This window comes from Panthera uncia (assembly GCF_023721935.1).
Source record: "Panthera uncia isolate 11264 chromosome A1 unlocalized genomic scaffold, Puncia_PCG_1.0 HiC_scaffold_17, whole genome shotgun sequence".
In the NCBI taxonomy this organism is placed as follows: Eukaryota; Metazoa; Chordata; class Mammalia; order Carnivora; family Felidae; genus Panthera; species Panthera uncia.
Window position 1 is genome coordinate 32,286,246 of NW_026057577.1, and position 69,886 is coordinate 32,356,131.

Here is a 69,886-nt window from a genome sequence, read left to right on the forward strand (position 1 = left end):
AGGTCAGAGCTTGGTGACATGCTTCGAAAGACCTCCTTTTGCGCTTGCCTTATTTGACTTGTCCATAATCTTTAATGGTGATTACTCCACCAGAGCAAAGCCATAGAGCTTGGATCCAGGCTTGGCTTTCCACTGGTCTCAGAACAGTCTTCATCAAATACGTCTCTGGAGTCCCCGTTTCAAATCAGTCTCCAGATACCTGTTCAGGGGCACTAGGAACAAAGGGAAAAAAGGTGGGGCTGGGGTAGCTCTTATTTGAGCCCATGTGGGCACCCAGTGGCCCTTCATAGCCTCCAGGTCTTGGCCCAGTGTCTAGCAGATAGCAGGTGCTCAACAAATTCTTTTGGATTATTTTTTTGAAGGCTGCCTTATTTTTAATTGTGGTAAAATATACGTAACATAAAAGTCAACAATTTTAACCATTTTTAAGTGTGCAGTTCGGCGGTATTAGGTATGTCACAAATGTTGTGCAACCCTTACCACTATTTCTAGAACTTTATCATCATCCCAACAAAAACTCTACTAGAAAATAACTCTCCATTCGCTCCAACTCCCGGTAACCGCTAGTATACTTTATGCTTCTATGAATTGACCTATTCTAGATATTTATTTTAAGCAGAAACATAATATTTGTCCTTTGGTGTCTGATTCTTTCACTTAACATAATGTTTTCAAGGTTCATCCGTGTTGTAGCATGTGTCAGAATTTCCTTATTTTTTTGTTTTTTTTTTTTGAACCTTTTTCTTTTTTTCAATGTTTATTTTATTTTTGAAAGAGAGAGAGCATGAGCAGGGGAGGGGCAGAGAACGAAGGGGACAGAGGATCCAGAGCGGGCTCTGTGCTGACAGCAATGAGCCCCACGTGGGGCTCAAACTCTCCAACTGTAAGATCATGACCTGAGCCGAAGTCGGACACTCAACCGACTGAGCCAGCTGCTCCTGAATTTCCTTCCTTTTTAAGACTGATACTATTCCATTGTATGTATACACCACACTTTGTTTATCCATTCATCTGTTCGTGGACACTTAAGTTGTTTCCACTTTTTGGCTACTGTGACTTAATGCTGCTTTGCAACTTGTTGTTATTTCATAATCCCTTTGTAATCAGGTTTTTCCCAACCCTTCTCATTCAGATGGATGTTGTAAAGGCCCCTGTGACTTTCATGTTGCTAAATTCAATGGTCACCTTTCAGTCTTCACCTCTCTTGATCCATCAGGAGCACTGGACTTGATCCATCTCCTTCCTCCTTGGTATTATTTCTTCCTTGGGCTTATAGGATCCCTCATTCTCTGGCTTCCCCTCTGCCTCTAGGTGCTCCTCCTCTTCAGCATCCAGTCTTGTTTCTCTCCTTCCTCCTCCCCTACCTCTGAATGTGGAGGATCTCAGGGCTCCATTCTTGGCCCTCTGACACATGTGCCCCCACTCCTGGGCGACCTCATCACTTTTCCTGAATGTACCCCATAGCCCAGACCTTTCTCATGTCTATCTGCCTACGTGACATCTCCACTTGGGTGGCCACTTGGTATGTCAGTCTCCACCCATCCAAAACTGAACACTTGTTTTCCTTTTCAGACACGGTCTGCCCCACTTCCCCACTTTAGCTCCTGGCAATTCTGTCCTTCCCATTGTTCAGGCCCTCCAATTTTGCTTCACTCTTGACATCTCTTTCTCTTAAAATTCACACCCAATATCTCAACTCATCTTATTGGCTTTACCTTCAAAATACAGCTAGAATCTGGTTATTTTCCCCCAGCTCTACTGCTACCACCAGGGTTCTGGAATTCAGCAGTAATCCCCTAACTGGTCTCCAGGCTCAGCCCTGACCCCTCCAGCCTGTCCCCATACAGCAGCCAAAGGGATCCTTTAAAAATACAAGTCAATGGGACACCTGGGTGGCTCAGTCCATTGAGTATCCGACACTTGGTTTCAGCTCAGCTCATGGTCTCATGGCTCATGGGATTGAGCCCCGCATCGGGTTCTGTACTGACAGTGCAGAGCCTGCTTGGGATTCTCTTTCCCTCTCTCTCTGCCCCTTCCCTGCTGGTGTGCACTCTCTCTTTCTCAAAATAAAAATAAATAAACACTAAAAAAAAAAAAAAAAAAAAAAAAGAAAGAAATCCAAGTCAAATAAGGTCAGTTCTTTGTCCCAGAGTTTGGGTGGTTCCTCATGCCTCTAAGAGTCAAAGCCATAGCCCTTATGTAGCCTACAAGGCTCTACATCTTTGGGCCCCCACATCATGCCCTACACTCTCTTGCTCCCTTTGCTCCTTGCTGTTCCGAGAATATGCCAGGCACACTTCCAGCTCAGAGTCTTTGTGCTGACTGTTCCTGGTCCTTGGATCGCACCCCCCCCCCCACATGACAAATTCCTTTACCTTTTTCTCATCTTTGTTCAAATTCACTTTCTCAAAGTCTTTCAGTATCATTCTATTTAAAGTTGCCATAGCTGTCACCCCATCCACCCTCCTTATCCCCTTTATGCTTCCCTATTTCCTCTTGGATCACTTGTCACTGTCTTCTTATAAATTTTACTTATTTATTGTGTTTATTATTTCTTTTCTCCTCTCGTCCCCACTAGAAATGATTCAGAAGGTCATGGATTTTCCTCTTTTATTTACTGATATCGTTCACTCAGAAGAGTGCTTGGTGCATGTAGGGCCTCAATAAAAATTTGTTGAAAGAGTGAGTGAAGAACGCAAGTGTGATAATTTGGGAAGAGATCTGGAATCTAAAAATGGGTTGGAGTCGAGAAAAGGTGGGCTTCTGGCCGGGTGGCGTGGACATTAGCGCTGTTTGCCGTGCAGCAGTGATCCCCTTGCTCCTGATGAACTCTCACCTTGTTTGCCTTTGGGACATATCTGCTCCCGCCACCAGTCCATATGGATTACCCGGGCTGGCTCCACCCCTCGAGACTTTTGCTTATATTCTCGGGATAGGGAAGGCTTCTTCCCTCAAAGCTAGTCACAAGCTCAGAGCTGCCTTACCCGTTTTGTTACGTTGTTGAAAAAGACTGCTGGGAGATGAAGCCAACACACAGGGATACTGGTCTGCAGGCGTGGAGAAAGATATGTGGAAGACTAGACGCACTACTGCTTGCAGCTGGCTCTACTCCTGGACTCCTCGTTGACACGAGCCTCTTTTCAGGAAAGCAGGTTTCTGTCCTTTGCAACCACTTAACACGGTACCTGCCCGGGCTCGTGAATTGGGAAGTGAGGAAGGTCTGAGGCGGGTCTGCAGCGTGTGGGAGGTGGACAGCCCCAGTGGCAGTCTCAAGTGAGAGGGGCTGAGCATACAGATGGCATTCAGTTATTAGTGCTAAATGGAGGGAACTAGGGAACAGATTTGCCCCAGCCCCGCCCTAGAGGAGCTCTCAGTCTGTCAGGGGAGAAAGGCATGGACCCTAACTGGGGCAAGACAGACTGAGAGATCCTGTTCGATATACCAGCTGCAAGCTAGGTTGACGTGGATTGTGCCCAAGGTTGGGTGGGAAGCGGGAAGGGGAAGATCTTCCCTACAGAGCTAATTCCTGACTGGCTACTTCTCCCCCAGCCCCCAGTACATGTGAAAGAGCCCGGTTAAAATACACACTAGGGCTTTGCCATTCATTAGAGGTGTGTTCAAGGGTAGGCCACTTAACTTTCCTAGCTTCAGTGTCCTCATAGGTAAAATGGAATGAAAGCTGTCCACCTCATAGGGTTTCCGTGTGGATGAAATGAGATAGTGTGTGAAATGAGATAATGCCGAGAATTTAGGATGAACCCGGTTCACAGAACACTCTTAATAAAAATCAGCTGCTATGATTATCATCCGAGGTCTTTCCTGGCTAGCGATTGTGCCTGGTGGTGCAGGTGCAGTTCTTGTAGACACCAGCAGGTGACGCCCTGACCCCAAAAGAGCCCATTCTTCGACAGACTACTTTAAGAAGGGCTCCGGAAGGGGTTGGGCAGGGCGGCCTCTCGGATCTCCGCCAGTTAGACTTCTGCCTTCCCGGCTGTAGTGGGGAGAGGTAGCTGCGTTCCCCTCAGTTCCAAGAGCGGGCCTGGGTCACCGTGGGATAGTGGAGCCTCAGTTCTCCATCCGTATTTGGGAAGAGCATGGGCTTCGGAGACTGCCTGGGTCAAGTTGAGGAAATACTCAGGTTGGATCAGGTAAAGGACTGCCAGAAGGAGCGGGCATCCCAGCACGGAGGCTGGTTAGAGAGGGCCTGAGGCTGGCCCTCGGGGCACGGCTGGTGTTGAGGCAGGGGGATGACCCATATGACCTCTGTTTTCTTCCTTTCTGGAGGAGAGATGGAGAGCGGGTCTGCCCGCCACGGCTGACCCAGGACCGTGCCTGACCTGGTGACGCGGGACGCTCTGGTAATTCTGTGTTTGGCCAGCAGAGGGAAGCAGAGAGCCTCCTGGGCTTCGCGAGGCGTCCCTGCCAGCCTTGGAGCTAGCTCGCCCTCCCGGGAACTTGCTGCTCCAGGCCTCCTGGGGCAGGAGTCCGCGTATTCCGAGTCTCTCAGCGTGCCCTCCTCTCTTCCGCTGGGCTTCTTGAGGGCGGGGAGCGGGAATGGGGAGAGGAACGCGTGGGATGAGGGGTGGGTCAGCTTCAACACGAATTTAGTGCCTCCTCTAGCAGAGCCTCATCTTTCCTGGGCCTCAGTAACTGGGATGGGATCTGGCAGCAACGCTAATCCTAGGTGCTCCGACTTCCTGGTGTTATCTCTCCAAGGATAAGGATTTGGGGGGCAGAAGGGGAGCCTCTCTCTAACCCTCATAACCCAGGCCTGGAGGGTCAGCTGCACCTCCGGAAGCAGGGGAGAGCCCACCCCATGGCACTCTGGCCAGTTCCCGGCATCCTCCTGGACAGGCTCCCAGAGGCCCACAAAGGCCTTCAGACAAAGTTCTGGGCCAGGCTTTGCCTGTGCCCCGGGCCCACAGCCCTCTGGCTCTAAGGCACTGCAAGTCCCTGGCACTTCTTACGGGGTTTTGTCCACTAGCCCTGGACCAGTGCTGGCAGGGCCCTGTGCTGGGGGGTGGGGGTAGGACAGGCAACTCTCAGAGCTTCGCAGTCTCCCTTCTTTCCCTCCTGCCCATGGCCCTGCTCTCCTCCAGGACACCTTCCCCCACATCATGCCTGCTCAGGCTATGTCTTTTCCCCACTTGTCCTTCTCTTGCCTGCAAGTCCAAATCTTTGCCATCCTCAGGTCCTTTTTATATCCTACCGCTCATTTCTTCATCCATCCGTTTACTCAACAAGTATTTATTGAGCTCCTGCAATGCTCCAGGCCCTTGCTAGATGCTGGGGATCCAGCAATAACAAGACATAGTTCCTGTCCTTTTTGGAGTTCATAGTCCACGGAGAGAGTAGGTAGGAGACTAGTAAAACTCATACATAAAACTGGATTCCACTGTGTGATAATTGGGGTGAAGCAGATAAGCTGCCAGCTTCAGGAAGCTCTACCTACAGGGATGTTTCCCCTGGAGAGTCATCTGATAGGTTGTGAGCTGTGGAGGGAGGGTTTTGGTTTGGCCCTGCTCCTCCTCCTCCCAGGGCCAGGCTCACAGGCATGCAGTAGGTGCTCAGTAAATGTTGGTTGTACCCATGGATGAATCATCATTCTCATGGCCAGGGGCTGTCCAGTGAGAATGGCATTTCCTCCCCACATCTTCTCAGCTCACATAAGAGTCATAGGTAATGCTGGGGATCGTACAGATAAGACCCTGAGGTTCCAAGGATTGCATCCTAGGCCTCTGTGGCTTCCTGCCTCGCTCCTCACCACACAGCGTCCCTACCTCGGGCTCTGTCAGAGTCCCATGGCCCATGCATGGGTTTGTCTGTGACCTCTCATTCATCCATTCTTTGGCTCTATCACCTTTTGGGTGCCCACTGTACCCTGGCCCTGGGCTCTGGAGGAAGTGGGGACCTAGAGAAGAGAGGGTCCTTGCTGTCATGGACCATCCAGTTCAGACAGTAATGGCGCAGCGCAATGCATGCTGTGATAGGGGAAGATGATGGTGCTTTGTGAGCCTGGAGGGCTGTTTGCTCAGTCTGGGGGCATCTCCTCAAAGAGGCCTCCGCTGGTCATCTGGCTGAAGGAGCTCCCATTTCCAGCTAGGTGCTTTTACAGCCCCATTTTTCCCCCCGGAGTACTTTTTAGTATCTGCAGTTACCTTCTTTCTTTATCTGTTAGTGTTTTCATTATCTGAGCGCTTTACTGAGTGCCTGCTATGTGTCAGGCAATGTTCTAGGCCCTGGGCATATAGACGTGAAAGAACAAATTTCCTTCTCTCTGGGAGCTTATGGTCTAGTGATGATAGTGGTGGTAGGAAGACAGACAATAACCAGAATAAATAGGCATGTAGTATATAAATACATGTTATGGAGAAAAAGCAAGCAGGCAAAGGGGAGACTGTTAGTATTTTAGGCAGATGGCTAAAGGGGGTGAGGGGTGTTTTAAGCAGAGGGAATAGCAAGTGCAAAGGCCCTGAAGTGGGAATGTGCCTAGTGTGTTAGAGGATCAATGAGGAGGCCACTGTGGCTGGAGAGGAGTGAGGTCGGAGAGGAGTGAGGTCAGACAGGTGGGAGGGCCCAGATCATATAGGACCTTGTAGCCTTTGTAGAGCTCTGCTTTAACTCTTAGGGACATGAGAGCCATTGGAAGCTTTTGAGCAGAGGAGTCACATGATCTGGCTTACGTTTAACAGGATCCCTTTGGCTGCTGTGTCGGAAATGTTGGTAGTGGGGTTGGGTGCAAGTGGGGGGACCAGTTAGGAGGCTACGGTAACAATCCAGGTGAGAGGTGATCGTGACTACAGCCAGGTGGTGGCAATGGAGCTGATGAGCAGTGACCAATTTGAGACATAGTTTGAAAGTAGATCCCACGGGGTTTGTTGAGGTATTGCATGTAGCGGGGGAGAGAGAGACAAGGACAACGCCCGGGTTTGGGCCTGAGCTGATGGCAGGAAGGTGGTGGCATCTACTGCGGTGAGGAAGAGGTCAGTTCCCGTTGTGATCACTCGGAGCTGCTCTTTGTACATCGTGGTGGAGCCCTCAGGTCAGCCGTTGAGTATGAGGGTCTGACCTGAGCCAGAAGAGGTTTGGGCTGGAGAAACACACAGGATGATCCTCGGGGTTTAGATGGGCTTTGAAGCCAGGTGGGTGCACCACGGAGGAGGGAGGTGGAAAAGAAGACAGATGACTGAGGTATTTGGGAGTCAGGGGGTGGAGGAGGAACAAAGAAGGGGGAGAAGGTAGAGCCAGGGATATGGGAAAGCGGTATGAGTCCTGGAAGTCAATGGGAGGAACTATTTCAAGGAGGAGGGGTGATCAAGTGTTGTCAAATGCTGCCAATGAGTTAAGATGAGGTGTGAGCATTGACTTTTGGATTTCACATCATAGTAGTCACTAAGGATCAGGCCCCAGTCAGTCTGTCTAGTCCATTTGTACAAATATGAGAAAGAGGCCCCTCTAGGCGGACCTGGTGTGCAGGCACACAGAAGGGAGTCACCTCGGTATAAAGGAAAAGGTGTCTTTCCTCAGCCTGATGTAGTCTTGTACCAGGCACAGCATGGTGAGAAGACAGAAAGCTGGATTTCAGCTCCTTCTCCATGCCTTGCGCCTTTGTGCAGTGCCCAGCCTGTACGCCTGTACTCAGCAGCTGTGTTGGTGACCTGGATGAGCAGTATCAGTGGAATGAGTGTGGGTGAGGGGATGAGAGTCAGATTGGAGTGAGTTCAAGGGAGAAGGAGAGAGAAATTTGAGAGCATGGACAACTTCTTCAAGGAGCTTTGCTGTATTGGGGAAAAAGAAATGGCACCGTAGCTGGAGGGGCTGGAGGGTTGAGAGAAATTAGCCAAGAGAGAGTGAGTGAAGAGAAGGCGTCCTAGGCACAGGACCAGCATAAGCAAAGTGAGGTTATTAGAAACGGTTGTGTTACGTAAGGGTGGATGAGTCCTAGAACATCACGTTTGAGGTGAGAGGTGTCAGGAGAGGACACTGGACAGGTGGGCTGGGGCCTTTGTCTTTGAGGCACAGGGGCAAGGGCAGGGTTGGCTAGGTGCACAGTAGGCGCTCATTGAGTATTGCAGGATTGGCCTGGGGAATCCCTACCCAGCCTCTCACCCCCTGGCCTCAATCCACTAGCTGGAAGATGGGTGTTTCAGGTGTTCTCTAGGCCAAGCATCCTCTGGATCATATCCCCTTCCTCCGGGTGGTAGGTCTCAGGTTCTGGCCTCTTCTTCTCCCTGGATGCCCCACTCTGCTCAGGCTGAAGAAGAGGAGGAGGCCCTGCCTGGGTCTAGGGAGGCAGGAGGTCAGGTAGAGGCCTCACCGTGGCAGAGGCGGTGGTGGGCTAAGTGGATTGGGAACTAGGCCCCTTCCTCCTGTCCAGCCTCCAGCACCTGCCTTCCTGAGACTCACCTTCAGGGGGCTGGGGGGAGTGGGAAGGAGGATGGAGTCGACACTTGGAGGAAGGGGGGAGAAGCTGCTGATCCTTTTTTTCCCAGAGGGATACTGAGGAATGTATTGCATTTTGGCTGCTGGGTGGGGAGACGCTGACCCTTTTCTCTTTTAAGAGGCAAAAGTAGCTACATGAAATAATAACAATAACCCTCTCTCCTGTGTCCAGGGCACCCAAAGCACTCTCTCTCACACAGAGGCCATCTGTGGCCTTGTGACAGCTAGTTCCACTTTACATGGGAAAGTGAGATTCAGGGAGGGGTTATAGCTCCCATGGTCACACAGCCAGGAAGCAGCAGCGGTCAGGTTAGAGCCCAGGTCTCTGGCCCTGGCCCACTCATGCCCACTGCAACGGGCTCCCGCAGCTGCCAATGATGGGGAGCAGACCCAGGCCAGGGACTAGTTTTGTGTGCCAGATTAAGTGGAGAGACAGCTGTATCTCCCTCTGGGCTCCCTCCATTCTTGCCTTCCATGTATATTTATTAGGTGTGCTAGGTACTGAGCATACATTGTGAAGAAGAAGACCTTGCCTTCAGGGGGATCACAGTCCATCTAGGTGGACAGAGAGTGAATAATCCATTCCATGAGTAAGTCACTCATTACATCTGGAGTAACCGCAGCCTGTTGGGTGCTTCTGTGCTCCAGGCCTTGGGTGGGTGGGCACTGAGCATACCAGCTCCTTTTATCCCCATTCCAGCCACACAAGACAGGGGCTACTACCGTCCTTATCGGGTAGTTGAGGAAGTGGAAGGTCAGAGGGGTTGTTGAGATGTGACTTGAGCTCATGGGTTCTGAACATGGGGAATATGGAGGCAAAGCCCTGTCACCTCTTTTTCACCCCACAGCTCCTGTTGGTTGTCGCCCATCCTTACCTACAGGTAGCAGATGGCAGTAGATTAGAGGGCAGGACAGCAGGGAAGCCATGTTCCCTCTGTGCCTTTGAAGAAGATCCTGGGCACTTGGAGTAGAGGCTTGTTTCTAGGCTCTGTGGGAATCTCCTAGGGTTTGACGGGCAGTAAGGGGGTGTGGCCTGAGAGCCTTCTCAATTGCCCAGCTGTGTCTCTAGGATCTGACCTCCTGGGACCTTAAGCAAGTGGCTAGTGCTTTGGGGGCCTCAGTTTTCTCATCTGTAAAATGGTTTGTAGGATTGTTCTGAGAATTAAATATAACACATGGAAAACATTTAATGTGGACTTTGGCACATGGTAGATATACGGTTAATAATGGAAGTGTCCCCATGGTTGATGAAACCCCAGCTCCATCTGTGGCCCAGCTTGAAGACGGAGGAGACTCATCACAACTCAGACCCTGCATCTCCCATTATTGCCACTCTGCACAGCTTAGATACCCCTCATAGATCAGCAAATCTTCTCGTGTCTCTCACCCTCTGCTCCCTAAGAAGAGAGCCCCTAAATGTGTGTGTGTATATAGGTGGAAGGAAGATCAGAGAAAGCTTCTTGGAGGAAGGGGCATTTAAGAAGGGATCTGAGGACTGAGTAGGAGTTCATTGAGCACAGCATGCTCAAGGCCTGCTCAGGCAGAGGGTGGAACACCTGCAAAGGTCTGGAGGTGGGGAGCAGCTGAGTTCAGTGAACAGCCCCTGGGGGCTGGAGTGGAAAGAAAGTTGTGGAAAGTGGCCTTTTGCAGTAGGGCTGACACTAACCTGATCTCTGTTTTTAGTGGGACTGGGCTTGCTCACCCTCCCCTGCTCCCCCCAGTTTCTGGTCTCTCTAGATTCCTATGGGTGGGGCCCTTTACTACTTATCTCAGAGGTGGAATCTTGCCCTGGAGAAGCCTCACCGCTAGGAAGTTCTTCTTGGTGTCTAGCCCAGGTACATTACTGTCACGCTTCTTTAGAGCTAGGGTCCTGGGGAGGAGCTCTTTAAGCTGTTGACTAGCATGGGGGGTGGGGGTGGGGCTGTGGGGCAAGTCCCTTGGGACCCCCCTCCTCCTGACCTCTTGCTGGGAGTCCACATTCTTGATTGGACCCACCTTTCCCCTCTACCTCAGGGTTTCTCCCCTTTGTCTCATCTTCTGTCCTAAGCCCCCCTACTCTCCCCATATCCCAGGTCTGTCTGTCCCTCTGTCTCAGTAGGTAGGTAGGTAGGTAGGTAGGACAGGCTCAGTTTACCCATCTCTGAGATGGTCCACCTTGTCTCCTGTCCAGGTAGGGTCTCTCTGGGCTTGTGTGTGTGGGGCGGAGGGCAAAGGAACAGACCTCAGAAGCAGGGCAAGGATCTGTTCCCTCCTTCACCTGGAGGAGGGCTGAGCCCATCCTGCGGACTCAGGGTTTGGGTCTGAGGCTGAGTGTCTTGCAGCGGGGGCGGTGGCTGGGTCTGACCTGGGGTTGGAGGACAGCTGGGGCCCAGCTGGGCAAGGGGGGGGGGCGGAACCTCGCAGCGCTCCCCTCCCCCCCTTTCTTAAAGGGCCGGGCGCGGGGCTGAGCGGGAAGGGGCCAGCTGCACCGTCCCAGGCTGGGTCTGGGCACACAGTGGGGACCTGGGAGTTGGAGGCTTGGCGGGCGGGCCAGCCGGAGTGGCTTTTGTCGCCTCCAGCTCCGCTCCCGCCCGCCTGCAGTCCCCCCGCCCTTCCCCGCCCTTCCCGCTCCTCCCTCCCTCCCTCCCTCCCTCCCTCTCTCTTTCCTTCCCTCCCTCCAGCCTTCCGTCCCCTTATCTCTGCTCAGCTTCTCCACAGCCTCGGCTCTGACACCTGAAGGGACAGAAGCGGGCACGGGGAGTCCCGACAGGCGGCTGTGGAGTGGGACGGTCAGTCAAGCAGAGGCCTCCGCATGGCCCCGCCGTGAGAGACCGGACCCAGCGACTGGGACCCGGAGCGGTGAGTGGGGCCGCGGGGCCACTTGGTCCCAGGGCCCTCGTTCCGGGACCCCGCCCCTCCCCAAGTCGGATTGGGGGCCAGTGGGGGATGCTGGGGGGGAATGCACTATGGGTGGCGGGCGCCGCCCTCCGCCCTCCGCCCTCCATGCCCGCCCGGGTCTGCTTAACAAAGCTACATTTTGAGATCAATTCCGTGGCGGCTGGAGCATCCGAAGGATACGGTTGTCATGGAGATGGGGCCGTGAGAGGAAAGCCCGGGGATGGCCGGGTCTGGGCCGGGGAATGGGGGCGCTACTAGAGAACCCCAGGCCAGCCTGCAGGGCCAGTCAGGGCCAGCCGGTCCAGTTGCCTTCTGGGCTCTGCCTCCTGATCCCCCCCCCCCCTTTTGTATAATCTAAGATACACGTGTGCATTGATGGGGTGCCAGTGGCAGCTTGGTGGCAGGAGACCCAGGGTGTTGGGTGGTTGCCGGGGCCTGCTGGCAGCTACCTTTACCATCGAGCAGCTTTGAGGATTTATTTCTGTTTCCAGTTTCCTAACTTTGACAGCCTGGCTTGGCGGCCAGGCCTTCTCAGCTCTGGACTCTGCTGCTGTAACAGGGGCTTACATGGGGGCGTGGCAGGCAGCGGGCAAGGCTGAGAAGGCACATAATGGCCGTGGCAGCCGCAGGGAGGGAGGGGTCCTTAGAGCCTGCTGCTGGGGCTGGGGTGGGGCAGGGAATCCAGATGTGGGGACCACCCTGCCCAGATGGCTCCCTCCTAAGAGGAGGTATTCTGACTCTTGCTGTCCCTGGAGGATCTGGGGACTCCCTGAATGAGAACTGGAGACATTGTCTCCACACAGGCTCAGGGGGCCACTGCCCCAGCCTACCCCTTTGTCTTGGGGCCATCTTGGGGGGGGGGTGCTGGAAGAGAACTGGGGACAGAAGCACCAGCCACAATGGGAGTGGGTCTGAGATTTCTGGCAGGTTCAGGATAAGTCAGTCTGAGCTTGATGGGTGGGTGAATGGGCGGGGGGGTTGGGCAGAGAGCAGGGAGAGGACTCAGGGTTTGGCCAGGGCAGATGGGCAGCCTGGGTCTAGGGGGAGGCATTTGAACTTTCCTAGGCTCCCCGCTCCTTCTTCCAGACTCTGGAAACAAGAGCTACTTAATGGAGGGTTCTCAGGCAGCTTGAGGGAGAATGGGTAAGGGGCATTGTGACTACCTCCAAGCCCAACCCCTAACCCTGGGCAAATACAGTCATTCTTCCACCCCTTTCCCTGCGAGGTTAGGAGCCCTACCTGCCAGGGAAATTCTGTGACCTGGGATCTCTGAATCAGTAAAATGGGCCAGCTGCCCTCTGGAGGAGAGACCTCCCCACCCAAGACCCCCCCCCCCCCCCCATGGCGAAATACATTGACAGGACAGAGAGGGAGGGCTCTGAGGGGGACATTACCTCACCAAACTTCGGTATATTGAGCACTACCACTGGTTAAGTACTCTCATACACACAAGAGGATTATACTATTACTTTAGAGGATTATACTATTACTCCCACTTTGTGGGGGTGGATACTGATGCTCAGGGAAAAGTTGCTTATTCAAAGGCACTTAGTAAGTGGCAGGATCAGGATTTGTACCTGGGCAGAACTGTCTGCTGCTTGGACCTATGTCCCCAGTCTCATTCTCTTCTTCCCTGAAATGCAAGTCAGGAGGGAGACTGCAGGAGACCGCATGCCTTTCCATCTGGAGCAAGGGAATGACCTTGGGGGAAACTGAGGCACTAAGCTAGGGTCTTCTAGAGACGTGGAATCGAGGCATTCCCATTCAGGACATTTGCTTGCAGGAAAATGACACTGCCTCTCGTGACAGAAGATGTTCTAGGCATCCTTTGCCAGATGGTCTTTTCCAGGAAAATCTGTTTTGAGCGGCATCTTATGTCTGGGGCTCCATATTTAGCCTGGCTCCTCACACAGGAGGATACACTGAGACTGTCACCCTTTGAGGGGTGTTTGACGGGGGGAGGAGTGGTGAGCCTGGGCCAGCCCTGGCTTCTTGGCACAGGTCAGGCAGAGGTGGGACAGGACTGCCTTGCTGGTCTCCCTGGGACCTGGCTGTTTTCTGCAGAGCCCCTTGTCCTTCTAAGGGAGTTTGCTCACAGGTAGGTCTTCCTTGGGGTCTGATCCCTGTTAGGTAGTGAGCCATTCCAGAGCTGTGCCTGCCTGGCCCCAATGGGCTCTAGCGTCTAGCTTGTGGCCTGTCGCTGTTGCCATACTGCCTCTCTGACTCCTGCCCAGGCAGGCAGGGCCCTGAGCTCCCCTCTTGGGAATGTCTCCCTTGCCTCCTTTCCTTCCCCCCTAACTTTTTGTCTTGTCACACCTGGTAGTACAATGAATACCCACCTATACACCCTTCACCTAGAAATCTAGAGACCTAGATTTGCCAGTTGTTGACGTTTTACCCACATTTGTTTTCCTCTGTCTCTGAACACTTTGGAAGTAAGTTGCAGACATCATAACACTTCACCTCTGAATAATTCAGCATGAATTTCCTGAGACGAGGACATTTTTCTACATAATGACTATATATTGCCATACTCAAGAAGTTTCACAATGATACAATTTAACGTAATATGTAATCTATATTCAAATTTCTCCAGTTGTACCAGTAATATCCTTTATAGCTGTTTTAAAAGCAAGTTTTGATCAAGGATCACACTGTTGCATTTAGTTACATATCTTTAGTCTCCTTTAATTTGTAACAGTAGCCCTGCTTTTTTTTTATTTTTTTAATTTTTTTTAATTTTTTTTTAAGTCTTTTATAACATTGTCAATTTTAAAGAGCCGGGGTCAGTCTTCCTGTAGAATGTTCTACATTCTGAATTTGTTTCATGGCTTGCTCATGAATAGATTCACGTTAAACATTTTTTGGCAAGAATATCCCATAGGTGATGTTTGCTTCCTTCTCATTGCTTCTCATCAGGAGGCAGATGCCATCAGCTTGTCCTGTAATAGGTGATCATTTAAGTTAGGTCACTTGGCTAAGGAGTCCCTTTGTTTTACTCTGTTCCTCTCTTTTTCCACTTCCAGAAGCTTCATCCACCTGGTCATCCATGCATCAGGTCAGCAAAACTGACCGAGCCAGTACTTCAAACCACATACTGGAGAAGGGTGATTCAGCAGACACTGATGAGGTCTTCAAGGAACTCTCAACCTCAGGGGTGGTGTGGGGGTGAGCCACGACTGGGGCAGAAAGTAGTGTGGGGGCACAAGTGGGGAAGCAGGGTTGGAGGGGGGCAAGACAAGAAAAGGGGTGGGGCCCGGAATGTGGGCTGATGAGCAGGCCCTTTCTCCAAGGACACAGGGAGCCACCAAAGGCTTTTGAGAGGGGAGTAATGGGGGCAGATGTGTGTGTTGGAAAAGACGTGCTGAGGAAGAAGGAAGGGGATTGGCAGGGCCAGAATGTTGGACAAGGGATTGGTCATGCTGCCAGTGATGTGACCCGGTGCAAGATGCCACGCAATAGATTTGGGACCGCCGCATGTGGCAGCCAGAGGGCATGCACGGTGGGAATGGAATTGGTGGGGTGGTGGCCTTGTGGGACCGGGATGTGGCAGATGGGAGGTGGAGAGAAGGAAAAGGAGACATGGAGGAGGCAGACTGGATAGGCGCTGGCATCGGGCTAGAGGTGGGGAGAGCGGTCTTGAGCTGGCCTGGGAAGGGTGATGGAGAATGCAGTTTTGAGTGTGTGAGGTCCACGTTACTTTCCAGGTGAGAGGAACGGTGTGTGGGAAGCTCATTTTTCAGGTGTTGGTGGCTACCTGTGGCTACCCTCTCAGAAGGTCTTTTGGAATGAGGGCAGAGAGAAAGCTCTTCATGACTCAAAGTAGGGAATGGGTGGTGGACTTTCTGGCACCAGCAGGGGAAGGAGTTTGAGCAGGGGCCACTATAAAACTGAGGATAATCCATCCTTTGCAGACCCCCAACACCCTTACCTCATTTTGCTTCTTCATGCTTGCTTGGCAAAACCCCAACTCTGGTGAAATCCCAACACCCTGCACGCTCCACATCTGCACCTGGGAAGCTGAACGGGGCTGAGAAAAACCACTACGCCAACTGGTCTCACTTTAAGTTCAAAACTTTGAACTTCAGGTGTGTCCTTAGTGCTGTCCAGCAGTCCCACCATGGGTCCTGAGTCTATCCCCTCTCCCCCTTCCTGCTGTTTCACACTTCTACCCTCAGTTCTCTCTCTCAGCTGATGATACTGCTTCCTACTTCCTTGAGCAAATGGAAGCAATGAAAACTTTCTCAGACTCCCAGTGCTACAGTCACCCATCTGCCAGCTCCATACCCACCGCCCTGCCTTCCTCCTATCCCTGGGGGTGAAGTATTCCTGCTCCTGGTGAAGGCCACCCCTCTGCTTGTGCACTAGATCCTGTCCCCTTGTGCCTGCTTGAAGGTATTGTTCCGGCTAGAGTCCCCTCCTACGTTATGAGTTCCCCCTGTACTGGATCATTCCACCAGTGGATACTTGCTGTTGTTTCTCCTATCTTAAAAGGTGGCTCTCCTGTCTTCTCCATCCAGCTACCACTGCCTCTCTTTGCTCCCCTTCATAGAAGTACTCCCCAGAAGGGTTGTCTAGACTCATTGTCTCCTGGTTCTCGCTTCCCACGCTCTCTTGACTCCACTCCAGTTGGGCTTTCACCTCCTCCCACTAATCACTCAAGGTCACCACTGACCTCCAAGTTGCCACACTCAGTGGCCAAGTCTCGGTCCTCATCTGAAGCATCTGACACATTCAGTGTCTCCCTCTTCTTGAAATATTCTCTTGGACTTCCAGGACATCCATTTTCCTGTTTTCTCCCCACTTTGTGGGTTGATCCTAATCCGTTTCTTTTTCCCCCTGCCCACCCATGGCTCATCCCTTGCACGGCATGGCTGGTCTTCTTCCTTTCCATTTACTCCTGTGCTGATCTTGTCCAGACCTGTGGCTTTAAATACACCTATCTACATGCTACCAGCTCCCACATTTTTACCCTCAATTTCGGGCACTCTCCTGAGCTCCAGTAACCTTCTCAGCACTTCTCAACACTTCCAACTCAACTTGTCCAAAGCTGACCTCCTGATCTTCCTCCCCAAACCTGTTCCACCTGGTCTTCCCCATCCTTCCAGGTGCTCAGGGCCCAAGCACAGTCATTCCAGACTCCTCTTTGTCTCCTACCCCATGTACTGCTCATCAAGCGGCGAGGCTTTTACCAGCCATCAGATCTTCTGTCAGTGGGTTATGGCTGAATAGGAGGGACTATCTCAGACACGGGGACAGGGAGGCAATAGTGGGATGGTCCACTACAGCCCATTTCACACCAGCTGGTTTTGCAGCCTTCATCCAGCCTCAAGGAGACCACAGCCTTTGTTAAGACCCTGTGCTAAAGTCCTAAAGCAGAAGCAGGATCGAGCAGGGGAAGGGGGGACAGGGGGATTCAGCAAGGCTGAGGTTAAGTGGAGCTATAACATCAAGAGGTTGGGAAGGGGTGGGGAGAAAGTGACAGGGGAGGAGGCAGAGAAGGAGAGGGGCTTTAGGGAGATGGGGGGGGGGCAGATAGAGAATGTGAGGATCTAGGGAGTATCGAGTAAATAAAACTTGGGCCCAGAAAAGGGAGGGTGAAATTTCTTGGTGCATCTCTCCTAGCTGTCAAGCCAGACTGGGGGGCAGCTGCTCAGTGATTGACCCCTCAGATCTGCCCTCAGTCAGGCATGTGAGCTGAGGCAGGGTTGACTTGCACCTGATCAGTCTCTTGCAGCTCTTGGGGTTCAACTATCATTCTGCAGCCTCTTGAGTCAAATGGGGCTCAAGAAGCAGAGTGAGTCCCAGGTACCCTGTGAAGCTCCAGGAAACAGAGCAGTGGCCAGTCACTTAACCAGAACAGCCTAGTCCCTTGCAGTCCCAGATAACTGAAGGCCCACCCTGTAGGGAAGCCAGCTGGAGGTAGAGTCCCCAGCCGTAAATGTGACCTGGGATTTGACGACAGGCATGAATTTCATCATGTTGAGGGCTCTCCAAACCAGCAAGCGGATATATGCAAATGCTGAGCAAAAGAGGGTGCCAAGTGGCTGGGGGATGGGGAGAGAAGCAAGCCAGGAGACATCAAGGAATGACCTTTGCAAAGCTGGGCCCAGGGGCCCTTGAAAGTCCCAGCAGGGTGTGGGGCGCATGCAGATAAGATGCAAATGTGCACCCAGCCCTGGGGACCTTTGACTGTCCAACCATGAGAAAGGGGAGACCTTCCACATGCCCACAACCTAAGGCAAAGCTGGTTCCCCAGGGGCCAAACTGGGAGGAAGAAAACCGGGTGATGTTGGGCTCCCTAATGACCCTGAACTGGCACTAACTGAAGGGCTTGGGCAACTTTTAAGGGAGGCCCAGGACCCTGGCCCTTGCCCTGCATATAGTATTGCCCTTGTGCCTTGAAATGGAAAGCTAGGAGGGAGCCTGGCCTGGGGCGGGAAAGTTGGTGGGGCCGGGACTGTAAGGTCTTCACTTGCCTCAGAAAAGGGTAGGGTGCTCTCTCTGGCCCACCTCCTGGGCCCTAAGGTTGGAGGCTTTCTCCTGCCCCACCCTCAGGCTGGACCTCTGAAACCCTTGCCTCAGAAGCTGCTCTGACAGGCTGCCGAGGGAAAATCTCTGCAGGGCCCGCTGAATGTCCTGTGCTGCTCTCAGGTGCCTTCTGTCTCCAGTGTGGGCAGCTTGCTCTTTCCCCTGTGGGCCTGAGAGAGGGTTCTGGGAAGCACTTGTGCCTGGCTCTTAGCACCTCAGCCTTGCCAGCTCCTTCAGTCCTCACTGCAGCCCTGTAAGGCAGATGCTGCCAGCACCCTGCATTTTATAGAGGAAAGTGCTGAGGCTCTGAGAGGTCACACAGCTGATGGGTAGCAGAGCTGGGATTTGCAGGCAGATCTTTCTGACTGTACAGTTAGGACACTGACCCACTGTCCTGGACTCCTACTCTGAGGCACCTGTTGCTGCATGAGATCCTCCAAGTTGGGAAGACCAAGTAGGTTTGGAGGGATTAGGGTCACTTTGAGGAATGGAAGCAGGGAAATTTCCAAGGCTCCTGGGTAGACATCACCTTTATTTCGTCCTGGTTACATCCCCTGCCCCCAAGCAGTTGGGTCATTGAAGAGACACATGACTGGGCTGATCTTTGCCTAGGGATGGTACTTAGAGCTCTGACCTCCAGACTCCTTAGCTGACAGAGGCTTGGGGAGAGCATGGTGAGCCCGGGGGACCAGGGACACCCCCCCCCCCGACCAAGGAGGGGTCTTCCTGTAACCTTCCTGTTGCCCTTGCTGTCAGTGGCCCAGCAGGGTCCTGTGGAATCCTGGAGTGCCCAGGCCTGGGCTAACCTGGGCCCCGCGAATGTTATGGGCCACATCTGGCCGAAATCTGTTCTGAGCACTTACTATACATCAGCCCCTAGGCATGTAAGGTCCTCATCTCAATCTCATCACCTGGGGAGACTGCCTCATGAGTGGCTGCCCAGGTCCCTTCGTTCAGTGTGTGTGTGTGTTGGGGGGGGGCATGTATGTATGTGTTGAGAAATGCCCACACCCTATATTTCATTGATCATCTTATTTAACTGTTCCTGTGTGTATGTGCATGTGTGACTATCCCAGCCCATGTGCTAAAATCTGGATGAGCTAGGGAGTCGTGTAGTAGGAGTTTGGGGAAAGGCAGTGGGATATTAAGGAGGTTTCCAGAGTGGGCTCCCAAGGGGCAAAGAATAGCTCTGAGATGAAAAGGTTTCCAGCTTTTTTTCTCCCTGGCAAGTAGGCCCTTCTGAGATGCTGAGTGTCCACTGTTAGAGGTGGGAGGTCTTTCAAGCCTATCCTATTTGGAGTTCATGCCCAGGGCATATGGATGGGCTTTAGGAGCACATGAGCCTCTCAAAAATACTCAAAATGTTGTGCACATATGTGAGTCTGTCTGGGTGGGATCCACAGCTCCGTCAAATGTTCAGAGAAGTCCAAGACTTGGAAATGGTTAGGAATCTCTTATGTACATGGGGAAATGAGGCCAGGGAAGGGTTTCATTTGTCTAAATTCCCCTAGCACATTAGAGGCAAAACCTGATTCCAGAATGATTTTCTCTGATTCTATTCCCTTCTACACCTATCATTCCTGGGCTCTAAGTACTCTTGGACATTCCACAGGCTCCTAGATTTTGCCTGTCCTGGGTACTGCTCAGCACCATGGGTTCCCCACCTCAGCTTTGCCTCCTGTATCCCCATTTCCACCAAATAGGCCTGTACTTTCCTATCTCCTGCCAAACCCACCCAAGCCACCTGATGCTGCTGTATGTGGCTGTGGCCACTGTGAGTGCGGGTCCTCCCATCCTCCGCCCTAACCTGGGTTGTCCCTTTCCTGCTCCTGGCTTCTCCCAAAGCAGAATAATTTCAAACCCAGCCACCCATTGATGTAGGTCTAACTGCCCTGAACCTAGCTCCTAGGCATGTAGGGTCCTCATTTCTGTCTCATCACCTGGGGAGACTGCCTCATGGGTGGCTGCCCAGGTCCCTTTGTGTGTGTGTGTGCATGTGCATGTATGTATGTGCCCAGAAATGCCCACCATATGCTTGTTCACAGATATGCACACAGGCATCAGCACCCATGCATTATCCTTCAGTCTTATAGAACATGTTGGGCCCTGGAACCCTCCTTGTTGAGCCCCCTTCTCCAGACCTTTCCTTGGGCTTCCTACCATCCTTGGCTTGGATCTCTGCGTGGAAACCACACAAGGTTATTCCATGCAGAATGCTAGCCTTGCCACTTTCTAGCTTTGTGGCCCTAAGCATGTTCCTCAACTTCTCTTAGCTTCTGCTTTTACAACAGTGATGTTGATAATCTCCAGGCTATTCACCAAACGTTTAAAACAGTGCCCGCTGTTTGCCAGGCATGGTGCTGGGCTCTGGGGCAGACAGTGAATGTGACATAGTCCCCACCCTCCTGAACTTACATCCTAGTGAGGGAGATGGGCAGGAAATAAGGAAACAAATAGAAAAAGGAGTTTCAGTTCTGTTAAGTGATGCTTAGCAGATAAAATGCTCTGTGGAGGAGTGTGAGAGGGCAGGGTGGTAAGAGAGGGCCTCTCTGAGGAGGCAGCATTGGAGTGGAGCCCTAAGTGGCAGAAGAGGCAGTCATTTAGAGATCTAGGGAAAGAGCATTCTAGGCCAAGGGTACAGCTGGTGCAAAGGCCCTGAGGTGGGAATGAGCTCAGGGAGCAGAAAGAAGGCCAATGTGGCTGATGGCGTGGGGGATGGGGAGAGGGCAGTGAACCAGCATAGACAAGGCCTTTTTAGGCCATGCTGAGGAGAATGAATTTTAATCGAAGGGCATTGGGAACTATTGGAGGGTTATGAGTGAGGGAGAGATATAATGTGATTTGTGTTTTCATAGCTCATTCCAGCTGCCATGGGTAAAGTGAGGAGGGGGACAAGATTGTTGTAGGTGCAGCTGAGACCCAGAAAGTGGCTGGTTTGACATTTAGCCCTGGCCCAACCAGTGTTCCACTGACATCATGGGTCCACCTTAGTTGGAGCTCAAAAAGATGCTGCCAAGCCCAAGGTCATCTCAAGGGCAGTGAGGAGCAGGAGCCCCTGCTCGGAGTAGGGTCTGGTTTATGCTGAGTGAGAATGCAGGGGACCTAACTACTGCCAGCTTGTCATTTTCAGGCTTCTGCTTGGGATCAGTGCCCTGGGGCCCAGCTGTACTAACTCTCTTGCTCTTGCCAGCAGGGCTGGACATGGACAGGGTCACTGCTTCGGGTAGAGTCTCCTGGTTAAAGATTTGAGCCCTTACTCTTGTGGGAGGATCTCACAGAGGGCCTGGGAAACTGGGGTTTGGTTAATCCAGCACCTCCAGCCCATCCAGGCACAGAAGGAAGCTACTTTTGAGTTCTAGAGGCAGCTCCTCCACTGTGTGACCTTGGGCACATCCTCTCCTGGTTCCATGCCTCAGTTTCCCCGTTTGTTAAATGTAGTGGTGGAAAGAGTGGTCCATAGCTGACTTTTCCCTTGACCTCTGTAAGAGTTTGTTCTTCCTTGGATTTCTACTTTCTCAGTATTCATGACCTCAGGTACTCCTACCAGCCCTGGGGAAGGAGAGCAGAGGTGATGCTCCCATTCTGCAGATGGGTTCACAAAGGCCAGAGAGGACGATGTATCCCAGGGCACATGAAGGTTCAGAGTGAGGGCTTGGGGCATTGTTTGACATCTCTGACCTGCAGCCCCCCCCCCCCGCTTTATGTGCCCCTCTCTTGGGCTCAGAAAGAGAGAGGGGGGTCCTGGCTTGGCTATTTCTGGGCTCAACTGGCCCTCAGCCCAGGCAGGGACTCTGGGCCCCCCGCCCAGAGTGGAGCTCAATGCTGTCCCTTGTCTGCCCACCCCAGAAACCAAGGACACGGCCCAGTGCCCAGTGTTGGCAGAACCTCCACCCGGCTCCCAGCTGCAGGAGGACATGGCAGGGCAGGTAGGGCTAGAGCCAGCCTGAGGCAGCTGCTGGAAGTTGGGGGATGAGGTAGGGGCCTCCCAAGGAGTCCTTGATTTGTTCTTAACCTTGGCTTTGAGGCTGGTGTAAAATGAGCATCAGGTGAAGCTACTTATGCTTTCAAGTCTCAGGCCTCCTGGGAGCTCAGACAGAGCCCTGACCACAGGGGAGGCACTCTGTCCTGCTGGGCTCAGCCTCCACGTGTGGGTGTGGGAGCGAGGCACCCTGGTGGAATTGGGTTGAAGCCCTGTGCCCCAGATCCAATGCACATCCAGGCCCCTGGGCTAGAAAGCAGGCCAGAGGACTAGAACTCAGGCAGCAAGCCAAAAGTCTCCACTCTCCCTCCTCTTTCCTTTAGAAATGCTCCCCCCACCCCCAAGACGTCTCAGTTGAGGAGATGACCTCCTGTTCTCCCCCCTCTGAGTACACAACCAGAGGGAACAGATTGAAATAGCAACTGCAGCAGCAGGGATTTAGGGCAGACCAGAAAGAAACCCTCACTTAGTGCCGAGCCCCTTGGGGTCCCCAGCGTCCTAGGATCAGGGCCCAGATATTCTAGAGCCTAGATCTTCAGATTTGTTTTTTAAAATAAAATCTTAAGCTCATGAGGTCTTCAAAACTCTAGATTCTAGGAAGGAATGCTCAGGGTGGGTGGGCTGAGGCCCCAGACTGCTGTCTACCCCACTCAATAACAGATTCCTATATCTGGTCCCTGTAGATTCTGGTTTAGGAGGTTTGGGGGAGGGCTCATAATCTGTATTTTAACAAGTCCCTCCAGTGACACTTAGGACCAGGCAAGTATAGGCAATCTGGGTCTCACTTAAATCCTTTTTGCTATACTTACAAGCTGTTCTGGTGCAGCCTCTCAGGCTGACCAGTCCCTCTCCTTCAGCCTCCCCTGAACCCTCAGGACCCCTTTTCAGAGGAGCCTGGGGTTGTTGGGGGGAAGTTGAAGCCTGAAGAAGGAAGGAAAGTGTGCCTGGGTGACTCCATCGGTTAAGCGTCAGACTCTTAATTTCAGCTCAGGTCTTGATCTCAGGGTCATGAGTTCAAGCCCATCACTGGACTCAGTGCTGGGCATGAAGTGTACTTAAAGAAAGGAAGGAAGGAAGGAAGGAAGGAAGGAAGGAAGGAAGGAAAGAAGGAAAGAAAGAAAGAAAGGGGTGCCTGCAGTTAGTTGAACATCCAACTTCGACTCAGGTCATGATTTCAAAGTTGGTGGGTTTGAGCCCTTCGTTGAGCTCTGTGCTGACAGCTCAGAGCCTGGAGCCTGTTTCAGATTCTGTGTCTCCCTCTCTCCCTGCCCCTCTCCTACTCGCTCACTCTTGCTCTCTCTCTCTCTTACACAAATAAATAAACATTAAAAAAATTAAAGACAGAAAGAGAAAAAGAAAGAAGGAAGGAAGTCATTTGGAGGGGCTTGTGTGTATCTCCGATGACAAAGATCATGGGTGGGGTGGTGTGGGGTGATGCAGAAATAGCCTAAACTGGGTGGGGCCAGGGGCAGAGAGACAGTTGAGGGGGAGCCAGAACACAGCCCATTGCATCTGCCCTCTCATCTGGGATAAGATTGAGCAGGAAGCCTCTGGGAAATTGGGCTGGTTTTGATCAGTTTAAAAAGGGGGCAGGGAAAGGGGTGTCTGGGTGGCTTAGTTGGTTAAGCGTCCAACTTCAGCTCAGGTCATGATCTTGTGGTTCGTGGGTTAGAGCCCTGCATTGGGCTCTGTGGCGACAGCTTGGAGCCTGGAGCCTGCTTTGGATTCTGCGTCTCCCTCTTTCTCTGCCCCTCCTCTACTCACACTCTGTCTCTTTCTCTCAAAAATAAACAACAAAATTTTTTTTTAAAAAAGGGAGCAGGGATGGATATGGCAAGTGAAATGGGTCTCCTCATTTTAAGAGGAGTTACAAACTCAAAACATGGCAGATAGGAGTGGGGCTGGCCTGGCTGGTGCAGTGAGGAGGCCCCGACCTGGACCCATACAGATCACACAATGAGTTAGGCGGAGCAAGGCCAAGGTCCCCTTCTGGTACTCTCCCCAGAATGCTCCATAGCAGCCTCCTCTTAAGTCCCTTCTCAAGGCTGGGTGAGCTCTGGGGGGCTGGATGTGGAGGGGAACCCCAGGCCCCCACCTCTTTTCTCCTCTCACAGCCAGGGCTTTGGGCACTGAGCAACAAAGGCAGGCTTGCTCTAGGCCAGGGTCCTGGGTGGCGCCTCACCAGCCCAGCACCCTGGACAGCGCCTCACGCTGGGCCTCAGGTTGGTTTCTCTGGGTTGATGTCTGGTTCTGATAAAGCTGCACTTCTGTTGACTTCCTTGCCTCCTGTCTTAACTGTCCGTCTAAAGGCAGCCCCGTCTCAGTTCCCTCCATTCACCACAAATTCGCTTTTGTCTGGCTCCTGGAGTCAGGGTGAGAACATGGAAAGAGGCAAGGGGGCTGACTGGTGTCAGCCTGGAGTTTTCGTCTACATCACACACCAGCTGGAAAGGAAGAGGGTTTCCAGGGATCTTGGACCCTTCCCTCATTCCTCCCAACCTGGATCTTTCTCAGAGAGCTTTGGTGGGTTCTTGTGGGCACAACAGAGACATCAAAGAAGTAACAGGGAAGGCAGGACTGTGGCACACAAGATGGCTGGGGGTCAGGGGAGAGGTGAGCGGGGCTGGCCCGAGGAGGCTACAGTCTGAACCCATACTCCAGCCAGGAGGTCCTGAGATCTTCTCAGCCATCCTCTTGTCCCCAGGCAGGCTACTTGGCACTGGTTTTGCTTGTCTTTAGACCCCCCAGCACCTGTCCTGTCTGACTTACCTTTTCATTTCTCCATCTGCCTCCAGGTCTAGTGGAGTCCCAGGAGCAGTCAGCACAGGGTGGAAGTAGTGGCTGCCATGGATGAGGATAAGCTTCCATCTGTACTACCTGGGGAAGGTGGTGCTGCCTGGGACCCCAGCTTGGAGTCTGAGGAAGAACCAGGGGCCGAGAATGGAATGGCACAGAGTCAGGACCTGAACAGTAGCTACAATAGCCCAGGGCATGAGATAAGGGGCACTCTGGTGGACACCGAGGAGCCTGCACAAGGCCCGAACGTGGCCCTCCGTGGCCTCAGCCTTGGCCTTTCCCTCACCAATGGCCTAGTCCTGGGGCCAGACTCAAACATTCTGGAAGATTCTACAGAGTCCAGGCCCTGGAGGGCTGGTGGGCTGGCAGAGGGGGACGATGCTTCCAGGAATCTATGTCTGGAAACTGAGGACCCTCAGCTGGGGTAAGTTGGTGTCTTGGGTTGGGGACTTGCTGCATTTGGCCACTCCAATGCCATATGGCTTGGGCCTAGCCACTTAGCCTCTCTGGTTTTTGTTTTTCTCCTCCATAAAATGGGAATTACATCTCCCTGTTTTGCCCGGCTTCTGGGTGTTTTGGAAGGCTGGAGCCATTAGATTTCAAAGGCTAGCAGGCCTGTTGTGCTCTCTACCCACAGCCCCCCAAACCATCATGGGCTCTTTCTATGTGGGGTTGGAGGGCCACACTCCTTCCTTCCCAGGCTTTGCAGTAGAGTTCCAAAATGCTTTGATGCAGAAGGTCATCTGGTCCAGCCTTCTGCTTCCTGGAGGTGAAGATCTCCCAATTCTGCAACTGACCTCAGAAGAGTAGGCTTCATGGGTTAATCCCTGACAGCTACCCCACCCCCTACTTGAGTGCCATCCGGAGGTTCTACCAAGAATCTCACTTCAGTTCTACTAACTGGAGTTACACTCCATTTCTATTATCTTCAGCAGGAAGCAGAGAGACCTACATGTCTTGGAGGTACTAGTTGGACAAGGAGGGTGGGAAAGGGACAGGGGAATGTCCTGAGAAAAGAAAGTATATAGAAGTCTTAGTGTGCACAGCTGCAGGCCCTGGCCTGGATGAGCCAGTGTGCATGGGTGGCATGCCTCGTGGTCTGGCCTGTGCATTATTGTGTGCATAGGAATGTGTGAACATGCTGATGTGCATGGGTCTTTGTGGTCGTGTGTTTGTGTGTGGGGGTTTGAGTGTGCCTGGCCTGTGCATTTGTGGGCACTTGGGTCTGCATGTGTCAGGGCTGAGTGTGGCTAGCTCTGTGGATAGGAATGTGAGTATATGGGGTTGGGTGCCTGTGTGTACCAAGTATGCTGTGGCTATGAGTGTTTCCATCCAGACAGGTCCTAGGGCAGCCACCTGCCTGGCCGTGGGGTGCAGGCAGCGGTCTGGGGCTTCTTGGAGCCTACGTCTTGTGTTTAGGTGGCATATTTATTTGGGATGGCTGAAATTGGGGGTAGATGGAAGTTTGGAGATTGGGCTAATAGTCTTCAGGCCTCTGTCAGAACCACCTCTCAGGTCTGCTCAGATGCATGAGAAGGTAGGAGATAGTGGGATGGGGGAGACCATTCATGGCTCTGACAATGAGATGAGAGCCCCCCACTCCCACCACCAAGGGCAAGGATATGTATTATTCAGGTATCTCTGGGACCTAGCACAGGCCTAGCCGAAGTGTCTCTGCTGGGAAGATTTTGAGTGTCTGCTCTGGTGACCAGGGCAGTGACCCTTTTCATCTGTCTCTTCCTCCTGGAGTTCAGTAGAGGCAACCACACCAGTGCACTGTCACACTTCCTGCCATATTTTAGATTTCTGCCCTCCTCCCCAGTTCCTTCTTCAGCAAGAGAAGGCTTAATGAGACTGTGGTCTCAGAGCCTGCTGGAATTGGGGCAGGAGAAAGCTGGCTGTGACTCCAGCTTTTTCTCTCAGGTTGGTATGCTTCCCCAGGGAACACGCTAGGACCACATCTTAGATCTGGGGTTTAAAGGAGGCGTTTGAGGGGTGGGGGTATCTCCCAGTCCACCTACAGTTCGGTGTCTCCCAGGCAGCAGGTGGTGGGGAAGAAGCAGGGTGCAGCTAATCCTCAGGGGCAGTGAGGGATGCACTTCCTTGCAAATGGTGGGTTTCAATTTATCTGAAATGGGCCACCTCAGCCTGCTTCTTTCTTTGTCTGTGTCTTTTCCTCTTCCTGTCTCTGTGCTTCTGTCTCTGTTTTTGTCTCTCTTACTCTCTGTCTCTCTTACTCTGTTTGTCATGCTTTGTATCTCTTTTCTCAGACATTTGTCTCTCTTATTTCTCTCTTTTATCTTGTCTCTCTTTTGTCTCATCTCTCTTGGTCTCGCTCTTTGTCAGTCTTTCCTCTTCCTTACCTGTCCTTTCTACTTACCTGTGCTTCTTCCCAGTGGGTAAGAGTCTTCCCAGGATGCCTTGGTTTAGCTCTGTGTGATACTCTATTCTAGGTGCTGGGGATACATCAGTGAATAGAACCTACAAAAATTCCTGCTATCATGGAGCGTATGATCTAGTGGGTAGATAGATAATGAATCATAAAAATAATAATTATATAGTATGTAGGAAGGGGGTAAGTGCTTTGGAAAACCATGAAGTAGGAAAAAGGGGTAAGGTGTTTGCGGGCAGGTCTCAGTTATAAATGGTGTGCTCAGGGCATATCTCATTGAGAAGGGGACAGGGAAGGAGGGCTTCAGCTTGAGGGAAGAGCACTGTGGGCAGAGAAACAGCCAGTGCAAAGACCTCTTCCAGGGATGGGACAGGGCCCTGCAATGGCTTAGGCAGCATCTTAAGCCACAGGGCTGACTAACATTTGTTTGTTCACCCAGTGCACCATTCAGTAGGATTAATAAGCACATACTATGTGCTGGGTGTTCCTTGGCCTTGTGGGGGGTGGGACTGGGGAACAGATGGTAAACAGGGGAACAAACAATACGACAGACATGCTGATGGGGGCTGGGAGGAAGTGAGGAGATAACCTGAGGATTGAGAATAAAGAGAGGGGCCACAGTGGTGGGTGGTGTGGACCTGCCTTCCTCAGTCTCCCTGAGGAGGTGACATTAAGGCAAGGCCTGAGAGCTATAATGTAGTTGGCCAAGCTGAGAACTTTCAAGCAAAATTTTGACTCAGAGTTACTCTAGTTTGGTAGGGGGATGCCCATGCGTTCTGGAAAGCCTGGAGGCAGCAGGCCCTGTGCCACTGTGGAGGAAGAGGCCTCCCATTCATTCATTCATTCAGACAAGTGATGTCTACTCTAAGCCAGGTCCAGGCAGGCACTGGGTGGGACCACGCCTGTCCTTTTCACTGCCAAACCCTCGTACCCAGTCCAGGACCTGACACCTAGTGCTCAGTAAGTATCGGCTGAAAGAATAAACAGGAAACAATCCATGCCTGCTTCTGTCCCCGGGGAGTTCCCAGACAGATTGGTGCAGTCCTAGCACCTGTAACGGGGGACACCACAGGAGGATGGTGACTGGTCATTGCATCCCACAGGTCGGGTGGCCCTGGAGAGCCAGATGTGCGGGATGGCTTCAGTGCCACATTTGAGAAGATCGTGGAGTCTGAGCTGCTGCGGGGCACCCAGTACAGCAGCCTCGACTCCCTGGATGTGCTGAGCCTCACGGATGAGAGTGACAGCTGTGTCAGCTTCGAGGCCCCCCTGACACCCCTCATCCAGCAGCGGGCCCGTGATAGCCCTGAGCCAGGGGCTGGCTTAGGCAATGGGGACATGGGGCCTGAGGGAGACATGGGAGCAGCTGGTGGTGATGGGGATCTGGGCAGCCCCCTGCGGCGCTCCATCTCCTGCAGCCGATCAGAGAACGTCCTGAGCCGCCTGTCTCTAACTGCTGTGCCCAATGGCTTCCATGAAGATGGACCCCCGGGTCCAGGTGGGGAGGAGGAGGAGGAGGAGGAGGAAGAGGAGGAGGACACAGACAAGTTGCTGAACTCAGCCAGGTGAGGCAGGACCTAGGCTGGGAACTGGGAGAACCATTGAGCAGATGGGGAAACCGAGATCCAGAGCAGGCAAAGCAAGTTAGGGCAACCCAGTGCACCCAGAGAGAACAAGGTCTCTCTGAAGTCATCGTGTCCTTCTTATGCACCCAGACTTCCCATCCTGGTCCTGAGGTTCCATGCTGCTCTTCTAGGCGTCTCCGGCCTTGGTGGGGCCAGGGAAGTATGCTGTGGGTCGTGTAGCTTCTATGAGGGGCTCTTCTAAATAACTTGATTCTTCCTGATGCACTGGAGCTTCTTTCCCTGCTCTGGCTCCTGCGTGGGTTTTCCAAGGCCTGGGGAGACCTTCCAGCCTCCACCTGGGGCTTCTGACCCTGGGCCTCTGACCCCTTTTCTCCTGTCCCCACCTTCCCTGTGCAGTGACCCCAGCTTAAAGGATGGCTTTTCAGACTCGGACTCAGAGCTGAGCAGCTCGGAGGGGCTGGAGCCTGGCAGCACAGACCCACTGGCCAATGGGTGCCAGGGGGTCAGTGAAGCTGCTCGCCGGCTGGCCCGCCGCCTCTACCACCTTGAGGGCTTCCAGCGCTGTGACGTCGCCCGGCAGCTAGGCAAGAAGTGAGTCTGTCTCCCGTACCCCCCCTCCCCAGGCAAATCCAGTGTCCTCTCAGCCTGAAAGGGGTGTGGGTGACTTCAGTGAGGGGTGCCTGGTGTTGGGGGGCTCCCAGTAGTCCCCAGGAGCTCCTCCTCCTGCCACTGTCCTCATTCCTGGCCTTGCCCTAAATCTGTTTCCTTTCTGGGCTGCCTGGGTGAAGGCCCATGCTCTGGGGGGCGGGGGAATATAGTGGCAGGGCGGTCCCTCGGGGCTGGGGAGTGTGATGTGGCATGTGGTTTTGGGACCATGATGATGGTAGTGAGGACACAGCAGTGGGGCAGGGCAAGGGAGAGGAGAACCTGCATCTGCCTGGGACCCATGAGCTGGGAAGGGGTTCTTGGCCCTCATTAAACCCTACTCTCAGTCTTTTGGGACTGGCTAAGGGGGCTGAAGCTACCAAAGCACAAGCCCTGGCCTTGAGACTGTGGAAAGGGGACTAACCAGATGAGAGTCCTGAGGTGCGCAGTGCAGAGGGTGGGGGTGAGTAGGCGGGGACTGTGAGGGTGAGGGAATCACGTGGGGCATCCTGAGCATGTCTGACCATCAGCATGGCAACCTGCCTTTGCCCTTCCTCCAGAGGGCCTCCACAACCACATTAAGGCACTGAGATGAGCGGAGGCAGTCATAGCCCCCAAGGCAGAGGGGACAGTCCAGACCCTAGACCCCAAGTCAGAGCTTAGGTCACAGGGGGGTGTTGAGGACAGCTCCACTTGGAATCCTTCCCTCACTTCTTTCCCTCTCCTTCCTCCTCTACCCTTCTCAGCCTCCACATTACTGGGCTTGCCTCCTAGCTCCGGCCCAGACATCACAGCAGGACTTCGAAGCCCTGCCTCTCCCCCTGGGCTGTAGTCCCTACCCCCAACCTAATAGCCTTCAGGAGGCTCCTCCAGGAGCCTTGGTTGTGGTTGATCTGCATCCTCCTGTCCTTCTGACCACTCTGCTACAAGAATTTCCTTCAGCATTTAACTGCTTAACTACGCTTGTCTCTCCCACCTGTAAAACAGAAATTCTTCCTCAGTTACACTTCTTCTCCCAGCCTCTTTGCAGCCAGAATTCTGGGGTTTACTGCCCTGCGTGGCCTCAGCCCCCTCTTCCTCTCCATATTCAGCTCCTGGGGCAGGCTTCTTCCCCACCCAATGCCTGCAGCAGCCCATCTAGGCCAAGGCCATTAGTGGCCTTTGTCTTTGAATCTAGTGGCTGCTACCAGGCCTCAACTTACCTGGCTCAACATCACAGACACACACCCCACTCCTTTTTCCTTAATTAAATTTTTTATTATGCGAACTTCAACCATATACAAAACCAGATAAAATAATATATTAAACCTCCTTTTAGGGGCACTTGGGTGGCTAAGTTGGTTAAGCTTTCAACTCTTGATTTTGGCTCAGGTCATGATCCAGCCCCACAATGGGTTCTGTATTGGCCTCTGGGCTCTGTGCTGACGGTGCAGAGCCTGCTTGGGATTCTCTTTCTCCCTCTTTCTCTCTGCCCCTCTCATGCTCTCTCTCTCTCAAAACAAACAAACAAACAAGCAAAGAAACAAACATTAACCTTCCCTCCAATCTTCCACATACCCATTACACAGCTTCAAAGTTAATAATATCCACCTACCACCCCCACCCCCACCACCCCCCTTCCTTGCCATTTGTTAGACTATTTTAAGGCATATTTTAGGCACTCTATCATTTGATCCATAAAAACTTTAGTATATGTCTGTAAATGATAAGGATTTTTATTTTATTTATTTTTTAAAATATTTATTTATTTTGAGAGAAAGTACAAGTGTGGGAGGGGCAGAGATCCCATGATCCCCTGCTCATGATTCCATGAGATCATGACCAGAGCCGAAATCAAGAATCAGACAGGGGCACCTGGGTGGCTCAGTTGGTTAAGTGTCTGACTTTGGCTCAGGTTATGATCTCATGGTTTGTGAGTTCGAGCCCTGCATTGGGTTCTGTGCTGACAGCTCAGAGCCTGGAGTCTGTTTCAGATGCTGTGTCTTCCTCTCTCTCTCTCTGTCTCTGTCTCTCTCAAAAATAAATAAATATGAAAAAAAAAAAAGGATCAGACAGTTAACTGACTGAGCCACCCATGCAACCCTAACTGATAAGGATTTTTAAGTATAATCATAATTCCATTATAATTTTTAACAAAACTTGCCCAAAATTCCATAGAATCTCTAACATTTAGTGTCAGTTTAATTTTCTGTCTCATAAATGCTTCTCTATCAGGATGCAAACAAGGTCCACACGACATTACATTTGGCCAATATGTCTCTTGAGTCTCCCTCTCTCTCTTTTTTTTCCTTCTCTTAAGTCTCTTAAACAATAGTTTGCCAGGCTGCCTCCTTTTTCTTAAGGCTGTGTATCTGTTGAAGAAACAATCATTTGTCCAGAAGAATTTTCCACGATTTGGATTTGGTGTCCCCGCGGAGTTACCTCACGCTTTCCCTATTGCCTCAGTCCCTAGTCTCCTGTAAATGGGAGGGAGAGCTTGGGGCTTGAGTAGGTTCAGGTTGAAATTCGTTCTCTTTCCTGTCAAGAATTCATCACTTCGGTCTCCGTGAAACACTCGTGGCCTCCAGGATACTGTATCCCTTCTTCTCTGGCTGCTGTTTTCTCAGTCTCCTTTACTGGCTCCCTCTCTCTTCTCAGGCCTGAGAAGGCCTGCATCCTTAAGAGGGACTTCCTCTGATCTCCGTCCTGAGTCTGCACCTTCCTCTTGCATGGGCTCATCCTTTCTTTCAAGTCATTAACCAGCTCACAGCTCTCACAGGGGTACATCCAGCTCCACCTGTTGGACAGCTGTGGACACCTCCCCCCAGGGCCACCTCCAGTGTCATGCCCCACACGAGTCCATCTCCCTTGGATTCTTCCTCTGAAATCTCTCTCCTTCCCAACCCCTCTGGGAGAGCCACTGCAGCCCCCAGGGGGTCTCCACTCAGCAGGTGGTGTTCCACATTCAGATCTGACCACTCATGCATCTCCTCCCTGCTTTATACCCTTCCAGATCACTAACCCATCCTTCCCTTGCCCCTCAGGCCCTGCTCCCTCCCTCATCTCTTGCTGCTATGTTCCTGCTGTCTGGCTCCAGCCACATGGTCCTGCTGAGAATTTCTTAGACATGTTGTGCAGTTTCCTCTACTGGGGACACTTTGTATCATCCCTCTCCCTACTCCCTTCCCCTGACTGGCTTACTTTCTGAGACAGCACCTCCTTTCTGAAACCTTCCTAATGCCCCTCCCAAAGATAAGCTGTCAGAGTCCAACTTGCCAGCAGAGGGAGGCAGCCTAGGGAAGGGCAGGTCAGGTGGGTGGGTCACGGTACCCCAGGGCCCACTCCCCATGTACCTCCTATTGTTTGCTATGCCCTATTTCTAATGGACACCTCATGCTCTCCTGACAGTAACGAGTTCAGCAGGCTGGTGGCTGGGGAGTACCTCAGTTTCTTCGACTTCTCAGGCCTGACTCTGGACCGAGCGCTCAGGTCAGTGGGGTTGGGATGGGGCGGTGTCCACAGGTGGTACAGGCCACTGTCTGGATTCTCATGCCAGCTCTATCCTAAACTTGCTGTGCATCCTTGGGCAAGTCTCTTGACCCCTCTGGGAAGGCTGTGGAGAAGGGGCCATGAGCACGTCAGCAGTCCAACAACTCAGTGAGTGCCTGCTATGTGGTGGGCTGAGGATATGAAGGTGGGAATGTGGTCAGGACTTTTAAGAGAGGCAAGGGCAAAGGGCTTGCCTGTATTGAGTACTTCCTGTTTGCCAGAGGTAGTAGATCTTTATACTCCCTGCTGACTTCATTCATTCTCACCACACCCCTGTAGGGTAGGGTTATCTTTGCCATTTACAAATGAAGAACCAGCTGATAGGTAAAGTGATTCCCTTCAGTCACTGAGGGGGGAGATGACAAAAATGGGATTTGATCTCAGGTCCTATTGGTGTTTGGACAGAGTATCTTTCAGGAGGGTCAGGTACAGGCCTCGGTGTGGGGAGGAGTGGATGGAGTTCCACCCAGGGTCTAGCAGTCCTTGGTGGCAGGGCCCGCAAGGAGTCACCAGGCCACAAGCCCTAGGGGCGGGGGACAGCAGTCTCTGAGCTAAGTGGGGGGTGGTCCCAAATGTTAGATCTCACCATGTCCCACATGTCTCTTACACTTAAAAAAATGTATTTTCCATTCTTTTTTCTCTACTTCGCTTGAGATATTTTCTGTTGACCTGCTTTTTTAGTTCACTTACCCTTTTTTCTGTGTCTAATATTCTGTTAAACCCATTTACTGAGTTTTTACTTTTAACTATTATATTTTTCAGTTCTAGATTTTCATTTTGTTATTTTTTAATTTTTTAAATTAAAAAAAAATTTTTTTTTTTAATGTTTATTTATTTTTGAGACAGAGAGAGACAAAGCATGAACAGGGCAGGGGCAGAGAGAGAGGGAGACACAGAATCGGAAGCAGGCTCCAGGCTCCGAGCCATCAGCCCAGAGCCCGACGCGGGGCTCGAACTCACGGACCGCGAGATCGTGACCTGAGCCGAAGTCGGACACTCAACCGACTGAGCCACCCAGGCGCCCCTTAATTTTTTAATTTTTAAAAAATATTTTTACTTAATCTCATACCCAACATGGGGCTCAAACTCACAATGCCGAGATCAGGAGTTGCATGTATATCTGACTGAGCCAGCCAGGTGCCCCCCAATTTTTAAAAAATAGATTCTAATTCTCTGGGGGAATTTATTCTCATCTTTTCACTCATTTTCTCCACCGTTCCCTCTCTTTTTGAACATAAATATATATATTATATATAATAAATATATTTTTTATATATAAAATATATATATTATATATATACAAAATATTTTTAAAATGTTTGTTTTTGAGAGAGAAAGAGAGAGAGCATGCAAGCAGGGGGAGGGGCAGAGAGAGGGACAGAGGATGCAAAGTGGGCTCTATGCTGACAGCAGAAAGCCCAGTGCTGGGCTCAAACTCACGACTGCTAGATCATGACCTGGGCTGAAATCAAGAGTCGGATGCTTCACCAACTGAGCCACTCAGGTGCCCCTGAACATATATATATATGTGTATGTATATGTGTATGTGTATATACACATGTGTATATACACATACACATATATATTTATTTATTTAAAATAAATATTTTAAAAATATTTTTAAAATTTATGTTTATTTTTGAGAGAGAGAGAGAGAGTGTGAGCAGGGGAGGGGCAAAGAGAGAGGGAGACACAGAATCTGAAGCCGGTTCCAGCTTCTGAGCTGTCAGCACAGAGTTCAACGTGGGGCTTGAACTCATAGACCACAAGATCATGACCTGAGCTGAAGCCGGACTCTAAACTGACTGAGCCACCCAGGACCCCTATATATATCATATATATATATGATATATGATATCATATATATATATGATATATATATCTTAATGTTTATTATTTTGAGAGAGAGAGAGAAGAATGCTCACACGGTGGGGGAAGGGCACAGAGAGAGGGAAAGAGAATCCCAAGCAGGCCTTGCACTGACAGTGCAGAGCCTAATGTGGGGCTTGATCCCGCAAAACGTGAGATCATGACTTGAGTGGAAATCAAGAGTTGGACACTTAACCAACTGAGCCACCTAGGCACCCCTCTTTTTGAACGTATTAATCATAGTTATTTCGAAGTCCTTGTCTGCTCATCACAATATCTGTACTGTTGGAATCAGCTGTATCTGTTTCTATTGTCTCTTTTTCTTCTCTTGGTTTTCCATCCATATATCCTGTTTCTCTGCATGTTCAGTGATTTTTTTTTTTATTAGATGCTATGCATTTTGTATGGAATTATAGTGGCCCTAGGTTATTATATACTCCTCCCACAAAGGTTTACCTTTTCCTTTCCTGGGCAATTAGAGGGGGTCAGGGGGTGCAGTCTTAATCCAACCAGGGATGAGCTGAAGAGAGGCTGCACAAAAGTTTGGTAAAGTCAGCGTTCCCCCTTTTCCACTGGAAGCCTAATGTGTTCACTGGGGTCTCTTCCTTTGGTGGGTCCTGAATCCTAATTGCATTTCCTCAGTGTGGCAAGAGTGTCATAAAAACCCCAATCCCTCTACTTCTCAGAGGCTTTCTGCTTAGCTTCTTAGCATCTTGCCCCTCACATCTTCAGAATTTGGCCAATGTCTCTAAGGGAACACTGGCCATGTGTTCACAGCCCCTCAGGTCTCCAGGTTTGTGTCTTAAGCTCCCTGAAGCCGCCAAGTGTTCTGCGTCTTGCCTTTGCCAATAATCAACAATGCCCCCAAGGAAAAAGCAGCTGTAGACCAGCCCCTCACCCCAGCCCTTCTGGCCTTCTGGTTTTTGTGGCATCAGTGGCTTCCTGATAGCTTTAGAGAGGTTCGTTCTGTCTCGCTTATCTCAGGTTCTCAGTGGAAGTGTCAGTCTGCTGCAGGGCGCTGTATCCTGAGTGGAGTGTGAAGTATGCATTGGGATGAGGAAGGTTGGTTGGAGAAGATGTTCACCAGGGTCAGCTCATGATCAGAGGCGTGGGTGCTTGGCTGGAGAACCTTGTATACCAGCCCAGTAGATTTAGGCTCGACTGCACAGGCACTGGGGAGCCACAGAACGTGCTGGGTATAAAACAGTGTTTTGGAAGGTAGTGCTGGTGGCCTTTGATCTGGAAGTGTGCAGGTTTCTGAAGAGGGTCTGGTGGGAAAGACAGGCGTGAGATGGGCAGTGGGACTAGACGAAAGGTTGGTGTGAGGGGTCATCCGGAGGATTGACTGGAGGGATTTGTGTTGCCAGACTTCAGTGTGGGGAGGTTGGGCAGTGGTAAGGCTGACCTTGGGGGCCTCCTGAGGGTTTGGTGGTGGCCATGTTGGGTTGTGGCTTGGTGAGGACCCCTGGGGAAGGGGTATTTGGACTGATGAGTAGGAGCTGGATAGATGGCTTGTAGGTAGGGCAAATCAAGGCCGAGATGGGAGATGGATTCTAAAAAGTCCTAGTGGAGTGTCGTTAGAGGGGGCAGGCAGAGCTGGGTGCCGGGTGGGGAAAGAGAACAGGGAATAGGAGAGACCAGAGCAGGGAAGGAGAGTACTAGAGGGCAGACAGAGTGGGTTGGTTTTTTTTTTTAATGTTTATTTATTTAATTGGGGGGGGAGGGGCAGAGAGAGAGGAAAGAGAGAGAATCCCAAGCAGACTGCACACTGTTAGCACAGAGCCTGATGCCGGGGCTTGATCTCACAAACCTTGAGGTCATGACCTGAGTCAAAATCTAGGGTCAGCCACTCAACCGACTGAGCCACTCAGGCGCCCGCAGAATGTTTTTGTCTGGCAGTCCTTGACTGATTGGGATTGAAGTAGAACGTGGTCTGCAGTTTGAGATGCCTTGGGAGGCTTAGAGGCTAAGGGCTGGCCAAGATGGACTCACGGGTCTCAGGGTGCCTTAGGAGCAGCATGAGAGAGCACAAAGCAAAATAGGCTTTCAAGGAACCAAATGAACCATGGCAAAGTTAGGAATGAACTAGTCTCATGAACCCTGGACAGATAGAGGCTCAATTTTGCTCAGCTTGCAGTTTTCCTTCCCAAGAAGAGTTGTGCCTCAGCCCCATCTCCCAGCCCCTCTGGTTTTGCTATCAACTCTCACGGGCCCCTGAGAGCCAGTGACTTTTGAAGTAGGCCAGGAGAGGGGTTCAGAGCTGCCCAGTAGAGGAGTAAAAGTCCTTCCAGATAGCTTCACCCCACTCAGAGGCATGGGGCAATGAACGTGCCTGTCCTGTCTAGGGTGTGAATATGGTGTGGGAGGTTGGGGGGAGGGGACCTTGGAGGGATAGGAGAGACAGGTGGCGTGATCATGAAGGCCAGAACATGAGAAGTTTGGCCGTTATCCTGACTGCTTTGGGGAGCCAGTGACAGGTTTTAAGCAGGGACGAGTCTCGACTACATGTTTGTTTAGAAAGGCCATTCGGTATCTGCAGGGAAGATGTATCAAGGAGGTGCAGGGGTGTACCTGTCTGGAGGCTGCTGAGGGTGTCCTGGGCATATGATGAGGGCAGAGGAGGAGGAGGATTTGAGATCAGGGGTGAAGAACAAGCTGTCGGGACTTGGCGACAGCTCAGATTTGGGGTGGGGGAAGAGTGAGGGAGGCCAGGGTGGGGCCTGGGGCTCAGCTGGTGGCACATCTGGTGAGGAACAGGAATGACTGAGGAGGAACAGTCTGAGGGGCAGCTGTGGCCAATCCAGGCCCCGCCAGAGAGGATCGAGAGAGGGGTGGGTATTTATCCTGAAGCAGAGCTGATGGTAGCCCTGAGGTGCTCTTCTGCCTTTGTTCTTCATAATCTGTCCCCTGCTTCCTTCCTGGAGGGCACTGAGGACTGAAATTCTAAATGCGCTTAGCCTCCACACTCCAGAGGCTGTCCTGCGGGCCAGGATGTCCCCCTTGGCCCAGATGCTGGGGCCCTAGAGCCCTGGCCCACTCTGGCAGGTTTATGTGGTATGTGTGTGGGGGGATTCCTACCCTAGACTGGTTCAGGGACTCTAGAAGGCCTTCAACATCCTTGAATTGCCTTCCAGAACCTTCCTGAAGGCTTTCCCACTGATGGGGGAGACGCAGGAGCGTGAGCGGGTCCTTACACACTTCTCCCGCCGGTACTGCCAGTGCAACCCGGATGACAGCACCTCGGAAGGTACGGCCATCTGTCCCACCTGCCGCCCCTGCTGGGCCCTGGCTTCCTCCTACCCTTGGTCCATGTGCCACCTCTGTCCTGTTCAGTGAACATTGAATGATGGCACATAGAGTGGGGTCTGCTTGCTGGACGAGAGACCTTCCAAATGTCTTGCCCATTGTCATTCTCTGTGCCTGGAAGTCCTCGATCCTAGATTCAGTCTTTTGGTTTTTCATTCTCCCTGCTCCCCCTGGCAGTGCTGATTCTTGGTGTGGTAGGAGTCCTGGTGTGGAGGTCTGGGTTGGGGCCCTCTTCGCCCTCTTAGCAGCAGCACTTTCCTGTGGATGGACTCGAGTCCCAGGAACTGGGGGACTAGGCCAGTTATTGGAGGAGACACAGGCCAAGGCAGGGACATAGTCCACGACCCATAGCCACTCCTGGGTCTGAGTGTCAGGATAAGTTTGGTCACAGGAGGCAGGAGTCTGGCCTATAGCAGGCCCAGGGAGCTCAGGTCCCTTGTGAGGGAGGGGTTGGCCCTGACCTGGGGCAGGCAAGTGACTCTGGTGTTGCAGTGGGGGATAGAGCAGGAAGCGTCACATAGCTTCTGGGCCCTGAGGTGCATTTGGCTGGTGGCTGGCCTCTTCCTGTCTCCAAGGTCTTCAGGTTGGCTCTGTCAGGAGACAGGTGGGTGGCTGGGTTTGAAGAAATGGGTCCTCACACTGAGGGTGCCACCATCTCTGATTTAGATGGGATCCACACGCTCACCTGTGCTCTGATGCTGCTCAACACGGACCTGCACGGACATGTGAGTTGGGGAGGCAGGAAAGGGGCATGTGCTCGCACTGACCCACCCCTGCGCTGTCCTGGGGCTCACTCTTTCTCCCATCCCCCTTCCTGATCCCTGCTTGCTGGCCATGGTTCTTTAAGCAGACCTGGGAGTTGGACAACTTGGCTTCTAGGCTTGGCTCTGCCTTAGTTTATTCACCTGAGATCTGCCAGGATGCCTTGCCCCCAAGCAGAGAGTACAGCTGAGGCACAGGGAAATTGGGGTTTGCTAAATAAGACATGCCACCCCCAGCTGTGTCGACTCCAGGCATTGCTAAAGAGCTAGTGCTCTTCCTGCCCCTGTCTGGCATGTCCGGATGTGGCCCTGTTGAAGTGCCTCGCCCCAGGCAGCCCCCACCTGTCAAATGGTAGGTTGCCCTCAGGAGGCGGTCTCATCACCCTGACCTACCACCAGGCAATTAGTGAAGTAAAAGGTGGGTGCCCCAGGCTGTGAGGCTGTGCCATCACAGGCCTGGGCTCTCTGTGTTGCTTGTGGCTCAATAACTCCTTCTTCTCTCCTTCCTCTGCTCCGGGGACCCCCCCCTCTTTGGTCTCTCTTGCCCTCCTTCAGGTGGTAAGTGTAGCCGGTGGTGTGCATGCCCTGTGAGCCTAGACCTCGCATCTCCATGTTCCCCCTTCTGTGTCCCTCATCACCTCATCTGCCCCGTCATTGCTCATCCAGGGGTGGTCAGAGCCCCTGTGTTGGGTTGGGGATATTTCGTTGACACATGGGGACCACAGGCCAAGTCTGGTTCTGGGGTTAACCGGGAAAGTTCAGGGCACATAGGGTGGAAGAAAGAGCTAGGACAGACCCAGCTTCAGATCCTGCTCTTGCCTCCAAGTGGAGGCTCTGTGACGCTGGACAAGACATTGAACGTCAGATTCTGCATCTGTGAGGTGGGAATAATGATTTCCTGACAAGTGGCCTGGGGAGGATGGAGAGAATTAGTATGCACAACACCAAGCATCAGGGTTGGGTACCTAGTAAGGATTTAATTATGAATAACATCATTATGTAAGAATAACAATAGGACTCATTATTGATATTAAGATTTAAATGAGGGAGAGCCCCAAGGCCTAACCTGTAGATCCCTGGAGAGTTAAGAATGTGAAGACCATAGCCTAATGGCAACCTGAGAGGGCATGGGTACACTGGGGCACCTGACTAGGAAGGGTGCCGACCTTGGTGACCTCGGCTTAAGGAGTAGTCATGTGACAGTTTCCTTTATGTCTGCCTGGGCTGGCAGCCTGCTTGTGGAACAGGAGAGTAGATGTGCGCCTTCCCTGGGAATGTCTCCAGAACTAATACCCATTAACCGGCTAATGTTCCCCCAAGACTGCTCACTCTGTATGGAGAGCAGGTATTGCTACTGTACCTTAAAAGGAGCATTAAACACACCCCTCCTCTCCCGATTCCCACCCTTGGTTGGGCCTGAGGGCAATCTTAGGACCCAGTTACTGCTTTGCCAAGTCATGGATGCTCCGTGGTTAAGAACTGCAACAGCCACTTAGGTCAAGGGTACCCCTGAGCTTGGTGGGCTGTAGCTGCCCACCCCCCACATCAATGCCGGCAGCTGAGGAGGAACATCAGCACCTTCCCAGAGCAGAAGTGGGTGGGGCAGGATTGCGGTTTCTGGAGCCAACAGACATTGAGGATCCCGTCTTTCTCTCTTGAGGCAGTATTGCAAAAGGATCAGGAGAAAGCGTTCTGGGTGAGAGTCCCCAGTATTTCCCCACAGGACAGCTGTGTGGCCTGGGGCAAGTTACCTCGCTAAACCTCCCATTCACCTTCATAAAGTTCCTGTGAGGCTTAAGGAGACAGAACTTGTGAAGTACTCAGCTCCCCCTCGGGTTGCAGTTAGTGTGAGCTCTCTCCAAAGGCTCCCAATTGAAGCAGCTCCCCCTGCTTTGTGCTCCCCCCCATCCCCCACTCCTCTGCTCTCTGGAGACTGAGTGCTGGAGACTGAGTGCCGGCTGGATGTGGGGATCTCAGGAACGTGGGGCCTGCTAGAGCCCCAGACAACTTCTCTGGTCAGAGAAAGAGGCAGTAAAGGAGCTGGCAGAGGGGTAGGTGCATGTTCTTCAGGTGGACAGTTTTAGTAGCTATTTCATGTAGGCTTGAAGAGAAAGTCCATTCTGCAGTAGTTGGTTGAAACGTTCTGTATGCAGATAAGGTCAAGTCTTTTCACTGTGTTGTGCAAATCTTACATATCATTACTGATTTTTTTTTTTTATCGTGGTCAAATACACATAACATAACATCTTAATCGTTTTAAAGTGCACAATTCAGCGGAATTAAGTATATTCATATGGTGTGCTATCATCACCACTCCGTACTTCCAGAACTTTCTTGTCACCCCGAACTGGGGTTGTAATGTTACAGGGTTTCCTGTACCCATTAGCAGCCACTCTCCATTCTCTCCTCCCCCCAGCCCCTGGCAACCACTAATTTGCTTTCTGCATCTATGGATTTGCTTATTCTGTATATTTAATGTGAATTCAATCATAAAATATATGGCCTTTGTGTTTGGCTTCTTTCACTTAGCATATGTCTTCAAGGTTTGTCCATGTTACAGCATGTGTCAATATTTCATTCTTTTTTATGACCAGATAATATTCCATTTCACGGATGTCCCATGTTTTATGTATCCATTTATCTGTTGATGTATATTTGGGTTGTTTCCTCCTTCTGGGTAGTGATTATGATTTATGCTGCTGTGAACATTTGCGTCCAATCTTTTTTTTTGTTTGAACACCTGTTTTCAATTCCTAAGAGTAGACTAGGTATATCATATGCTAATTTGGTGCCTAACTTTTTGAGGAACTGTGGAAATGTTTTCCATAGTGGCTGAACTGTTTTAAATTCCCACTGCCAGTACATGAGGGTTTTAGTTTTTCCACATCCTCTTTAATGCTTCTTTCTTTTTTGATAGCCATTCTGGTGGATATGAAGTGCTGTCTGATTGTGGTTTTGGTCTACATTTTCCTGATGACTAATGATGTTGAGCATCTTTTCATGTTTTTTTGACCATTTGTATATCTTCTTTGGAGAAATGCCTATTTGAGTACTTTGCCCATATTTTGGATTAAAAAAATTTAACAATTGTAGTAAAAAATTTTTTTTTAATTGGGGTAAAAGATGTATAACACTAAAGTTACCATCTTATATAATGTAGGTCAGTAGTGTTAAGTCTGTTCACATTGTTGTGCAAGTAATCTCTGGAACTTTTTCATCTTCCCAAACTGAAATTCTACACATATTAAACAACTACTCCTCAACACCCCTCTCCACCTTGCCACTGACAACTACCTTTCTCCTTTATGTTTCTGTGAATTTGACTATTCCAGATTCCTCATACAAGTGGAATCATACAGAATTTATATTTTTGTGACTCATTTATGCCATGTAGCATAATGTCCTAATGGTTCATCCATGTTATAGCATGTGACAGAATTTTTAAGGCTAAGTAATATTCCATTGTATGTATGTATTCCATTTTGTTTATCCTTTCATCTGCTGATGGACACTTTGGATTGCTTTCACCTTTTGGTTTTTGTGAATAATACTGCTATGGATATATGGATGTGCAAATATTTCTTTGAGACCCTGCTTTAAATTCTGTTAGGTATATGTTCACTTTCTGAACAGCCATACTGTTTTCCATAGTGACTGAACCATTTTTTTACATTCCGACCAGCAGGGCACAAATTTTCTAATTTTACTACATCCTTGCCGACACATATTTTCTGTGTTTTGATAGTAGCCATCCTTTTTTTTAAATGTTTATTTATTTCTGAGAGAGAGAGAGAGAGAGAGCACAAGCAGAGAAGGGGCAGAGAGAGAGACACCCACACACAGAATCCAAAGCATGTTCCAGGCTCTGAGCTGTCAGCACAGAGCCCAACACAGGGCTCGAACCCATGAAATGTGAGATCATGACCTGAGCTGAAGTTGGATGCTTAACCGACTGAGCCATCCAGGCACCCCAATAATAGCCATCCTAATGACTGTGGAGTTGTATCATCTCATTGTGGTTTTGGTTTGCATTTCCCTAATGATTTGTGATGTTGAGCGTCTTTTCATATGCTTATTGATCATTTCTACATTTTCTTAGGAGAATCGTCCCTTAAAACCCTTTGCTCATTTTTAATTGCATAGTTTGTGCTTTTGTTGTTGAGTTTATATATTTTGGATACTGTACCCTTATCAGATATATGGTTAGAAAAAATTTTTCCCATTCTGTAAGTTGTCTTTTCTCTCTCTTGATATATCTTTTGGTGCACAAAAGGTTTTAAGTTTGAAGAAGTCCTATTTATTTATTTATTTATTTATTTATTATTTATTTTTGCTTGCTTGCTTGCTTGCTTGCTTGTGTTTTGGTGTCATCTAAGAAACCATTACCAAATCCAAGATTACAAAGATTTATCTCTATGTTTCCTTTTGAGAGTTTTATGGTGTTGGGTCTTATGTTTAGATCTTTGATCCATTCTGAGTTAATTTTTATATATGGAGTGAAGTAAGGGTTCAGTTTCATTCTTTTGCTCTGGGTATCCAGTTGTCCCAGCACCGTTTGTTACAGAGACTATTCTTTCCTCATTAGATGGTCTTGGCCATGTTAACTGACCGTAATATTACAATATGTAAGTGTATCAAAGTAACACACTGTATACCATAAATGGATGCAATGTTATATGTCAGATTTACTCAGTAAAAAACATTCAGATGTCTACAGAGGTATGGGTGTGTTTATGGGCTCTTAATTTAGTGCCATTGATCTATATGTCTATTCTTAGGTCAGTGCTCCACTATCTTGATTACCTTTGTCTGTAGTAAAAGTTTTCTTTTTTGACTTTGTTTTATTTTGAGAGAGAGCGAGCTAGAGAGAGGGAGCGAGCACAAGTGAGGGAGGGGTAGAGAGGGAGAGAGACAGGGAATCCCAATCCCAATCTGTGCTGACAGTGTGAAGTTTGAACCCAAGAACCATGAGATCATGACCTGAGCTGAAATCAAGAGTCAGATGCTTAATGGATTGAGTCAGCCTGTAGTAAGTTTTGATATCAGGAAGTATGAGTCTTCCAACTTTGTTCTTTTCCAAGTTTGGGCTATTGGGAGCCCTTACAGTTCCATATGAATTTGAATATAAAGTTTTACATTTCTGCAAAAAAGGCCATTGGGATTTTGATAGGGATTGCATTGAATCTATAGATCAATTTGGGAGTATTACCATTGTAGCTATATTAAGTCTTCCAATCCCTGAACACTAGATGTCATTCTATTTATTTAGGTCTTTAATTTCTTTTGTCAATCTTTTGTAGTTTTCAGTATACAAATCTTTTACCTCCTTGGTTACATTTATTTCTAAGTATTCTTTTTAATATTATTGTAAATGAAATTGTTTTCTTAATTTCATTTTATGATCATTCTTTACTAACATAGAAATATAATTGATTTTTGTGTGCTCTTATGTTCTGCAACTTTCCAGAATGTGTTTATTTTTTGGTATATTCTTTAGGATTTTCTATATACAAGATCATGTCATTTGTGAATAGATAGAGTTTTCCTTCTTCCTTTCTAATTTGGATGCCTTTTACTTCTTTTGCTTGCCTAATTGCTCTGGCTGGAACTTCCAGGACAATGTTGAATAGAAATGGAGAAAGTGGGCATTCTTGCCTTTTCCTGATCTTAGGGGAAAAGCTTTTAGTCTTGTACCATTGAGTATGATGTTAGCTGTGAGTTTTTCATAAATGCTTTTTAGTATTCTGAGGAAGTTCTATTCCTAGTTTGTTGGGTGTTTTTTTTTTTTTTTTAAGTGAAAGAAGGGTTGAATTTTGTGAAATGCTTTTTCTGCATCAGTTGAGAGGATCATGTGGTTCCCCCCTGCCTTCATTCTATTAATGTGGTGTATTACATTGCTAGATTTCTGTGTGTTGAGCCACCTTGCATTACTGGGATACATTCCATTTGGTCATGCTATATAATCCTTTCAAAATGCTACTGGATTCTGTTTGCTAGTATTTTGTTGAGGGTTTTGCATTTATATTCCTAAGGGATATTGTTACGTAGTTTTCTTGTGATGTCTTTTTCTGGTTTTGGTATAAGGTAATGTTGGCCTTATAGAATGAGTTAGGGAGTTTTCCCGCTTCAATTTTTTGGAAGAGTTTGAGAAGTATTGGTGTTAATTTTTCTCTAAATGTTTGGTAAAGTTTACTGAAGCCATCTGGTTCTGGACTTTTCTTTTGTGAGCTTTTTAATCATTGATTCAATCTTTTTATTTCTTATAGATCTATTCAAATTTCCTATTTCTGCTTGAGCATTTTTGATAGTTTGTGTGTTTCTAGGAGTTTGTCCATTTTATCTCATTGTTGTTAATGAATTGTTTAGTATTCTTGTTCTTCCTGTTACTGAGAGAACAGTGTTAAAATTCCCAACCAAGATTGTGAATGTGTCATTCTCTTTTTTTGGTTCTCTAAATTTTTGTCTTTTATTTTTTGAGACTATATTATTAGGTGCATACACATTTAGAATGCTTATATCATCTGACAGATTGGCCCCTTTATCACTATGAAAATGTCTCTTTTTATCTCTAGCAAGTTTTCTTGTCTTCAAGTCTATTTTGTCAGGTATTAGTGTGGTTATACTGGAGTTCTTTTGTTAGTGTCTGCATGTACAGTATATGTTTTTCCATCCTTTGTTTCTAAGATTTCTGTCCCCTTTATTTAAGAGGTCTTCTTGTATGATATACTTAAAAACAAGTCTGATAGTCTTTGCCTCTTAATTTGACCATTTAATGAATTACTAATATAATTAAATTTAAACATACCAGGATATGATTTGTTTTCTCTGACTTACCTTTTCTATGTTCCTTTCCCCTCCTTTTTTTTTTTTTTTTTTTGCCTACTTTTGGATTATTAAAGTATTTTTTAGAATTTCCTTTTATCCCAGGGGCGCTTGGGTGGCTCAGTCAGTTAAGCGTCTGACTCTTGATTTCGGCTCAGGTCATGATCTCACAGTTCATGAGATCTAGCCCTGGGTCGGGCTCTGCACTGACTGTGAGGAACCTGCTTGGGATTATTTCTCTCCCTTTCTTTCTGTCCTTCCCCTGCTCACACTCATGCTCTCTCTCTCTCTTTCTCAAATATTAAACTTAAAAAAAAAAAAAAAGAATTCCCTTTTATCCCATTAACCTGTTAAGTTGTTCATTCTTTCAGAATTCTTTTCTTGGTTTGCAATGTGCATCCTAACTTATTAATGTACTTTTGCCACTTCCTGAGGGATGAAATAACCTTAAAACACTTTAACTTCATTTCTCCATTTATTGCCCTCTCAACTTATGTATCACCATTATCATCTTTTAAACTATTATATTTCTCTCTATACTTTGTTCCCCAGAAAGCTCTCTTATTGTTGTTTTATACAATCAGTATTCATTTAGATGTAGCCACCTTTTTGCTGCTCTTCATTCCTTTCTACTTTTTCATGCTTCCATCTGGGATAATTTTCCTCTTGTTGGAAGAAGTCCCTTTAGTGTTTCCTTTCTTTTTTTTTTTTTAATGTTTATTTATTTTTGAGGCAGAGAGAGACAGAGTATGAGCAGAGGAGGGGCAGAGAGAGAGGGAGACACAGAATCTGAAGCAGGCTCCATGCTCTGAGCTGTCAGCACAGAGCCCGATGCGGGGCTTGAACTCACGAGCTGTGAGATCATGACCTGAGCTGAAGTCGGCTGCTCAACCGACTGAGCCACCCAGGCGCTCCTAGTGTTTCCTTTCTTAATTTTATCTTTTTTTGTTGTTGAAATATGACTGGGGTGTTGCCCAGGGCCCCTTGTCCTTGCTGGGCCCTGCACTCCAGTTTTTGTGCTCCACTCCTCCTGACCTCGCGGTTGTTCGGCCTTTTGGTCACTGCTTGTGAGTTGGCAAATGCTTCAAGGAGGAAACCTTCTCCTTATTGGGCTCACGTCTCCATGCTTCCTTTCTTTGTAGGATCTTTACCCTTGAAGTCCTCACTGCTCTGTATTTCTCCAATGCCTTCCCGCAGATGTTTTATTAATATCTTGACCAGCAATTGTTTCTGTTAGGAAGGTTCATTTGCAACAAGATAGCCTGTCATTTCTAGGATTAAAAATCTTGCCTGGTTATTTTTTGATTTTGAACTCCTGACTGGTGGCTGGGGGATGTTCAGTGTGTGGAACTCAGACATTATTGCCTCATATTCCTGTTATGAATGCGGACATAAATGGCTATTATGCATGTACATATATGTCCATGTAAAATGTACACATAAACATAGGAAACATACCTTATTGAGGCACATACAGGATCTTGTCTCCTTAACCCTTTGTAAAGGTATAGAAAATTCTTGCTTGTCAGCTACTTACAAAGCCTTATGTTCCCTTATATTCTTGTTTTCTGAATTATTTTCTGTGGTATGTGAACGTCCCACATGATATTAATAGATTCTCTTTGTTAAGGTGGGGCTAAGGTCAATGGATATGGGAAGCTGTACATGGAATCCTCTCTTTGGAGACTCCCAACACACAAAAGCACATTAAGCACTCTGAATCATGCACATAAACTTATTTGATTATGAAGTCTTTTTTGGGGGAATCCCTATTCCCATCTGTAGGTAAGTCTTGGGAAATATTGTCTTAAAGCAAACCGAAATCCACAAAATCCTACACCAATAGGTATCTGGTGTTCAAGGGTCTTCGTCTTTACAAAGATGAAGTGCCACCCAGTGTGTCCTCAAACATGGATATTGCAAGAAGAGTCTGAAAGTATGTACATCAGCTGTTGGGTTTGGAGGACTGGAGCCCCTCTGCTATTCAGTGGTTTAAAAAAGGCAGAACTTGGGGGTGCAGTCATTCTCAGCTCTTTGTCTGTTTGTGCCTCCTGGAGTGAGACCATCTGCTTGGGTTCCCTTGGCCCCAGCCCAGCCCAGCTCAGCATGGGGTACCCATGTGTGTTGATGGAAATTGATTTTTGATTCTCTTAAGACCAACCTCTCCCTCACTTCACCTACCTCTTGGAGGTCTTGCCGCCCCTCTGTACAGGTGAGAGGGTGAGACAGTTGTGACGGAATACACAGAGCTTCTGCTCAGCAGCCAAGAGGCCTGGGTTCAAGTCCTGGTGCTGTGTGACCTTGGGAGAGTTAACCATGGAGTAGCGGGTGAGAGCATGGGCTTTGGTGTCAGACACACTCAGCCCTTCCACTTCCTTGCTGTGTGATCATGGGCACGTCACTTCACCTTCCTGTACCTCAGTTTCCTTAACTGTCAAATGGGGATGATGATAATACTCACCTCGCCTTTTCCTTGTTGTGAGAGTGAAATAAAATAATGCATGTCAAGTACAATCCCTGGAACACACTAGGCACCTGGCAGATATCAACTATTATATAATTTAGTCCAACCTGACTCCATCTGGGCGAGAGGAGAACTCCAACTTTTCATGATGCTTGAGGGTGAGATAGAATCTGGAAAGTGAAAAAGAGTTTTGTAAACCCTTGGAGACAAAGGGAAATCGAGGCAGTATTTTTCATTACTGCCCTTGATGCTGCCTCCACCCTTCTGGCTGGGCAGGGCAGGGTGTGGGGATCGCATGAGCCTCATCCCTACTCTCAGCTAGAACCATTTCTCCATTACAGAACATTGGCAAGAAGATGTCCTGTCAGCAATTCATTGCCAACTTGGACCAGCTGAATGATGGCCAAGACTTTGCCAAAGACCTGCTTAAGGTAAAATCTGTTAAGGGTTCCCATGCTCACAAGTGGGTGGGGAATAGGTGGGGAGGAGAGAGATCTCTGCTCCACTAAATCTTGACAGTCTAGAATTTTTCTTTCTTTTTTTTTTTTTTAAAGTTTATTTATTTATTTATTTTGGGAGAGAGATTATGCAGGCTGGTGCATGAACAGGGGAAGGGCAGAGAGAGAGCGGGAGAGAGAATCCCAAGCAGGCTCTGTGTCATTAGTGCAGAACCTGATGTGGGGCTTGATCTCACAAATGGTGAGATTATGACCTGAGCCAAAATCAAGAGTTGGATGTTTAACTGACTGAGCCACCCAGCTGCCCCTAGATTTTTCAAAAATGTTTATTTATTTATTTAGTGTATGAGAGAGAGATAGAGAGCAGGGGAGGGGCAAAGAGAGGGAAACAGAGAATCCCAAGCAGACCCTACACCATGAGTGCAGAGTCGGATGGAAGGCTTGAACTCATGAACTATGAGATGATGACCTGAGCTAACATCACGAGTTGGACACTTCACCAACCCTGCCACCCAGGCGCTCCTAGATTTTTTTAAAGTAATCTTTACAACCCAACATGGGGCTCGAACTCGTGACCCAGAGATCAGGAGTTACATGCTCTACTGACTGAGCCATCCAGGTACCCACCTGACAGTCTAGATTTTTAATACTGGGGTCAGGGCCACCATGACTTTGGGACAGAGTTAGTGAACATCCAGTTCAACATTTGACTGTTACGTGTTCCCTGAGTTAGGCAGAGGGATAGGCTTTATGAGACTTGTTTGTGGCACTCCATTATCATTATTGCTGTTATGGCAATCCTCAAACCTTCCACCAATTGTTACAGCTGCCATGGCCACGACCACCACCTTGATCACCGCTGCCACCTCCACCACAACTATTAATGTCATCACCACAGTGAAAAACCCACCCATTTTTTCAACATCACCAGGAATTAAGGGATTCTAGTTTTCTTGTGAGGTTAGAGCCCAGGGCAGAACTCAACAAGCCTTTCAAGCCTGGTCAGTTCTCTGCCTTGGGGGAAAGAGGAGCCAGTTTATGGGGGTGGGGTAAGTGATGAGTTCAGTTTTAGACAGTGGGTTTGAAGGATATGGTGATGCCAGGTAGGTAGTTGGATAATGAGTCTGGAGGTCAAAAAATAGAACATTGTCTCCATCACTCTTCTTACCATAATTATTTTTTTTCACCATCAAGGAGTGCTTGTTAAGAAGTATATGTGAGGGTCACCTGTCAGCATCTGTTGTGCTAACCGCTCAGAGCCTTCAGCCTGCTTCAGATTCTGTGTCTCTCTCTTTCTCTGCCCCTCCCCTGCTTGTGCTCTGTCTCTCAAAAATAAATAAACATGAAAAAGAAAAAAAAAAGAATGTATTTGTGAGATCAAATGACCCCATCTCCCCACCCACGCCATCTACCCAACCTCCCATGCAGCCGTCCTTTCATCCATTCACCTACCCAGAAGCTCATTTACCTGCCCCTATGCCCACCCATCATCCACACATACACCTTCTACACCCATGAACACTCACTCACCCACTCGTTTCCCCACCCATCCACCTACCCACCAACCTGTCTGCCCAACTCATCATCAGATCTATTCACCCATGCATCTGAACAATCATCTCCCCACCCACCCCACATTCATTCACCCATCCAACAAACAACTGTGAATCAAACACCCATTTTGCCCCACTGGCTGAAATGATACTTCACTACATCCACATTACTAGAGATTCAGATTTCTTTGACTTTTCATCTGAAGTCATCTCTTTTTCTTTTTCCCTGTTGTAGACCCTTTACAACTCCATCAAGAATGAAAAGCTGGAATGGGCCATGTGAGTAGTGCCCATGGGCACAGGTATGGGGAAAGTGAGTCACTGGGAAGGAAAAAAAGGGAGTGGCTGAGGGTGCAGGGAAGTCACTTCTGTCACTCTCCATGGTGCTGATATCTCCCAGCCCAGGACTCTGGTGACCCCTGTCCAGCAGGTCAGCACCACACGTTGAGTTCCCCTTTGGGTACATTTTTTATCTTGATAAAAAGTGTGAAGTGTTTACACTGGTATGGAATAGATTAAACTGTGACTTGAGTTTCATGATGGCCACAACTTGTTTTCTATACTGCAATATTGCCACTATTCCCAATGATGATAGTTTCCTTCTTGGGAGGTAAGCAGGCAGGAAGCATGAGACCCCAGTGTAACTGCTCTTGGTAGCGGGGAGGGGCAACTGTCGCCATAACTTGTTCCTCTGCAAAGGCAGTGAGACCTGGAGGTGCCCAGCCATCTGGAAAGAGTTGTGGTGATCTTGCTGGGTGGGGAGACTGAGAGGCTCCTGGGGAAAGCGGCTGCCCCACCCTCCTGTGCTCCCCAGGGCACCTTGGTCTTTGGGTACATGTAGAGATCCCAGGTAGGAATTGTGAGGAATTCCAACAACACTGGGAAGATCTGGCATTTTTCTACCAGGGCTCTAATGGGGATCCTAGACTTTAGGGGCCTCATCTCCTGGCCCACCTTTCCCCAACATGTTTGTGGGGCTTGGTCAGCAGCTTCAGGCTGGCCATGGGTCACTGCTCCCTGGGGCTGGGCTTTCAGGGTTGGATGGAAGAGAAGAAATAAGGAATAAAACCAGTAAGGTCTCCAACTTTGTGGTCAAAGAGTGCTTGGAGGATTGGAGCTTGAAGGCCAAAAATCAAAGCTCAGAGGACAGGGGTCAGAAACAAAGACTAAGGAGAGGGGTCAAATATATGGATCTGTGATCTGGAATTGGAACCTCTTTACCTCTTCTCTTCACCTCTGACTGCTTCCCAGAGGAGTGGTTGGTGAAGAGGGAGCATGTCCGTGTGGGGCTTAGGCCTTCATGGAGGTGGTGTTCAGGCCTCCTATTTTCCTAGTGATGAAGATGAACTGAGGAAATCACTGTCTGAGCTGGTGGATGACAAGTTTGGGACAGGCACCAAGAAGGTGACACGGATCCTGGATGGTGGCAACCCCTTCCTGGATGTTCCGCAGGCTCTCAGTGCTACCACCTACAAGCATGGTGTGCTGACTCGGAAGACTCACGCCGACATGGATGGCAAGAGGAGTGGGTGTCAGGCAGGGGAAGGGCCATGGGGAGGGATGCCAGTCTGGGGGGAGGGTCTGGCCCCATGGCTGCTCGTCTGGGGTTGCACACCTAGGTAGACTGTAAGGGGATGTGGGGGAGGAGATAACTAGGGTGGGTGGTTGTGGCCGCACTACCCTTACCCCCATCCCTAGCACCCCGTGGGAGGCGTGGCTGGAAGAAATTCTACGCGGTGCTCAAAGGGACCATCCTGTACCTGCAGAAGGTGAGAGACTGCCCCCAGAGTCCTTACCCAAAAAAGGCCAGCGCAGTCTTCCAACCGGCCCCTGCCTTGTGGTGCTCAGAGGGTCCCTGGCAGGACATGGGGCTTAGGCAGATGCTGGGTCTTCCCCTCATTAAAACCTGACTCAAGCTCAGTCAGAACCTTGGGTTTTCAGGGAAGGGCCTTTTAAGTGCCCAGGAGTCAGAGGATACCCAGTGGAAGTTCTCTTTGGCCTTGGGACAAACCAGGGTGTGAAGAGGAGAGGCTGGAGTGCTTTGTTGGGGAGGGCATGGCACCAGAGTGGCAAGAGCTGAATGAAGAATGGAAGGAGAGCAAAAGGGGGGGATGGCGAGGGTCGAGGAAGTGTGGGCTGGCAAACCAGAGCCTGGTGATGACAGAGGCTTGCCCGCCCCCACCCCATCTGTCCAGGATGAGTACAGGCCTGACAAAGCTCTGTCTGAGGGTGACCTGAAGAATGCCATTCGTGTGCACCATGCTCTGGCCACCAGGGCCTCCGACTACAGCAAGAAGTCCAATGTGCTCAAGCTGAAGACAGCTGACTGGAGGGTCTTCCTCTTCCAGGCACCGTAAGTAGGAGTGGGAGCCCCCCTCACTCCTACCCTGGCCTCAGGGCCTGCAGCATCGAGCCCACCCTGCACCCCTCTCCTCATCCATCTCAGGCGGGGTGCCCTGCACGTCATCCACACGACTGACAGCTGGGGTCGCCCAAAGTAGAGGTTCTCAAGTGTGGTCCTCAGCATCTCCTGGAAATGTGTTAGAAATGCAATTTCTTTGGCCCCACCTTAGACCTACTGAATCAGAAACTCTGGGGCTGGGCCAGCAGTTGTGTTCTAACCAGGCTTTCAGGTGATTCAGTTGCACGCTGAAGTCCCTACGTCCAAGGCAGATGGAGTCTTAATGAATCATCCTTTACTGTAAATCAGGGTGGGGAAATGGATGGGAAAGACTTGTCCTGTAGTTTCCCTGGAAGACCTCTGTACACTCCCCTTCATCCTGTCCTGTGACTTGAGATTGGAGTTTCATGTGTCACATGAGCTTAAAAGGAGGGAGGCTGGTAGGTGACCTCTCAAGATGGGAGTGTGTATGCTGGACGAGGTAGTGGGGAAGGGACAGGAAACCCGAGTGGGGACACTGCTTGTCCAGTTATCTCCAGGTTCGAGTCATCCAGGGATCACCTGCTGACTCTAAGTCCTCTCACTCCGGGGCCATTAGCTCTGGACCTGGACAGCTTGATTTTCATGTGAAAATCCAGGTCTTGCCTAGCCGCTGGGAGTGAGAGGAGCTCTGTACATAGACTTGACCAGGCCCATCCAACCCCCATCCTGCCATCCTCCCTCACTCCTTTGTCCCCCTTTTGTGAAGGGATTGATGGCCTCCCTATGCCAGGCTAGTGCTGGGGCCTGGGGCCTGGGTAGGGGACAGGGGGTCCTACTGTGAGAAGCTGGTGCCATCTCCCCTCCCATCCTGTCCTCAGGAGCAAGGAAGAAATGCTGTCCTGGATCCTTAGGATCAACCTGGTGGCTGCCATCTTCTCAGCCCCGTCCTTCCCCGCGGCTGTCAGCTCCATGAAGAAGTTCTGTCGGCCCCTGCTGCCCTCCTGCACCACTCGCCTCTGCCAGGTACAAGCTCCCGGGACCCCAACGCCACCTCCTCAGGCTGTGTCCAGCCAGGCCCCCTGTTCAGCAGCCTCCACCTCAGCTCCTAGATGGTGCCTGATCTTGGGCTAAGAGACAAAGTGAAGAGGCAGATATTCTCCTCCATCCCCATTGCGCCCCACCCCCATTTACAGATGGGATGACTGAGGCCATACACCACACGGAGGCTTACATTCTTCTCTGCCAATGGGGGTGTATCCTGTGGATGTCATTGTGAGTCTGTGGGCATCGTGCGTGTCTGAGCATGAATGCAAGAGAATGTGTGTGCCACAGGGAGCTGGGGACAGGTGAGACTCGGCTGGCTCTTTTGCTGTCCTGATCTACCCTTAAATATTATATTTGTAATCCTAAAAAAAACCCCAAAAACTACATGACTTTTTCAGGGGTAGTTTGGAGAGGAGAGGATAAATGGTAGAACGCTACTTGGGAGGTGGAGGGCAGGAGGGGCTCCATGCCGCCTGTCTTTGTCAGGGCCCCCTTCTGTACTGGGCCCTTGCCTTGGATCTCTCCATTGAGCTACCAGAGCCCCTGTGCACGCACATGCAACGCACACACACATGCAAACCCCACGCAGGCATACACCATACAGGTACACACACACGTGCTCTCTCCCCGCACCTCCACTGCACACACGTGCGCATACATACGCACACAGGCGCAGCCCACTGCTCACACAGCATGAAGTGGTCTGGCCGTACTTCGGTGGGTGGCATGTACGTGTGCACCTGTCTGTGAGGAACAGTGTCTCTGCCTGTCTTTGGGTATGATCCTGGGTCTGTAACCATGGAGTCTGTCTGGGGGAGAATGCGAGACAATGTGTGCATCCTGTGGAGCCAGGGGTAGCAGAGGCCAGGCTGTCCCTTGGTCCATTGTATTTGTGTGTGCCCATGAGAGTCCCTGTGAACCGGGGTGGGGGCAGACTGCATCTGGAGTGCTGGTGTGCCTGTGTCAGCGTCTACACACACGTTCCAGTGTGCGGGCCTCTCATCTCCTTAGCCTGCTGCAGATTTATCCAGGAGAGTTGATGCTGATGAAAGCAAGGAGCGGGGAGCGGGAGAGTGGAGGGCCACTCCCTCAGGTCCTCCACATACTTGATGTCCCCGGCCCGGCCTCAGTTTCCCTTTGGTGAAGCAGATCCAGCAGGCCGGGATTAGACCCACCCCTGTGCCGTCCTGAGAGTGGGCCCTCACAGTCCAGGCCATGTCTTTACAGGAGGAGCAGCTGCGTTCTCATGAGAATAAGTTGAGGCAGGTGACTGCAGAGCTGGCTGAGCACAGGTGTCACCCTGTCGAGAGGGGCGTCAAGTCCAAGGAGGCCGAGGAGAATCGGCTGAAGGAGCACTATCTCACTTTTGAGGTGGGTTCTCCGTGGGGCCGATTGCGAAGCTCAGGGCTGGGGCAGGAGGAGGAAGCCAGCTCTTCTCCTGTCGCCAACATCATTCTATAGCCAGGGACTCCTGGTTTGGGCGCTCCCCACATTGGGGGTTCCCCTGAGGTGCTCTTGAGCCATGCATGGCCTCCTGTGGGCCGGTCTCTGCACAGTCCAGCTGCCAATTGTTAATCAAGCACTGTGCCCTCACCTGTGTTTCTCAAAGAGCACCAGGCAGGTACCACCCTTCTCTAAGACCCTCTTCACCTCCATGCCCCCCATGACCCAGCCGCCCACTCCGGAAGCTGTTACAACAAAACCACAGACCGCTTGAGCCTGTCTGCATGGCCTGCTCCCCCTTTTGTGTCATTTTCCTTTTTTGCACATGTTTATCAAGCACAGCACCTAAGTTCTCCCTTCTTCCATCTTGCCTTTCCCTGCCCCCTCCTGCCCCCTGATGCTCTGCAAACGGGGCTGATGGAGCACCACTCTCACTGGGTCAAGCAGAGGGGGGCAGCTTGCGGGAGGGAGGTGGGAACACTTGTCCCTTTTGGACAGCCTTTCTGTTGACCTGCTTGCAGGAGTGGACGATATAGAGGCTCAGACAGCCTCTGGAGCAGGAAGGGCAGGAAGTAACCAATCTCAATCTCTAGATTTCCACATTGATTTTCTGTTGAGGTATGAGGAAAAGGGAGTTCCCACAAGAGATCCTGACCTTTAAAAAAACATAAAGCTGTTCAGCTTTTGAAATCTTCTCAGACCCACTCTCTCTGCAGCGTGAACATAGGGATGGCAAAAGCTACAGTGGACTGATCTCTCGCTAATCGCCAGGCAGCTGCGATTCCCTTCACTTCCCTTGTACTGATTGATTTCATCCTCATGTCAACTCTGTGAAATGAGGTCTGTTATTATTCCCATTTTACAGATGGGAAAATTGAGGCTTAGAGAGAGCAGATCACTTGCCTGAGGTGACAGTTAAGAAGTGCTGGAGCCTGAATCCTAACCGAGGCAGTCAGTCGGATTGGAATTTCAGCACCCCTGTCTTTCTCACTTCCCGCTGGCTTAACTGGGGGAGGGGGATGGGTCCTGGAGGTGAAGCCCAGCAATGAAGGGTCTTTCTGTTCATGTCGCAGAGCTGTGTGAGAACAGTGTCTCCTCACCTGTAGTCCCTGCTTCTTCTAGGATCTCGGCCTCCCCTGACTGTGGTGAGGGCTGGAAGCTCAGAGTCAGGCCCTCAGACACTGCCAAATCTCCCCTTCTAAATGTTTACCAATTTATAACACTTTAAATAGCTTATGAATGTACTACTCTGTCCATGCCCTCACCAACACTGGACACTACTGAATGTTTCAATCATCACTAATCTGAGAGGTTTAACAAGGGGTATCTTATATTAATTTGGATTAAAAATGTTTTAATTGTGGCAAATACATATAACATCAGATTTATCGTCTTAACCATTTTTAAGTATGTAGTTCAGTAGTATTGAGTCTACTCACATTGTTATGCAAGTAATCTCCAGAACTTTTTCATCTTCCTAAACTGAAATTCTACACCCATTAAACAGCAACTCCCCAGCCCCTCCCTCTGCACTCTGCCTCCCACCCCCAGCAACCGCTGTGCTACCTTCGTCTCTCTGAGTTTGACTCGGTACTTCGTATGAGTGGAATCCTCCAGGATTTGTGGTCTTGTGACTGGCTTGTCCTCAAGTTAATCCACGTTGTGGCCTGTGTCAGAATTTCCTTCCTTTTTAGGCTGAATAATATTCCATTGTATATAGATACCACTTCTTATCTTTTCATATACTGCTTGACATTTGGGTTGCTTTCATCTCTCGGCTCTTATAAATAGTGTTGCTATGGGTGTGCAAATATTTCTGAGATCCTGCCTTAAGTTTTTTTGGGTATATGCCCCAAAATGGTATTGCTGAGTCACAAGATAATGTTATTTTTCACTTTATTTTTTTAAGTTTATTTATTTATTTTGAGAGAGAGGGGTGGGGAAGGGCAGAGAGAGACGGAGAGAGAGAATCCCAAGCACGCTCCGCACTGTCAGCGTGGAGCCCGACGCGAGGCTCGAACTCAGAAACTGTGAGCTCATGACCTGAGCTGATATCAAGAGGTAGATGCTTAACCCACTGAACCATCTCGGTGCTCCTGTTATTTTTCACTTTCTGAAGAAAAGCCATACTGTTTTCTACAGCAGTGTGCCATTCCAGTGTTCCCTACATCCTCACCAACACTTAGTTGCTGAGTTTTCTTTCATAGTAGTTGTCCTAATAGGTGTGAGGTGATATCTCATTGTGATTTTGATCCACATTTCCCCGATGATAATGATGTTGAGCATCTGTTCATGTGCTTATTGGCCATTTGTATGCCTTCTTTGGAGAAATGTCTAGTCAAGACATTTGCCATGTTTTTAATTAAAAATTTTTAATGTTTGTTTATTTTTGAGAGACAGAGTGCAAGCAGGAGAGGGGCATAGAGAGAAGGAGACACAGAATCTGAAGCAGGCTCCAGGCTCTGAGCTGTCAGCACAGAGCCCGACGCGGGGCTCGAACTCACAAACTGTTAGATCGTGACCTGAGTAGAAGTCGGACACTTAACCGACTGAGCCACCCAGGGGCTCCAACGTTTGCCATTTTTTAATTGAGTTGTTTGTGTTTTTGTTGTTGAATTACAGGAGTTTTGTAATATATCTCATAGATTTCTGGATACTAGACCCTTATTACATACATGATTTGCAAATATTTTTTTCCATTCTGTGGATTGCCTTTTCACTGTGTTGTTCATGTCCTTTGATACATATGAGTTTTAAATTTCATAACCCCATTTGTCTCTTTTTAGTTTTGTTGTCAGTGCTTTTGGTGTCCTAGTCAAGAAATCACAGCTAATTAACTTGAAAATTTAAAATTGTGAGTGACATTTCTGTGCATGCCCCTTGCCTATTTTTTTTATTGGGTTGTTGATCTCCTTTTTTATTGATTTGTGAGAGCTCTCTGAATATTAAGGAAATTAGTCTTTTGTCACATAAAGTACACATACTTTTTTCGTGTTTTGTTGTTTGTCCTTTGACTTTGTTTTTGGCCTTTCTCTGCCCTTTTTCCAGAAAAGCCGTTATGAGACCTATATCCACCTCTTGGCTGTGAAAATCAAAGTGGGCTCAGATGACCTGGAGCGGATTGAGGCCCGGCTGGCCACCTTGGAAGGGGATGACCCTTCACTCCGCAAGACGCACTCAAGCCCGGCCCTCAGTCAGGGCCACGGGACTGTGACTGGCAGCAAAGCCATGAAGGATACCGCTGGGCCTGATACTTAGCTGGCATGGATGGGCAAGCCCCAGAGGCAGGCAAATGTCCCCAGAAGGGTCAGTGAGCACAATTCCAGCTGGGGGCCGCTTGCACCAGCTCCAGGCAGTCGACAGGCAGCCAGAGGGGTGCAGAGAGCCCTGTGGGCCAAGGAGATGGAGATGCTTACTCATGGCGTTGATCTTGCATCTTGGGGTTTTTCCGGGCCTCAGACCTTCTCCCCAGCCCTCATATTCCTCTCCACCATGGAGCCTCATTTTGTAGGCCAGTTGTATGCATGTTCTAGACACCATCTCACTGGGAAAGGAGGACTGGCCGCTGGCTTCCCAGGCCCTCCCCTCCTCACAAGTTCCTCCCCTCATCTCCCTTATTTCCAAGGGCAGGACTTGACTCCAGGTCTCAGCTTGGATCCTCGGCTGTTCCCCTCCTCCTTCTTCAGACTTGACCAGCAGCGGGTCTGCAGACCACCAGCACCATCCTCTCCTCCCTCCACCTTGTACCTTTTGGAACCATGCCCTGTTCTCCTGTCTCCCTTTGCAATAATCCAGGACCCGGGCCTGTTCCCTCGATGCCAAGTCGTCTCCACTTGTGTGTGCATCCACCTCACCTTCCATTTATGGAGGCCACTACTGCTTTCTTTTATATGGACAAAAATATATATATATATAAGAATTATATATATATATATATATATATATATATATATATATATATATATATGGAATCCCTTTAAAGATGATTTTGGAACTGATATCAGGATGAAATATGATGAAGGAAAAGCCTATTTCAGCACTCTACCTGTTAGCAAGGAGGGCTGCTGGGCTGCTATCTAGTCCCTTGGTGGCCCTGACACTCTGGGAGGGAAGGTGGAGGCGGCGCTGAACCCCTCTCACTGCTTTTCCCCTCTTCCGGCTGACCTGTGACTTACTCTGCTCTTACAGTTGATGCTTTGGAATAAGTAGACAGTGTGTGTATATATGCCACCCCATCTGTCCCACAGGCATTGCAGGGTGTGAGTGGGATGGACCATGGCCCTGTTTATATTTTGGTCTTTATGTTGGTGCTGCCAGGTCTCTGAGCTACAGAGGTGGCCTCTTGTACAGATCTACTGCTACAGGAATAAAAGACACTCTGCCTTGCCAACAGCCACTTGTCAACAAGCCCAAAGATGTTTGTCGGGGTGGGGGGAGACGTTATGGAAGCCAGTAATTTCTGGTCTTGAAAAAAAAAGGGAATAAGAAGTGGCTGATTGTTCTTTAAGTTGATACTTCTTTCACTCTTCTAGTGACTCACAAAGGCTAGCTAAGGACATGCTTGGGAAGGGTAGACAAATCTGCCCTGCGATGATCACAGACTAGCATCCTGTAAACCCTGCATTCCTCAGACTGACAAGTGGTGGGGGTGATGGGACCCTCAGTGTAGCTATGATGAGCAAATCCTTTATATTTTTAAAATAGATTAGTCTGGGCAGCACTCTGACCTCAGTGGTAACATACTTAGTTAGTTGCAAGGTTGGCTTATCTATTAAGTACCTAACATTTACAAGCACGCTCCCATTTGATGCAAGGGACGTAGAAGTCTGTGAAAATAGGTAGTGATTTAAATCCAGGTTATTTAATTTGGATCAGCTGAAGTGTATTTTATAGCCAAACCATCTGGCCCCTTCATTTTGCTGAGGGGAAGTAAATGTTCATTTAAATGAAATCGAAAGAGCAATGTAATGTAAAAGAGCTCTCTGTACTATCTCCAGGCTGGCTCAAAGGTCTCTGATTTTTGGGGTCAGTTTCCCACCCTCCACCTCACGAGGGCGGGTGAATGAAAGCAGAGGAGCGGGCTTCTGTCTGCTGCAGACAGATCTGCTTCCCTGAGCACTAGTGATGTCTCCCATCAGTAAAAAAATCTTTAGTTCACTTTCTTAATTGTATAATTATTTATTGTAAATTATATACATGTACTACTGTACTAAAATATTATGTACATTATAAAACATACACAAAAATAGAAATTTAAAAAGATGAGATGAAAATAAATCTAAATCAGAGTTCTAATATTTTTTTCCTGCATTCTAACGGACCATCACATTCCCCCACAACCTCTGCCCCTAATATGCCCATTTTCCAGGACTGTCCAAATCCAGAGGATGGAGGACCACAGGCAAGATGCAGTAAGTGGTTTGCGCCACCGGGTGGTCCCTGCAGACTCAGGGACTTCTGGGGACTGACCCTGGATCACAGCGTTTCTTTGAGCCTTCATTTTCTCATTCAGTGAAGGTCAACAGTGCCGCACACTGTGCTAGGTGCTGAGGATACTGTGGTGAGAAGAGGACCGAGCAGCTCTCTGTCCACCTGGGGCTCACAGTCTAGTGGGGAGGGGGACAGGACGTCACCATTACCATTTGGGAGCCTGGGAACGCTGGGGAGAAAACAAAAACTGACCTGGCAGAGAGAAGAAGAAAGATTGGAGGAGTGGGGAAGACCACCAACTCAGGAAGTCTCCAGAATGTCCTAAGTGCTTGTGGGGGACAGGGTGGTAGTAGGGAAGCTGCTTGACAGGGCTATACCTCTTCCTGATGGGCCACTAAAGATGCCCTAAGGCATCAATTTGGGAGGCACAAGGGAAAAAGAGCCTCTCTGATCACACCGGCTCCCAGGTCCCATTCACACTTGGGAAATGAATGGGTGGCAAATTAGATTAGGTTCTGGCCTTAGACTCTCAGTAGGTATTTTAGAATCCAGAGCAGCTAACAACGCTACCAAATCACTTGATACAATTATTTGGGGTCATGAGAAGTCCAATGAGTTCACCGAGAGGTCACTCACAATTACTGGGGTTCACAAAGAGGTCAGTGGGTTCACTGAAGTCACAGAGGTGGTTTCTGACTGAAAATTTAGAAGGTAATAGCAACTCCGAGCCCTCAGAAGGGTCATATTGACACTGAGGGCTCCCGAAAAGGCCAATAGGTTCACCAAGAGGTCATTCACGACCATTGGGGTTCACATAGAGGTCAGAAATCACATAGAGGAATTATTGGCTGTTAGAAAAGCTTAAAGCCAACAGCAAACTCAGAGCCAGCAAAGGGATTTGGATGAGATCATCAGATGGGCCCTGGGAGAGGTGATTTGCAGGTTTATGTACGATTCAGTTCTTTATTTTCCTTTGTTGTTTTTTTTTTTTTTTTATAACAGGTACTTATCCCCCCCAGCCCCCCACAATGAACACCGTAACTTTAGTCCTTTCTTTACTTTTCCCCATCACGTCCCTTCACCCAGTTTTTGCCACTCTGCGTGATTCAAGAATGCAAGGCACAGGATACCATCATCATCATCAAATTAGCCACTAATAAGCATCATATGCCAGAAGCAATACTGGGTGCTTTATAGATAATCTCCACAGTAACCCTTTGAGGTAGGTATTGGCATCACCCTTTAACAGCTGAGGAAACAGTGGCCTAGAGAAGTCACATAGCCCGTGAGGGGCGGAGCTAGAATTTGAACTCCGCCCCTCTCAGCCTTAATGAAGCCTCTCTGTCCCTCCCATTTGTAGGTCTTCAAAGCGACCACACACATTCTGGGGGCGATCGTGCATGTGTGCACACACGTCAACCACCTGAGCTCTTTGGATAGACGACTTCCTTGTGTCCGGCTGGAACATAAGGGATCCTGGCACTGGTTTAATAAATTAATCAATGAGGGAAAAGGCTTATGCACCCTGGACCGCCATCTGCCTTCTCCATGCCTTCCTCAGGGACTGCAGGTTTAAACAGGCCCTGGTTCTGAGGGGCTATAAAGTTGGGAAAAGCACAACACCCTGTGGGCTTACAAGCTGCAGCAGCTGTGGTCTTCCTGGCAGCCAAGGGTACCCATTATGCCACCTTGCATGTCCAGGCTTTGCCTGTGACATGCTTGAGGCCCCAAGGGTCATCTTGCCTCAGCTGCCCCAGTGCCAATCCCACAACCCTTCCCTCCTCACCCACATAGGCCCGGAAATTGTTGCCTCAGTCCAGCCCCAGGAGCTCCAGGGTAGGAAGTGGGCCAGAGGTCTGAGGCTGAGCTCAAAGCAGAGTAATCTGCATCAGCCCCTTGGCCAGGTTCCCCAGAAGCCAGGGGGGATACCTGGTGAATAATCTTGGAGGAGGGAGGAGGGTTGGAGCCTGTCCTGGGAGCTGAAGCCAGGGAGATTAGAGGGACAGTCTCTTCCTCCCAGGGACTAGCCTGGCCCTCTCCAATCTCCACCCCAACATCCATCCATCTCCACCCAGGTTCTCATTCTCACCTGGGGGCTAGGCACACACAGTCAAACATGAGTTATTTCTGATTTTATTTATAATATAAAAATGTTCAAGTGTCAACAGTCAGGTGTTTGGACATTTCAGGGCAGGGTTCTCATTTGTTTGTTTGTTTAAACAATTACCTTTTTGACAAATTAGCAGTGGACCCAGTTTTGCGGGGTGGGGAGGGAGTGGAATTCGTAGGTGGCTTGGGGTCTGGAAGGAAATGGTGTTACTTTATTGCTAAAAGGGGAATCAAATACACTGTGGAGTGGCTCTTCTCGGTCCCAGCGTGACCATGCATCCAATCTAAAGAATCTGAAATGCAAAGGACATGCAGGCATAAAATAGAAAAGACAACCTGTAAACGAAGGTGCTGCAGAGGACGGAAGGGCATCCTGGAGGCCACAGGGGAGGAGGAGCTGGAACTTTGGGGCCCTGGCAGAGCTGCCCCCTCCCCGGGGCCGGTGCTGTTGGGAAGACCTCTTAGTGCCCCCTCCCTTAGCAGCTATGAGGAGCAGGGAGGCCCCCTCCCCATTCTGGTTGCTGTCGCTGGGCCTCAAGTCTCCCCCCCCCCCCCACAAAGTTACCTGACCCCAACACTAGCTCCAAGACTAGGATCCCCACCTTCTCCTCGCCTTCTCCTCAGGGTGTCGGGGGCCTGAAGATCTTGCCTGAGGGCAAAGCTACTCCTGTCCTCATTTCCTTCCTCAGGGCGGATGCCCTCCCAGCCCCCACCCTTGCCCCCACTAGCACCCAGCAGTCTTTTCTTTGCCGGCTTCCTCTCACCCCTGCCAGCTGGGGATCCTACAGTCCCTTCAGCCCCACCCCACCCCACCCCACCCCCCAGACTTCTCTCCAGGAGCTCCAGATTAGCGTACAGCAAAAGGCACCACAATATAGGTTTCTATTAAAGAGTCAAAAAATTGGCCCATCTCTCTTTTTTTTGTTTCTTTTTTTTTTTTTCCGAAGCTGTAAATCAGGATGTTACATATAAATAGTTTCCCTATAAAAACGTCTTTGCCGTTAGCTAGTATTATAAGACAATTTTTGCTAAAATGAAAATAAAACATTTTGTTATACCTTTTTCCTTTTATAGAAAATAAAAATATTTTTATTTCTTTTTTTCCTCCTTTCTCTCTCCAGGCGGTGGTCTCTGTTCTCCGTAAAGACAGTGGGGCAGGCGAGGCGGAGGGGGGCGGCGGGGCGGCGGGGGCCCCTAGAGGGGCGCCGAGTCCTGCTTGCCCCGCGGGGGGGGCCCGCGGCTGTGTCTGCTGCTGGCCCGCGTGCTGTGGCTGTCCAGGGAGTAGTAAGTCCTGCTGTCGGCCGCCGGGCACAGCGGCGGCGAGTCCGAGCGCAGCGCATCGTGCGCCGCGCGCAGGCCGAGGAAAGGCGTACTCTCGGCCGCCAGCGCCCCGTCCGCGTCGTCGTCCGAGCCTGAGGCCGAGCCGCCACCCGAGCCGCTGCTCAGCGACAGCGAGTCCCGCGCCGCGCGTGCGCGCTGCGCCGCCAGCCCGTTGAGGCGCGAGCGGCGCCAGCGCCGAGGCCCCGCCGACGTCCTGCGGGACGCGCCGCGGGCGCGCGGCCGCGGTGGGGGAGGGGGCGCGCACTCCTGCGTGGTCTCGTACTCGTCGTCCTCCGGGATGCGGAAGGGGCTGGCGGGCAGGCTGCCCAGGCTGCCGCCCAGCGCGCAGGCCCCGCGCCGCGGCCCGGGCCCCGCCGCGGGGTAGTAGTAGCTGTCGTAGCTGCGCTGCATGTCCGCGCCGGGTCCCGGCCCGGGGCCAGGGGGCGCCGGCTGCCGCAGAAGCGGCTGCTGCTCCGCCAGGCGGTAGCTGATGGGTGCGGCCGGCGGCAGCGACACTGCGTGAGCGGAGTTGGGGGACGTGATCTCAAAAGTCGGCACCTGCGTGGCCAGCGAGTAGTGGAAGTCCACTGGAGAGAGGCGCGCGGGCGTGGTCAGTGCCGACACGTACCTGCGGAGAGATGCAGAGGCGTGGGCTGGGGGTTACGGGTTATGGGTTGCGGTGGAAGAGGTGGGCCACTGGTAGTGCCTGGGATCCCGCCCGCCCGAATGATGGTGGCCGTCCTCAGTGACCTTAAGCAATTTCCTTAACCTCCCCCAGGCTCTGTTTCCTTATGTTAAGAGGGGATAACCACAGTGCTCATTCCAGGCTGTTGTTGGAATGATTCCATAAACGTATCACATGGGATGTGCCGGTGCCACTGCCTGCCTGATGCTCCAACGTGAACGGTCCTTTTGGTGTGAGGGATGCACACAGTCACCAATATTCTTGAACTGCTACTTTGGGTCAGGCTCAGATTGGGGCATTTTACATGCACCATTTCATCTAATACGGTAATTCTGTAAGACCCTTACGTCAGTCCCATACCACACATGAGAAAACTGAGACTCAGGACATTTAAGTGACTTGCTCAAGGTTCACACAACCGGGAAGTAGTAGGGCTGGGATTTGAACCGATGCCAGGCAGAACCAGGACTTATGCTTCCCTGCTCTCCAGAGCCCTTATTACTCTCTTTCTGGATCGTCTGACTTTCCTCTTCCACATGGACATCCAGTTAACCACCATGCCCCACCTCCTGGAACACACCCTTTGCCCTGCTCTGCCTCGACCTGGGCCTAATTGTTCACTCTGGTTATTCCCCCACTCCAGGGTCTCTCCTCCACTGTATGCAGTTTCCAAAGCAATCTTTTAAAGTCAGTTTTGCTTAAGGAGGCCCTTCCTGCCCCAGGGCCATCAGCCATCTACCTGGCCCCAGCTTATCTGTTCAGGCCCAGCTCCATTCTCCCTACATCTCACCCTGCTCTGGGCATCTCACTCACTAGCAATGTTCTTAAGTGCCTCTGCTAGTACAGCTCAAGGTACTCCCTTGCCTGGAAAGCTCTCCCTGTCTCTCTGCCTCCCAACCAGTAAGAAGTTCTATTGCTATTGATAATGATTGATAACAACCTAGTGTAGCCAAGTAGGAGTCAGAGAGCTTTGTGCACATGATCTCTGATGACCTTCACAAGAACCATGCATGATAGGTATTGTTTTTCATGTTCCACAGCTGAGGAAACAAGGCACAGGTGATCAACCTGCTCCAAATCACATAGGTGGTGGAGCTGGGCTTTAAAAGGTTGGGTATGGAAAACCTGGCTGCTTCCTAGAGCCTGCAGTTAAGCTGGGTCTGTCTGTCCTGCTGGAATGTCCTGTGCTTAGCACGTTCCATAGGAGGCTGTGAGCTTCAGTGGTTTGTGTCTATGGCTGGGTGCTTCTCAGTAGCAAAAACAAGATGGACCATCTCTGGACCCCCAGGCAGGCCTGCTCAGTGAGGGCTGGCATGGAGTAGGTGAAGTTAGAGCCAGAGAACATTTCCTCTCCCTCCACTCCAGCCTGGAGTTCCCAGTACTATGCACCTTCCTCTACTCTCCTCCCACAGACCCCACTTGCTAAGGGCCACTGGAGGACTGAGCAACGTAGAGGGCTGGCCTCCTATGACTCCTGGCTTGGAGTCAGGGAAGAAGGGGAGTTTCCTGGTTCTCAGTGCAGCCACTGCTCGGAAACCCAATGGTGTCTTGATCCCTGGGCCTTGTTGCTGATACTGCCAGGGCCTGCAGTCCTTCTTGGCTCATGCCCAGCCTGCCCTGGTCATTCTCTTTGCAGACAGCCTCCCCTCCCACCCTTCAGTCTGCTCGATCTTGGTGTCTTTCTGTTCCCACTGGGACATGGGGCCTCTAGGTGACACCAGGGTAGGGCTACCATATGTTCTGGCTTGTCCAGAACAGCCACTGTTTGTTCCTGATGTTCTAGTGCAATTATAGCATCCTCTTCAACTTTGAAAAGTGTCCCAGTAGGACAATTAAATTAGATGGTCACTCCACACCAGGGTCCACTGGCTCAAACTCAGTCCCAGTCTATCATTAACATGCATCCTGAGCAGATCATTCCACCTTTCAGGGACCTTGCTTGCCCGTCTGAAAAATGGACATGGGAATTTTTGGAGTGTCTCTGAGGTGCCCTATGGGTCAGCCCTGGGTCATCGGTGCCAGTCCTCTGGCCAAGGTGGGGCACAGGACACAAGATAGGAACTGACCTCTCGCTATGTGGGGAGTCACGCAGAGAGTCTACGGAGTCGTGGTAAGGTGGCACGGCAGCCCTGCGCCGCTCCTCCAGGCTGTAGGCCGCTGCCCGCCGTGCCCGGGCCTCCACACACGCTGGGCTGTTGCACTTGCTGGTGCCCACCGATGACAGCATGATGCCCGACTGGGAGTCAGAGGTCAGGCTTTCAGAACGTTCCAGGCTCCACGTGTGGCTCTCATGCCTAGAGAAGCCAGGTGGAGGTGAGGTGGGGGATCAGGAAGGGGCAGGACAGCCTAACAGGTGTGGTCCCAGGTCCCCCTGCCCCCCCTGGTTCTTCATTTCATTTCAGGCACCCTCAGCTCAATGCCCTTCTCCACTCTGAGCTGACGTGTAGTATCATGGAGGGAAAAGGAGGGCTAGGGTCCTGTGGATGGGTGAGTCCCAACAGGTGTAAGCCTTTTCTTTTCCTTCGTACAACCAACCTCACCCTAGCCTCAGCCTGGGGCCCCGGGTCCACTCCCATGATCCTTAGTCTTTTATGTCAGGAGCGCAGCCCTAGTGGCCAATACATGCTGTTCCATGCTGTTCCCCAGGGAAGAAGGAGGCCAACCATGTTATTGAGCTGTATGAATCTTTGTGCTTGGGTGAACAAAGAAAAGGAGGCTAAGGTGGACTAGGTTCGTAAAAGCAAACTCAGGAGAGAGCATCTAATAGGTCTGGGTGTTTGGGCGAGGAGGCATTTTATGCCAGATAATGTGGTGCTAATGAGGTCCAACCAAAACTACATGTTAGGTGGGAGCCCAGTGATGCTGTTGTTCTTCTGGGGCTGGTTTAGACTCGAAAAGGGAATCTGGTCCCCTGAGGATGGATGAATGTTTGGTGGTGGGTTCCGGTCTGAAGTCCTCTACCTATATTCCTTGACTCAGAGGGACCCTCAGTACAGGGCATAGCCTGGCTGGGAGGTTTCTTTGTGTGTCTCCGGGCATATGTGTTAGTGCTTTCTGTGGGTGTGCATACAGGAGTCTGCAAATCTCTGTGGGCCTGGGTGGTGCCCACCTGTGGCTGGAGGTGGGTGTGGCTGTGGAACAGTGGTGAGAAGGAGAACAGGAGTGGCTCCCAGAGAAGGTGGTCTCCGTTTCCCTCCGGATGACATGGTCTGTGGCTGGCACATTCTTGGAGATATACTGCAACAGACACAGAGTTAGTGACGAGTGAGTGGGTCAGCCCTCCTTCCGGGTGAGGATGGGGAAGTGAAGCACTAAGCTTCAGGTTGGGGAGTGGTCCACTGGATAAGTGACTTGATGTTAGGGCAGCGGTGGCCCCAGCGAATCAACCCCTTAAGGAAGTGGGCAAAGCGAGGCCAGTCATTCTGGTGAGGCTAGGCGAGGCTAGTGGGCAAGGCTGAGCATGGGATGGGCTGGCTGCTGCCCCGGCCCTTCCTTGCAGGGCACATGACAAAGGCTGGCGGTACAGTGAAGGGGTTCTGGTAACACCACTCACATCTGCCATCTGGATCTCCTCAGGGTCCAGCCGGGGGTGGCTGGGCCCATTGGCCAAGCTCCGATTCTGGTGGGCTGGGCACATGTTCTGCCGGAGGTGATTGTGCATCTGCTTCCGCTGTTTTCTGTATAGGAGAAGGGTGTGTTAGCCACCCCCCCCCCCCCCCCCCCCCCGCCCCATACAATGTATGAAATTCCCTAGCTGTCCCTCCAGGGGAACTCTTCTACCTCTGCCCTGGATGCCGGGGCAGTCTCCTGCTACTGCTGTTCCCTGTGCTCAGCCTGCTGTCAGCCAGGACCCCGCCGCTGGTCTGCCTCCTCCACTATCACCACGAGCTTGAATTCAGCAGGACCTGAGCATAGTGGTTCTGAGCTTTGGCTCTGCTGAGAGAGCTTTGGCTCTACTATATCCTAGCTATGTAATCCTGGGCCAGTTACTTAAACTCTCCATGGTTCACTTTCCTCATCTTAAAGTGGGGTGACCATTTACCCATCCCAAAGTCCCCTGAGAAGTAAGAGCAGATAAAATATTCAGGCACTGGCCCACCCACCCATTCATTCATTCATTTGCTCTTTCTTGGGTTTTTGCTATGTGCCAGATGCTGTTTTGGAACAGTGAAGGAGACAGATACAATCCCTACCCTCGTGGGGCTGGCAGGCCAGTAGGGGAGGCAGATAATAAACACATAAACAAATTAATAAACGAGACACTTTCAGTAAAGTGCAATGAGAAAAATAAAACATGGTGCTACGGTCAGGGGCCTGTGGGACTACTTTACATTGGGCATATTAAGTTCCCAACACATTTGTTCTGTAATCAACAAGTCTAATCATGTCACTCCCATTTAAAACCCTTCATTGGGGGTGCCTGGGCGGCTCAGTCCGTTAAGCGTCCGACTTGGGCTCAAGTCATGATCTCATGGTTTGTGAGTTCAGATCCTGCATTGGGCTCTCTGCTGTCAGCACAAAGCCTGCTTCAGATCCTCTGTGCTCCCCTACTCATGCTCATGCTCTCTCTCAAAAATAAACATTAAAAACCAAAAACAACAAAACCCATCGCTGGCCCTCTCTCAGTGCCCTCTCACTGCCCTAGCTTGCTGTATCCTTGGGAAGCTTATTTCTGATCCCCCACCATGCTGCCCTCTCTACCCTTTGGACCTCTGCACATACTGTTACATCCCAATGGAGCACACTCTCTGCCTCTTCTTCACCTGCTAACTCCTGCTCTTCTCTTAGGCTCAGCCTAAATGCTACTTCCTCAGAGAAACCCTTCTTGCCTTCCAGCCAAAGTTAGGCACCCCTGCAATGTATCTTATCACACTGGACATCTTGCTTAGAGCACTGGCCATGTGCCTGGTGCAGGGCCTGGTATCTAGCAGGCAGTGAATGAAAGTTTGTTGAAGAAATGAATGAGGTTAGAATAGGGGCTTGCTTTTCCACTAGTTCTTGACCTCATTTTTCCTACCTGGGCCCAGTCTCCTCTGGGATCCTTGAGCCCCAAATCCCAAGGCCGGCAGGGCCTTAGATCCCATAGATAGGCGTAGCAAGAGTCAAGACCACGGGACTCAGTACGCTAAATGGTGGCTATGCCCAGACCTTGCTTTCTGGATAAGAATGGATGGGACAAACCTATCATTTTCTCTGCACTACATCACTCTACAACCTTCATTGGGTCCCTACCATTTACAGAATAAACCCAGGCTTCCTAGCTTGGGATTCAATGCCCTATGGTACTATCTAGGTTCCAGCTGTCTTTTTAGACTCATGCCTTTTCCTTGACCCCAAAATTACTCCAACTAGTCTGGGCTGCTCGTGCTCTAGGAACACAGCTGACCCTTTCCCACATTTGTCTGTCAGCCTGCACTCTTCTACAGGAACTGGGAGCACCCTTTCTGCACCTTTCTTCCCCTT

The 69,886-nt window shown here is 50.3% G+C and overlaps 2 protein-coding genes across 2 annotated transcripts in view; one reads left to right on the forward strand and one right to left on the reverse strand.

Moving 5' to 3' along the window:
- The first annotated feature begins 24,560 nt into the window (after positions 1-24,560).
- PSD2 (pleckstrin and Sec7 domain containing 2) lies at positions 24,561-58,763 on the forward strand. The gene is made up of 15 exons (XM_049649358.1): positions 24,561-25,049; positions 28,121-28,582; positions 29,000-29,194; positions 32,636-32,716; positions 37,780-37,892; positions 38,618-38,676; positions 39,268-39,270; positions 48,340-48,429; positions 50,245-50,288; positions 51,344-51,534; positions 51,708-51,778; positions 52,205-52,362; positions 53,271-53,415; positions 54,664-54,807; positions 57,928-58,763. Exons 1-15 carry the CDS (start codon positions 24,676-24,678, stop codon positions 58,135-58,137), a joined length of 2,340 nt encoding a protein of 779 aa, XP_049505315.1. The 5' UTR covers positions 24,561-24,675; the 3' UTR covers positions 58,138-58,763.
- An 8,440-nt stretch (positions 58,764-67,203) lies between these two features.
- NRG2 (neuregulin 2) overlaps positions 67,204-69,886 on the reverse strand; it is a 3,643-nt gene continuing 960 nt past the window's right edge. The window contains exons 2-3 of the mRNA XM_049649352.1: positions 67,977-68,100; positions 67,204-67,660 (exon numbers count right to left, since the gene is read on the reverse strand). Of these exons, the coding sequence (XP_049505309.1) occupies positions 67,385-67,660; positions 67,977-68,100 (400 nt within the window). The 3' untranslated portion in view covers positions 67,204-67,384. The remainder of the gene's footprint in view (positions 67,661-67,976; positions 68,101-69,886) is intronic.

What these genes read in the sequence shown, in the direction of transcription:
- PSD2 (XM_049649358.1), top strand. Translation starts at nt 24,676, where the DNA reads ATGGATGAGGATAAGCTTCCATCTGTACTACCTGGGGAAGGTGGTGCT. An exon ending in ACTCTGGACCGAGCGCTCAG is followed by an intron (nt 32,717 to 37,779) that starts GTCAGTGGGGTT and finishes ATTGCCTTCCAG; the next exon opens with AACCTTCCTGAAGGCTTTCC. An exon ending in GCACCACTCGCCTCTGCCAG is followed by an intron (nt 53,416 to 54,663) that starts GTACAAGCTCCC and finishes ATGTCTTTACAG; the next exon opens with GAGGAGCAGCTGCGTTCTCA.